General features: G+C 29.1%; 7 protein-coding genes across 13 annotated transcripts; 2 read left to right on the forward strand and 5 right to left on the reverse strand.

Moving 5' to 3' along the window:
* Positions 1 to 733: 733 nt before the first annotated feature.
* On the reverse strand, positions 734 to 13,553 carry LOC122519779 (N-acetylgalactosamine kinase). Of its 3 annotated transcripts, XM_043639465.1 has the most exons (11): positions 13,446 to 13,553; positions 13,105 to 13,363; positions 11,160 to 11,325; positions 10,776 to 10,943; positions 10,454 to 10,661; positions 5,448 to 5,556; positions 4,942 to 5,099; positions 4,048 to 4,188; positions 3,769 to 3,883; positions 2,196 to 2,400; positions 734 to 1,321 (listed from the first exon to the last, which is right to left on the reverse strand). In XM_043639465.1, the coding sequence occupies exons 3-11, from the start codon at positions 11,321 to 11,323 to the stop codon at positions 1,156 to 1,158; spliced, it is 1,434 nt and encodes a 477-aa protein (XP_043495400.1). In that variant the 5' UTR covers positions 11,324 to 11,325; positions 13,105 to 13,363; positions 13,446 to 13,553; the 3' UTR covers positions 734 to 1,155. The 3 variants fall into 3 exon arrangements, with proteins under 3 accessions (XP_043495400.1, XP_043495401.1, XP_043495403.1); XM_043639466.1 differs by lacking the exon at positions 13,105 to 13,363 and having other exon boundaries at positions 13,446 to 13,550; XM_043639468.1 differs by lacking the exons at positions 13,105 to 13,363; positions 13,446 to 13,553 and adding an exon at positions 11,966 to 12,065.
* Positions 13,554 to 15,240: 1,687 nt separating this feature from the next.
* LOC122519645 (estradiol 17-beta-dehydrogenase 11) lies at positions 15,241 to 17,528 on the forward strand. Its single transcript, XM_043639239.1, has 8 exons — positions 15,241 to 15,395; positions 15,792 to 16,030; positions 16,149 to 16,273; positions 16,450 to 16,560; positions 16,633 to 16,794; positions 16,892 to 16,974; positions 17,043 to 17,159; positions 17,284 to 17,528. Exons 2-8 carry the CDS (start codon positions 15,793 to 15,795, stop codon positions 17,432 to 17,434), a joined length of 987 nt encoding a protein of 328 aa, XP_043495174.1. The 5' UTR covers positions 15,241 to 15,395; position 15,792; the 3' UTR covers positions 17,435 to 17,528.
* A 125-nt stretch (positions 17,529 to 17,653) lies between these two features.
* On the reverse strand, positions 17,654 to 19,564 carry LOC122519644 (chitinase domain-containing protein 1). The gene is made up of 7 exons (XM_043639238.1): positions 19,406 to 19,564; positions 19,147 to 19,293; positions 18,901 to 19,081; positions 18,692 to 18,801; positions 18,318 to 18,472; positions 17,913 to 18,245; positions 17,654 to 17,826 (listed from the first exon to the last, which is right to left on the reverse strand). The coding sequence occupies exons 1-7, from the start codon at positions 19,529 to 19,531 to the stop codon at positions 17,685 to 17,687; spliced, it is 1,194 nt and encodes a 397-aa protein (XP_043495173.1). The 5' UTR covers positions 19,532 to 19,564; the 3' UTR covers positions 17,654 to 17,684.
* A 200-nt stretch (positions 19,565 to 19,764) lies between these two features.
* On the forward strand, positions 19,765 to 22,070 carry LOC122519643 (GDP-D-glucose phosphorylase 1). Of its 3 annotated transcripts, XM_043639235.1 has the most exons (7): positions 19,765 to 19,840; positions 20,295 to 20,393; positions 20,476 to 20,756; positions 20,834 to 20,936; positions 21,017 to 21,326; positions 21,411 to 21,543; positions 21,728 to 22,070. In XM_043639235.1, the coding sequence occupies exons 1-7, from the start codon at positions 19,832 to 19,834 to the stop codon at positions 22,014 to 22,016; spliced, it is 1,224 nt and encodes a 407-aa protein (XP_043495170.1). In that variant the 5' UTR covers positions 19,765 to 19,831; the 3' UTR covers positions 22,017 to 22,070. The 3 variants fall into 3 exon arrangements, with proteins under 3 accessions (XP_043495170.1, XP_043495169.1, XP_043495171.1); XM_043639234.1 differs by lacking the exon at positions 19,765 to 19,840 and having other exon boundaries at positions 19,871 to 20,393; XM_043639236.1 differs by lacking the exon at positions 19,765 to 19,840 and having other exon boundaries at positions 19,875 to 20,393; positions 21,411 to 21,854.
* A 2,323-nt stretch (positions 22,071 to 24,393) lies between these two features.
* Positions 24,394 to 26,803, reverse strand: LOC122519668 (leucine-rich repeat-containing protein 70). 2 transcript variants are annotated; one of them, XM_043639287.1, is made up of 3 exons: positions 26,585 to 26,803; positions 26,147 to 26,266; positions 24,394 to 25,561 (listed from the first exon to the last, which is right to left on the reverse strand). In XM_043639287.1, the coding sequence occupies exons 1-3, from the start codon at positions 26,600 to 26,602 to the stop codon at positions 24,482 to 24,484; spliced, it is 1,218 nt and encodes a 405-aa protein (XP_043495222.1). In that variant the 5' UTR covers positions 26,603 to 26,803; the 3' UTR covers positions 24,394 to 24,481. The 2 variants fall into 2 exon arrangements, with proteins under 2 accessions (XP_043495222.1, XP_043495224.1); XM_043639289.1 differs by lacking the exon at positions 26,585 to 26,803 and adding an exon at positions 26,376 to 26,449.
* Positions 26,804 to 34,754: 7,951 nt separating this feature from the next.
* LOC122519437 (zinc finger and BTB domain-containing protein 44-like) lies at positions 34,755 to 42,700 on the reverse strand. Its single transcript, XM_043638853.1, has 6 exons — positions 41,220 to 42,700; positions 38,914 to 39,005; positions 37,388 to 37,978; positions 36,930 to 37,010; positions 36,069 to 36,533; positions 34,755 to 35,659 (listed from the first exon to the last, which is right to left on the reverse strand). Exons 3-6 carry the CDS (start codon positions 37,926 to 37,928, stop codon positions 35,073 to 35,075), a joined length of 1,674 nt encoding a protein of 557 aa, XP_043494788.1. The 5' UTR covers positions 37,929 to 37,978; positions 38,914 to 39,005; positions 41,220 to 42,700; the 3' UTR covers positions 34,755 to 35,072.
* A 13,694-nt stretch (positions 42,701 to 56,394) lies between these two features.
* LOC122519640 (FGFR1 oncogene partner 2 homolog) lies at positions 56,395 to 58,839 on the reverse strand. 2 transcript variants are annotated; one of them, XR_006304339.1, is made up of 5 exons: positions 58,077 to 58,839; positions 57,570 to 57,704; positions 57,221 to 57,472; positions 56,749 to 57,116; positions 56,395 to 56,579 (listed from the first exon to the last, which is right to left on the reverse strand). XR_006304339.1 is itself a non-coding variant. In XM_043639232.1 (4 exons), exons 2-4 carry the CDS (start codon positions 57,702 to 57,704, stop codon positions 56,895 to 56,897), a joined length of 609 nt encoding a protein of 202 aa, XP_043495167.1. In that variant the 5' UTR covers positions 58,077 to 58,839; the 3' UTR covers positions 56,395 to 56,894. The 2 variants fall into 2 exon arrangements, 1 of the variants encoding a protein (XP_043495167.1); XM_043639232.1 differs by having other exon boundaries at positions 56,395 to 57,116.
* Between the last annotated feature and the right edge of the window lie 3,018 nt (positions 58,840 to 61,857).

Genomic DNA, 61,857 nt, shown 5'->3' on the forward strand with positions numbered 1-61,857 from the left:
GACTCTAATATTTAATCAGATTTTATTCAAATGTTATCATAGATATTCATCGAGTACATCCACTTCCCTTTTCTTTTCTTTTCTTTTCTTCTATTTTCTAAACGTCATTTTATACACCGTTATTCATAAATAAATAATATTAGTTTTGAATAATCATTATTGTATTGTGTTTTTTACCTCAAATGTAATTGACAAAGTTAATTGGAGTATTTGATTGGTCTTGATTACGTTTATCTGTTCTTCAACTTTTTCACTTTTTTGTTAGAGGGAACATTGCTCTCTCATCGAGTTTCGTTTAGTTCGACTAACTTTCCGTAGAATGGAAATTTCGATCACTCATACATACATTGTACTGTGTTAATTGTTTCCTGCAGGCCAATAACCATCGAACTGTACGTATATATGTGTCTATTAAAATCGTTACAAATAACCTTGCGGACAATTTTAATAGTCACGATGAATAACGAATTTTCATTGTAACTCGCGTGTAAGTTGCTTTTTGTTATTTATTTTAATCATTCGTTGATAGATTACACTGCTGAAAATGGGCAAATATTTTTATTAATGTTTATATTTACTCGATTCGAAAAGTAATTTCGTTTTACGTTCAATATATTTTTTTTATTTGTATTTACTGATAACGTCTTGGATTTTAAATATTAGAATATTGTTTTTTATTTATCGTTGAAAGAAAAAAAAACAAAATTACTTTACAAACGTATTCATTTGTATATTTAAAGAGAATTACGTTTAATATCGTATTTGCTTGATAACATTTTGATTCTAATTCGCATTAGTGTTCTCTACAGAGAGAGTGTAGTATTAATATTTAATTATTATATTATATAATGCACCATAGATAATTATTGCAATTAATATTATATGATATAATAATATTAAATAACTAAGTAAACATATGTTCACTATATAGTACTTAATATACGATAATATCTTAATCATCTTAAATGAATGAATTAATTATTCATAAATTTACGTATAAATTTATATATATATATATGTGTATATGTATTGATAATACATTATAATTGTACTAAAAGAAATCATAGGAAGAGTATCAATACGAGTATCTCGTTAATTACTTAAAATTATATAATAATACAACGTTGTGAGAAAAGTATCATACAAAATCAGGAACTAAAGGACATAAATGGCAGCACCTTGATTAGGTTCCGTGGGAAATACCAAATCCTCCAAATCAAGTCCGTTGGTTGTACAACTTTCCAAGAGATGTTTTCGAATTTTCTCAACGAATTGAGAAATGTTGTCCTTCAAAATGATGGCTACTATACATCCTCCCCATCTATTATAATATAAATGATATGCATTACGTAATAGAAATTTTCTATGCTATAGTATAACACGTATAGAAATGGTTAGACATTTTTATTTATTTTCAAATAAATGGTGACAGTAACATTTATTTAATTTTTAATAATAAAAATAAATATATATATATATATATATGTGTGTGTGTGAGTTTGTGTGTGTCGAGAAAAATGAAAAATGTATCCAAAAAGAAAAATAAAACGAATATCAAACGAATTTCCCTCACGTTCGAATAAAATTCATCTTTCATTTATCATGCTCGTCGTATTCTTCTATCTCGTTTTTTTCCTAACAATAATAAGATAAATCGAAAATAGGGAAAACAGTCGATCGTTTGTAAACTCATTCAGGAATAAGAGTTTTTCTATATACAAGTTCCGGGGTGTGACCCAGACTTGTCAATAGACATCTATTAGTGGTCTAATGGATGTTAGTATTGTTTGAAGTATCCGTAGGGGAGGATACTTAGGGTGGTTGCTCAGCTGAGGGAACTACACTTTTATTTCTTCTTTTTTATCTTTTCGTTTCTTTTCATAGTATCGTATACACACACAAACACACATACACATTTAGATAAAGATCTAAAGATGTATGATGATTAATAGATAATAGAGATACCAATATATATATATATTGTATTTTTATCTCATGCATGAATAATTTATTTGATTTCTAACAATAAGTAAAAAGACAAGCAAGATGATGATCGAGATAAAAGCTAAAGCTCGAGCTTTCTTAGAACGTATATTCTTGTCTTACGATAAAAGCTCTCTCACTTTACCTTTGAAAGCTTAACTTATGCATTTATATACATATATATATATATAGACAAGGAAGATTATACTTACCCAGCTCCCGTAAGTCTAGCACCGAGTGCTCCACAATTCATGGCCTTGTCGACGAGTGCATCGACACGTGGATGGCTACATTCGTAGAGCTTGCATAGACTAACATGACTTTTTGACATCAATTCGCCTAATAAACGAACTTTGACATCTTCCATTAACGTGTCATCATTGTTTATACGTTGAAATTCGGAAACTCTATGCGCCTCTGAAAAATATATTCGTACGATCAATGTCAATTGTGTTCATAATTATTAAAGTGGTCTAAGTGAAAATTAAATTTAAAAAAAATATAATAATATTAGTTATTTCACACACCATATTATTTTCAAATAAATTAATTTAACGTATAATTTTCACGATATTGTCAAAAATGAATCGTTAGATAGTGTTTTTTATTTGAATATTATATAAAATTCATTAAATGTTCAAATATAATCCTTTAAATATCACGAAACAAGAAATATAATCAAATAATAATTTTAAATACAGTTTGGATCAAAAGAACAAACAAAAGAAGAAAAAACAAGGGTGAAATAACGAACGCGTAGTTTCAGTGGTACAATAATCGTGCTGATTAACGGGGAATAAATAAAAATAGAAAACAAAATCGACGATTTTCTCAATGTTTTCTTCTCGATATCCTTGGTAAAGGTATAAAAGATATAAGGTAAAGAGAGTGGGAATCTTCTTTAGAGGTTTTCTTCTATCTTTTGCTTTTCGTTACGTCTCCAGGGCAATAAATTTCACGAAGGTGTGATGCTCTAAGGATGGCAAGGCCTGAAGTATGTATGCGTGTCAGACGCAATCGATACGTCGTCGTTCGTGAAAATTTATAGGATTCGTATGGGAATTGGGGATTGGGGAGGGGGGGAATGCATGTTGGTGTTTGATTGATAAGTAATACCTTTTTCTTCTTTGAACAATTTGGGTACTTTAGTTTTTTCTTTTTTTTTTTTGGAATAAATATTCTTATTTGATATTTGAAATAATTTGTCCTTGAAATAAATACGCGTAAAGCTAATTAATTTGAATATTTTTGGAAATATTAATCTTGTAAGTAATTGATACGAATCGTTGTTTATGAATATTAATTGGATATTGTATAAACAATACGCGTGTAGGATTATGTTTTTAATTTATAATTGATATCGTTTATTTGTATTTATATAATCGATATAAGATTTTATATTCTTTTTAATCTTCTTTTTTTTTAATTGAGACGTATAGAGTACGAATAATTTTCACTTTCGAATAATCTCACACAACTTGGAATGCATGGAAAGCTCGTTATCTAAGTTGGAATATCTGCGAAGTATTAATCCCGAAGCAATCGATATGTCGTTGTCACGAAAATTAATAGGATTTGTAAAGTAGTGCGTGCACGTGCTTGAATTTATTACAAATATACCCTTATGCTCGTTAAAAAATTTATTTTCTTTTTTTTCTAGTTAGACGTATGAAAATGTTGCCGCTACTTTTTAATTTTTTTCTCTTTTCTTTTTTTCTTTCTTTTTCTAATTTTCAGTGAAATGAAATATTAGAAATATTATAAATTCTGTGAATAATTTCTTACCTTGGAACACGTGTAATGCTCGTTGTTTAAGTTTGAACAACTGCGAAGTATTAAAGGGAGCAATTTGAGATGTTTCCTTTAATCGTTCGTAAGTCGTGGAAAGACACTCGCAAATCTGAACAAAAGAAAAGAAAATAAATAAGGAAAGGAAGGAAGGAAGAGAGAAAGAGACAATTAAAAAGAAAAAAATAGCCGTTGTTCGAAGTTAAGCTTTTAAACTTATTGCGAATCGATCAATCGTCGTCGAATGGGATTTGTCTTAAAAAACACGACATTTACCTCGTCGATGGTGTAAGCTTCTTCATGGAGATCCTCCATCACAACGGAGACCATTTCTTCCAAACTAAAACCTAAACGGTCTTGTACGTCGATTAATCTCTTCACGCTTTCCCAGTTTTGATTTCTTCTCTTGGCTATTATCTGCAATAAGATTCAAATAAATCATGAAAAATTTGTCAAGTTTAAAAAATCAAGCCTGTTTCCATTTGTTCCAAAATTATTAATCGTGTCTTATACAAAAAAAAAATATATCTGTTTGGATTGAGCTGGAAAAGTTTTGAGTTAAAAACTTAATAATAAAAATATGAATTTGATTGGACTACGAATTATTTCAACCTAAAACTGGCCTGTTATCCATTTGTCCACAAAATTATTAATCGTGTTTTATACAAAAAAAAAATATATCTGCTTGGATTGAAAAGTTTTGAGTTAAAAACTTAATAATCAAAATATGAATTTCATTGAACTACGAATTATTTCAACCTAAAACTGTTAGAATTAATTCAAAGAGTCACTATACATATATCGATTATATAAAACATAATAATAATAATTCCTGTGTTACGTATCAAAAAGCTCGCGAGATTGCGAACTGTTTAGTCTTATATAAGTGATTAAAATCGATGAAAATGATATTACTAATAAGTTAGATAAAACATAAAAGAGAATTGTTATAATAAAAATAGAGATGAAAAAGAGAAAAGCAAAAAAAAAAAAAGAGAGAGAGAAGAGAAGATTTGTTTCGTTGAATCGTGGAAAAATGAAGTTGGGTGAAAAAGAAATCAAGATAATAAGAAATAAATAAAAGATAGATAAAGAAGAGATATTCTAATATTTTTTATCGTTTTTATATTATATATATATATATATATATAAAGTTTTTTTTAACAATACCTGAGCAGCCAAGCGACATTCTGCTACTCTTAGATTAAAATCGACGGTCGATGCTTTGTTGTGGTAAGCTTGGCTATGCGCTATCACGAAAACAGCATTTTCAGGTAACGTAACAGCGGTTGCACGTAGAGGATTAAATTCTATCAACATGGCAGCACCTATGATAAATTATATATGCAATATATAAATATTATTATATTTATATAAATATAAATTTATATTATTATTATTATATTATTAAATAAATAATATAAATAATATATTTAATAAATAAATATATAAATTTATATTTTATATTATATATTTATTAAAAAATAATATAAATAAATAATATATTTAATAAATAATAATATAAATTTATATTATTATTATTATATTTATTATATATAAATATAATAATATTTATATATTATATAATTTATATAATATATATAAAAAATAAATAATATATTTATTATTATTTAATTATAATCCGATATTAATACTTTTAGAATTTAGAAGTTTACCTGTTTTTCCTAAAAATGCAATTGCTTGATCCATCCCACCACCTTGAGTTCCGATATATCTTTCAGCTCTTGCACTGATCGTTGCTAAATCTCGCCTTGACAATTGATACTGTGTAATATTTTTATTTTATTTTAGTTAACAAATATAATTCGTTTTTTTTTATTTTTTATTTTTATTTATTTTTTTCAGTACGTTCGTCAGAAAAGTTTTTATTCGAATCTATTGGAAACATGATTTCGTTACTAAAATAATCGGATTCTATTGAAAATAATTTTAATTTTTCTTCATTAGATTTAATATCAATGTGTTCAATATATTTTTTACTAATTTATTTTTGTAAAATAATTCTTATTAAAAAATGCAACGAAGATAGGATTAATTGTTACAAATGTTCAAATCATTCGGGAAATTTTTTTTCAATTTGATAACATTAATATAAAATCGAGAATAAATATATATATAATAATATGTATTTATTTTTTTTTAAATATATATTAATATTAATAAAAATAACAATATATTTTTATTTTTTTTGTTTTAATGTTAGATGTAATCAAGAATATTAAGGATTAAAAAATGTATTATATAAATCTTGATATCGCATTCGAAGAATGCAAGGAATTATAGTAGATTAAGGTATTCTTAAAAGCTTACGAGATACCAAAACAAATTCGGTATCTTTCTTTCCTCCTCTTTTTCTATCCTTTCTCTTTTAATTGTCTCTTTGTGTCTGCTATCATCTAAGGAAGTTCGTAGAATTTATTTGTTCAAAGCTTTTGCTCGATAAAATGGAAAGAAACGAACAAAAACAAACAAACAAACAAACGAACGAACGAACGAACAAACAAACAGAGAAAAGAAAAGCAATTAAAAAAAGAAATTATTATACTCGCGGAAACGGAATACTTTTTAAACGAATAATCGATAATAGAACTTTCAATTTGTCGACTAAACTTATTTCTATATATCTCGAAACTTTATTTATTTATTTATTTCTTTTATTTTTACTCTATTTCTTCTTATCTCGTTGTTCGATATAAAAGAATAAGAAAATCCTTTCGGAACAAAACCAGACACGTTTCACTTTTTTGTGATTTGTGCGATAAGATTTGTCGTTTAAATAATTTGAACGGAGAAAAATAAAAAATTGAAATGAAATTAAAAAATAAAAAAGAAAAAAAGAAAACAAATCCCGCGAAGGTTCGACGATGAAAGTTCTTGTTCGGTTCTTTTTTTTTTTTTTAACGATTAATGGAAAACGAAAAAAAAAAGAAGAAAAAAAACAGGAGCTGGAGTTAAATGGCAGTTGAAATTTTTTCCAACATCTGCGACGGATAAAACCATTTTCCCGGGTTACTTTTCTCCACGGTCGTACTTTTAAAAGAAGAAGAAAAAGAAAAAGAAGAAGAAGAAGAAAAAAAAGAAGAAGAAGAAGAAGAAAAAATAGTTTTTTATCTGTCGTTCAATTTTGATCGATAACGCGGAAGGAACGAGTTAGCGAACAAGTAGTTTATTCCTCGACATCGTATTTTTCGATCAACTCTGCTAGGAGATTTCACGTTAAAGTTGTTTAATCTCATTTTTTTTTTTAATTATTTATCATTTATTTTTTTTATTTTATTTTCATTCACCTTTCGTTACGAACGAAATTAGTTAAACTCGAAAAGTTTGAATGTGAAAGGCAAAATAAATAATATACAATATATATAAATAAAAAAAAAAAAAGAAAGACACGTGGGGGAAAAAAAGTTTGTTCTCAGTCGTTATTTAATAGGATCGATAGCACAGATAGTATATTTTTTATTTAAATCATTCGTAATTACGTAAATATATTTATATAATCCCTTTTATTTATTTTTGATATTTTTATGTTTTATATATTTTTTTCTATTTATTTATATATTTATTTGTATGTATTCTCTCTTCTTTTTTTATATTTTAATTAATTAATTTATTTATATCCATATTATTTTTTATTCTTTTATATTATATTCATATTGTCTTTATATTATCTTCATTCGTGTTGATTTCAAGATCGTAAAACAATGTTTCAGTTACTTACTTTTCTCTCGAACGCGTTAAAAGATCCTAAGAGAAAATTAAAAGAAGTTCATCCCGACGAAGATTGATTGTTAGAATCAAGATAGAAAAGAAAAAAATAGAGAGAAAGAGAAAGAGAAAATTGTATGCATGTGTTTTTCTTTTTTTTAGCAATTGCATTTCTCTTATTATTATTATTATTATTATTATTATTATTATCATCGTCTTAATTAAAGTTCCTCATTAGAATGAATTTCTACGTAATTTCATTAACACCGAAATATATTATTAGATTCGATGAAAAGACACAAAATAGAAAAGAAGAATATAAAAAAAGAAAAAATAAATAAACGAATAAAACATTCGATCATTTAAAAAATAGAAAAAAAAAATAAAACTTCGCGAAACGTATTCGTAATTCGATTTTGAATACCAAGTGCCCGAAGATTATATTTCTTTTTCTCTTTTTTTTTTTTCATTTCCTTTCTTATTTTTCATTCGCATACACACACACACACATACAGAAGAGAGAGAGAGGAGCGAGAGTACTGTGCAGAAGATATCAAGAAATTCCAATGGAATTCCGTTCGAGGACATCCAACGCATAATCACATAGACGTGAAACTGCACCTTTTTCGAGATAGAAAGGAAGACATTAGGCTTGAGAACATTTCTTATTGATCTCAAAATAGAAGATAAAGAAAGAATGAGAAAGATAATAAGAATATTGTATATTAGTTATGAAAGAAAACATAAATGTAATATAGAATGTTGAATAATTTATTTAGAATTCGTATTGAAAAGTAAAGTTAAAAGAAGAAGAAGAAGAAGAAGAAGAAGAAAAATATTCCTTTTTTTCTTTTTTTTAATCAAACAATTTCCATCGAACGTATAAATATTTTACGAGATATTTTCAATTTAAAAAATAGTTAGAAAATTAGGAATATGAACGAAAAGAAAATAATATAATTACGATAGATAACAAACGTAATATATAAGTAATATAATAAAATAAATAAATAAATAAATAAATAAATAATAAAATAAAATAAATAAATAATAAGTAATATAAACGAGACATATTTTGAATTTATTTTGAAACGTGATTGACAAAAATATAATATAAAGAAAAGTAAAATTAGCTATTAGTAATTTTGAATTAATTAATTTATTATTTAATTTTAATTTATTATTTATTAATTTTTAATTTAATTAATACTAGCAAAATTACTAGTGTTTTTTTTCTTCTTTTTTTTTGTACTCAACGTTATAAATTTTCGCGGAATATTGTTTCGATACGATTGTTTTAAATGAGAAGAGAAAGAAGATTTTTGTTTGTTAATCGTTTCGATGTTTCAGTTTCGTCTCGAGCAAGTTTCATAAATGTTATAAAGGGAGAATTTTACTGGTTGTAAGATAGCTTACATTAATGCCTGGTAGACGAACCATAATCTTACAGCTTGCTCGCAAACGACTTCTCGTTTCTTCGTGGAATAAAAATTCATTAATGAATTGAAAGAAAAAAGTTGCGGTAGTTTTCCCTCGAGAAGAAGATTAACGGATTAGATGGAGAAATATCTGATTGAAATTTCCATTCGATGATAGAAACATTTAATCATTATTCCTATTTAACCACCACTTCCTGATATTATTTTAGCGTAACACATTTTTTTGTAATGTTTGCAATACAATATCGCTATATACATTCATCAGTTTTCAATTGGATTTTCTCGAGTGTAGTAATCACGTTTCGACAATTTTAAATTAAATCGAATTATTATTCACAAGTTCTGAACGTGGAAGATAAAAAAAGTAAAACTACTGCTTCGAATGAAATCTCCAAGTTTTCATTTATACGAAAGAGAAATATTTCATTTTACGAAAATCGATGTATTTTTATGTAAAGAACCACATTTATTCAAAGAAAATATTTAATAATTAATTTTATAATTTTATATTATATATATTATATTATATAATATAAATATAATAAAATATTAAATTAATTATAATTATAATAATTTTTTTGAGGGAAAACAAAAATGTTAACGTAAAATTGGATTGGATGGATAAAATGACACGTGTTTCGAATAATATCATTCATTAAAAAAAAAAATTAAACAAAATTATTTATTAATAAAAACATAAGTTATTCTTCATTTAAACATTACGTATACACGAATGCAATAATAAAATACGAAGTAAGTCTTATTGAAAATAATCGATGATATTTCTCGTCAAAAGCGTATGGTAAATAACATTGTGTTGCAAAATATCTCGTCCAGAGTACGACATGAATTCTATTGAATCGAGAAATATCTCGTTTATATAGATGTGAAATGGATAATAACGTTTCGCGTTCATTTTAATTGAATTATAGTCACGCTAAAATATCATCATATAGAATTATAATTTAATCATAGTCTCGGTAATATAGATAGATTTATTTAATAATATATTTATATTGTCAAATGAAATATATGTTATTTTATGTTTAATATATTATTATGTATATAAAACTTTCAGTATCCAATGATTTAGTATTCGAACGTTTTATTATTCATATACCCTACTACCAAAATGTTCTATTATTCGAACCACTGTCTATACATTTTCCTGTTTGTGTCATTCCCTATGAAAACATCCTTGGAAAATATCATATCTTCCTTATTGTTCCAGTATAAAATTGATATCTAACGTATGTCACAATTCACATATAATCGAAACGTGTAATGTTAAAAATAAATGTTAAAATAATAAAAAAAAGGAAATACTCACGATAAATTAAAAATGATCAAAATGTATCAGAAATTGTGCTATGGAAAATTCTATAAGAAAATTTCTTCATCCTAACAATTAAATTTATCGATTAATTCAAATATTGGAGATTCTATTGTTCTTTTATTAAAACAATGTATTACCAAAAAGAGATTTGTTTAAAATAAATAAATAGAAGAATATTTACCTGACTAGCGTGAAACAATGAAAGAACAGATGCCGATACTAAGGCACTGGAGCTAGAAAGTCCAGCATTAGCTGGAACGTTACCCCATACGGCAGTTAAGATTCCCTTAGGAACTTTCTCCTTTGGGATAACATCGAGAGCACCCAGGATACCGCATAAAAAGTATTTGTACCAAATTGGTCCCGTTGTAGAATCATCGATTGAACCTCTAAACAAATACAAATAATAACGATTAAATAAATCCACACACACACACACACACACAAACATTCGATATTATTTATAATTTATTTTTATTTATGATTTATTTCAAATGAATTACCTCACGTTATCCAAATCGCATGAAAAATCTTTATAATCCGAATTAACATTGGTAACATTGATTCGATGATCATTTGATATCCCAACAGCTATGAGAACGTGTTGTTTGATCGCCATGGGACAAACTGCATATCCACAATAATCGACATGCTCGCCGATCAAATTAACTCTGAAATTTTATAAACTCTAGATAATAATAATAATAATAATAATAATAATTTATTATTCAATCCACAGAGGAGAGAATGAAATCATGTGGATCAAGATGTACGAACAAACGAACGGATGCATTAATTTTGATGAAACATTGTAAATAAATAATGAAATATGCAGTTGCAATTGCAAGTCTAATTGTTAAATTTCGAATTATTCATATTGAGCTCACCTTCCGGGAACTTTGACTACGAAGGAAGGTTCCCGATCGTACTTTTGGATAAAGTGTTCGGAGAGAATTTTTAATTTCAACGAGAACGCTTCATCTGCCTTTAAAACCGACACTCCATCTTTCGTTTCGGAAAATTCATTCTCACCGTTTGCGTTTCTCGACATTTCTATAAAATAATGAAAATTTAATAATATTTTGCTAGGATAATCGATAATATTATTTTTAGATAGTATGAATTTTTTAATAATAATAATAATAATAATAATAATAATAATAATAACAACTATGATGGTATATTTAATTAGACTTAAACTTATAAGAGCCTACGCACATAATAAATCTTTCATTTCTTATAATTACTTTCTGATTTAACTTATCTTACTCTTAATGTTTATATATATAAACTTATTAACTAGATTATATTATTTTTATTCCTACTAAAACTTATCTTAATTTTATTCTAATGAAATCGTAATCTTACTTTTAATAACTCGCTAATCTCACTCTTACTTTTACCGTACATTTTATACAAGCCTTTTATTATTCCTCCATTTGAATCTTCAACCTTTCTTACCCTTTTCTTTTATTTCAACTTCAACATTATTCGTTACCACTACTTTTCTCAATTATTTCTAAATAAATTCAAATTAAATCGCTTATTCATATTTTTACGTCAGTTGGGTTGTTCTTTCTTTTATAAAACAAATTCGATTTTTTACAATAGGAATAAAAAATCTCTTATCGAATTTTAAAGATATAATAATAATAATAATCGGAGGATCGTTACGATAATCGAATGCACTTACGATAAATATCGAATATAAAGTAAAGTTACTAAGTAAGTAATTTCCGGTGAAAAACATTACGAACAGTATTGCAAATTCTATTGGAAATTGTTAATGTCCGGAATGAAAATAGCAAACGAGGCCAACGCCATTAATGTAATTACGTTGTTGAACGTTATGGTGCGGTCGCAGTATCGCTCGATTTCCCCCAAACATGCCCGGAAACTTTCGTTTAAAACTCACGATAATCTCGACCAATGATAAGAAGAGTGGGATGCAATTTTCAGAGATGTCTAATAAAATAACTATAATTCGTTTTATCTATCATCGCGAACTACAGTGCACGTATGCTCTCGCCATTTTAACTATTAACTATTATATGTTTCGTTTGATTTATCGAAATGATTTTCCTTTTATTATTCGATTGAACACTTTGATAATATTGCTGTAATTTATTCTACAAGATTTTTTATTTACTTGAAAATATTATTTTCACCGACTGACCACAAGGAGAAGAAACTGTTCGACGAAATCCGATTGATTCGTAAAAGAACACAAATGGTATTTTGAAATTTAATTTTTATATATATATACGATATGCGGATATAAATTATCTATAAAAACAATTACATATGAGATATTGATAAGTGTAAACGATAAAATCTTATCCGTGTAACGTCTTAAGCGTATTTAATGGCGATATTTAATTGTGTGATAAGATCAAAGTAAACATTATATTCGCACATTTGCGATAATTGAGTGTTACGGTAGGATAAAAAATTTAAATTTCCCGCGTTACAAGTAACTATTCGTTATATATTAATATTTACTCATCATCATCAATTTATCACTAACTTATCTTCCACGTAATCATCATCAGATATGAAATCTAATATCGTTTCATTTACTTCTCTTACTCTCTATTTTATTCTAACAATCGAATTTCGAAGAAAATAAAATAATAATATTTACAAAATGCATTCTTATCGTCCGATAAAAAGATAAGAAACACTTGCTTCAACGTATTGTGATGTGTCATTTAACACAGCATTTGAAAGCTATTCTTTCGTGAGCATATAAGCAAATACAATTGTGATATTAATTTATTTTAAGAATATTAGTGTACATAGAAGTATATTTATATATAAAAAAAGGAATACCTATTAAATTGTTGTCTTAATAAAATGATCAAGTTCGTTCGAAATCGTTTCGTGCCTTTATTTTCGATGAAAATATTTAGAGCCAAATCCTCCCGCTCGAAGGAAACGCACGGATGCACTTACTAAATTAAACGTTACGTGGCGCCACTTGTCGATTACATTTGCTTACGTGCACCCTATATATATGCGCGTGTTTGTATGCGCAGAAGCATAACCGCGTGAACGCCGACACGCTTTGAGAAGTTGGTATCCTGTTGTACTTTATAAATTAATCACATTATTGTTTCATTTATAATAAGAAGGATTTAAAATATAAATATGAAGGATTACATTATACGTACCTTCCTTTGTTATTCACAATTTAGATATGTCAAACGAGATTATATATAACTAGCGTCATCGTCAATACACATGATACTTTTTTTACCTTACATCGTTCGATATACGCTTTAAAACTTTATCGATCTAGTCAATTTTGTTCCAACGAGTTCCCTCGGTGACCACTCGTGGCGCCACCGATCACTTAAAGCTTCTCCCCACCATTTTTTCACGCGTCCGTACAATTCGGCGCGGTAATTTTTGAATATTTATCTTCGGCTACCTTATACATGTATATACTGGGTGATCTAAAATTATTAATAATAAATTCAGAAGGAATAAATGTATATTTTACAATACGCGGTTATAATGATCAAATTTATATTAATATCAGTTTTTTAAGATATTCTTCAAAGTTTTTGATTGTGCTCGTACATTATTCTATTGTTATTTAATATTAAGCTTCATAAAAATTATTTCAAATTATAGTTATAAAATATTTTTCTTTATTTACCTCGACGAACGTATAAACGTTGGTTTTTATTTATGAGCCCATTCGTTATTTCTTTGTGCGATGACTACTCGTGAAATTTATGTATAATAATTTATTAAATGCGCATACAAATTATGAAATTTAACGAGTAAAAAATAGTTGATAAAAGAACCCACGGCTATGACGGTTATTAACAATTCTTATTCATATACAATTTATAAATGTACAAAACATTTAATTGATGTAAACCAAAAACAAGTATGTATACATTCGTTCGAAAAATTATGAAAATTTAAATTTTGTTAATTTTTATTTACAACAATATAATACATGCTTTTCCTTTAACTTCAATTTCTTTGATAAAAGTAGAGAGTCGGTCGACCTAGATTTTGAAGTGTATCCTTTCACCAAATAACATAGAATTTATGTAATTATTCATCTAATATTTACATTCACAGATACACATATTAGAATATGGAATAAATTCATTATGTCACATATAATGTAATTAATTTTATCAATCAAAGTTGACAAAAATGACTTGGAAACTTTGCATTCTTACGAATCTCAGATAAATTTTGTATAATTGTTATTGATCAATAAATATCTATAAATGCAATAATTTACAGATGATTTACGTACATCTTAATTATATTTTATCTATCATCTTAATTGCTCAAGGATTTACAAATTGGATTTCACTATTTTCCACTCGAAAGATTCGACACGTACTCATCTCTTTTTCCCGTATAATCTTACGATTGGCACATACACAGCAATTAAGGAAAATTAGAAATCAAGTTCCTTTTGTTTTTATTTTCTCTCTCGGTAAAGGTAAAAGCAATCTAGCTAGTAGATTAAAATTTTGTATTGTGTTTTTATTATTATTTTCTTGCTTTACCCTTTTTAGAAATAATACGTGAGGTATAATTACGAAGATCTTTATCGTTGAACGAATAAAAATGAACGAACAGATAACCGTAGCACGCGATAACAAAAAATGTCTTGTTCAAAATTAAACCTGTTTCTTTTATACACATAAATAATATTAATGACATTTATATGCAAATTACACGAAAAAAAATAAAACAAGTAGTATGCTGAAATAAAGTCAATAATATTTTTATTGCATTGGTAATAACTCTTTCAATGGGTAACTGTTCCTGTAGGTCATATTAAAGTCCACGCTTTAATAGTTAAGAGAAATAGTGAGAGTTTTAGTTATAGGATATATACAATCGAATGATGGGAGCCATTAGAAGAGTATAGAAAACATGTTGCATACTATTGTAAGTAACCTGCGGGATGCAACATACATAAGTACTTACACTATATGAGTTGGGGATAGTAAGTACCTTTCGCTTTATAATTTTCTTTGCAGTTGAGAATAGGCTGTGAAAGAACGCGCTACATCATTCACGGGAAATTTCAAAAGTACGGTCTAAAAACTGCGGGAATTTAAGAAACTTCGATTTAACAGGTATACCGTTAAACGTTTTTATTATTATTTTTATTATTAATAAGTACGATATTAATAACGGCCACGGTGAGATTAAAGTGAAATTACAAAGTATCATGTTATTTTTAAACGAGTTGTTTTTTTTTCTATTTTTCTAATGTACAAATATAGTGTCAAGAGGTCTTCAAGTAAACAAAAAAAAAAATTGCAACTTTCATCTTGTCAGGAAAACTTTCTCTCCATATTAGCAAACTTTGATTTGAACGTTTGAATTGTATAGAAAATACGCGAATATTCGAAAATTTTGCATTATTAGGCAATAAACACACATACAATTTTTATGAAAAATAAAATATAAATATTTATGTGAGATTGATTAAAAAAAAAATATAATTTTATTTTATTCCGATATATTAGGATGGAGTTCAAAGAAACGTTAACCCTTATTTACGATGTCCTACTATTTGTGATTATGTCAATATTTTATATATCCGAGACAATAATATTAACATTCATCCCTAAACGTTATCGCGAAAAATCTATCAAAGGAAAAATAGCATTGGTTACCGGAGGTGCCGGAGGAATTGGAAAATTAATCGCCCAGAAATTATCTCATTTGGGTGCTCACGTTATTATATTGGATATTAATAAATCAGGTATATTGATTAATTATTATTTTTTTTTATAACTGATTATTAAAAAGAAAAATATAATAGTTCAATGACCTATCAAAGTGATATATTTATTATATAATGTAATATATTATATCTTTAGCACTCGAAGATACGGTTAATGAAATAAGAAACCAAGGTGGAAAATGTTGGGGATATTATTGCGATATTTCTGATCGAGGGGAGATATATAGAATTGCGAAATCAATTAAAATTGAGATTGGTAATGTAAGTGTAAAAATGATTTATAATAAAATTTCATTGTATACATAAAATATAATATAAACATAATTTTAATTAATATAATTTATTAGAAATAATTTTATTTTCTTCATTTTATTTTAAATTATATATAATTTTATATAATATTATTTGAATTAATTTTATACATTATATTTAAATAGGTATTTTTATTGATAAATAACGCTGGTTATGTATACGGCAAAACACTTTTGGATATACCAGACGAAGAAATCGAGCGTACATTCAAAATAAACATATTAGCGCATTATTGGGTACGTTTTAACGCATTTTGATAAATTTTAATGACGAAAATAATATTGAAATTATCTTTCTCCTTGAGTTAGACGATTAAAATGTTTTTAAAAGACATGATGAAAGAAAATTATGGACACATTGTAACTATAGCGAGTGCTGCTGGTCTATTAGGAACTTACAATTGCACCGATTATTCAGCAACTAAATTTGCTGCCATTGGATTCCACGAAAGTCTTTTTTCGGAACTTAGGGTAAAGACAAATTTTTTCTTCTATTTTATATCTAAATGATATTATTATTATAATTATTATTATTATTATTGGATATAAAAATTGATATATATTTAAGGCTCATGGATACGAAGGAATTCATTTGACACTAGTTTGTCCTTATTTGATTAACACAAAAATGTTTGACGGAGTTAAACCAAGGTAATTAGAATATTTGTGAACATGTAAAAATTTATGTATAATAATTGATTAAATTTAAAAAATCGTAGACTGATGGAAATGCTCGAACCAGAGTATGTCGCGGAAGAAGTTATAACAGGAATATTATTGAATAAAGTAAATGTTACGTTACCTAATAGTGTCAGACTTCTTTTGCCACTTAAATGGTAAGTTGTTACGTTAATAGTATTTCTTTAAAATTGACATTATTATTATTATTATTATTATTATTATTATTATTATTATTAATATTATTATTATTAAGAAATTAATTTTTCTATTTTCACGCAGTTTATTACCTGCAAAAATGTGCTGGGATTTAATGTATCGTATAATACATGGACCACAAACGATGATGATGCTTAAGGGACGAGAAAATATGGAGATGCTTCAAGATAATAATAATATTACTGAAAAGACTGAAAAAATACACCTACAGTAATTATATCCAAAAATATACTGCATAATTCTTCTTAGATAAATTGACAATGTCTTTCACGATCGAAATAAAATCTTGATCAGTTTTAAGACCATTATATCGTATGCATTTTAATATATTATAAAATTAATAGTATTTTTATAGATGATATTTGTTATAATATTGTTATCGATTATTAATTAGACAATTAGATACGTATATTAACTGATGGAATAATCCAACTGGCAGAATATGATGTTTCATTCAAAAGTTTTTATAATAAGTCATAAAAATAATTCAACCCTTGACCGAGTTCCCAAATAGCAATACCTGTACCTAATTCTGCCGCAAGATCGAATCGAAATATCATAGAATATAAAGTAGGATAAAAAACATACCCGCTACCCAAGGAAGATCTGAAACATAAAATATGAAATTCGTTAATGGGTAAAATAAAGAAAAATCTTATAAACAGATGAAGTAAATCGAATTAAAATCTTACTTTGCTTCGAAGAAATGTTCTTTACTTCTATCATCCCATTGAATCTTACTTTTGAAAGTTTCAAGACTTTTTAGATATTGCGAACCTAAAATAGGCCCACCACCTTCCGGAGTATAATTGTATCCATAAAAATTGATCCCTAGTAAGATTTGATTTCGTTTAGGATCATTTTGATCTGGAACTAAAAATTCTACGCATTGTCTTGCCCAAGAAAGTGGGCTATTAGGACCAGGACGTTGAACACTTGAGTAATCATATGTCATTAATGAGAAAGCTCTAATGTAGGGTGCTAATTCGTTGAAATGATCTCTTGAAAATAGTTGTGCCTTTGAACTGGAAAATCAAAATAAAATCTAATCATATAAAAGATTATCACAAAAATAATGTAAATAATATAAGACTTACCCTCTAGATGGTGGAACTGCTAATATTACATCAAGATTTTCGTTTTTTAATTTTTTAGAAATAGCTTTAACTACAGACAATACAATCTGTACATTGATACCCGTATATATAAACTGATCCCATATTTCTAATACATAACCATCCAAACGGAATGTCTGTAATTCAATATTTTAAATCATAGAAATATATATAATTTATATCATATATTATAATTTTATCTTACCCCTTGTACTATGTTTTAATGCGAGAAACTTCATGCCATATTCAATGCTTTTAATTTTTGGCCGATATGTTTCTTATATTTAAACTATAAAGTGTATCATTAATTTTGTATGCTGTTACAGTACAAAGGGTTATAAGAATAAAATCTTTACCTTCGCTGTATCGGTTAATGTTGTAATAAGTTGTTGTTGTTTTAATGTATTACTTTCTAACTCGACAATCTGACTTGTCGACCAATGCTTAAACAATAACCTTGGTAAAACTGAAATAGATTCAAACTGAAGTAAAAAATATTTTAATGATTTTTATACAATCATTAAGCGGTATATAATAATCATTATTATTTACAGATTAAACATACTTTTTACATTATGACTTTCGCTGTTCATCAATTTCATATCTTTTAACCATTTTTTTTGAACATCGTGTGTTGGTAATGGAAATGTTGAAGTATTGCTTGGTAATATGGAAAACCAAACTGGTGATACCATTGTGAATTTTCCATGAAAAGTTTTTGATATCTCGTATCCATTACTATTCCACTAAAACGACATCATTCGTTGTAAATTATTTTTAGTAAGGATTTAATATTAATTACTATACTTACAGGAGTAATATATCCTAAAACTTCACCAGAAAATCTTCTACGTTTAGTGTCTGAATAATATGTTCCAGACTCTCTAATAATATCGATTGCCTTGGGATCTTTAATTACTAAATGCCTTTGAAAAACGTCTTTGTTGACAGGACCTTTCTAATATTGTCATTAAATAAACATTAATAATTTATTATAATAAAAATAATCAATTAATACGTTTATTATTTAATTTTATTTAAAGATATAATCTTTTTATTATTTTGTATACCTGAGTATCTATCTTCCCCTTATCCTTTTTATCCTTTTTATTCCCGGTATTTGTAGGCGGTGACAATGTGGCTTCAGATAATTGAATTACAATTAATAATTTTAGAATTAATATCAGGACGTTCATAATATTTACAATACTTATTTAATTAACACTCTATTAATATTATAAATAATTGATTATTTATAAAAAATACTTTATATTGAATTATATTTAAATGTTTTTATGTGGAAACGAATTTGTTATGTCAAAATGACAAGTTGGGTTAGGTCTCAACTAATTTCAGATAGCGCTGTTGTCGCTACTAGTGCATAACCTGGTGGCTGTATTTCGAACTTGCAACGTATAAGGTTATTGACATTACACTGGTCATGTGCTAAGACTAAACAATCAAAGTTTGCATTTAACAAAGTTTTACTTTATTAAATGTGGACGGTGAATTATTTTCATTTCATAATAATTAAAACATCTTGATAATTTCTCGATTAACAATAATAATTAATAATTATTTCTAGCAACTTGTAAGATTGACGATGTAGTTTCAATGTTTTATAATATGTTACAATAAGTAACAATAGGTTGTGATTTTTTAAAAATTGATAATGAAATCATCAATTTTTATTTTTTCGTAAATTTAGATAAAAAAAAGTTGACTTTTGTCGTTTTATTAATATTTTGCGATAACTAATATTTTTTTTTTGCGAAAATTATATGTAATGTTTCATGAGGAAATAATATGAGACTACTGTAAAATACTTAGGATTGTTATAAATTATTAAATATGTTTAGTATAGACGAAGATATTCCGAATTATAGTTATAATAGTAATAATTTTCATTTATTAATCGGTGAAAATGAAAATGAATCAGAATTTGATATAAAATTAAAGCGAGCATGGGAAAAGGCTGAAAAAGATGGAGTGTTTAGATACAAATTAAATATTAACAATTGGAGGATAATCGAAGGCCCTTATAAATTTTTAGCTCAGGTAGATAAATTCTTATTTAGAAAATCATAATTTTGGATATTTTTTTTATAACAGATGATAGAATATATTAAATTTGTTTTAGTTTAATCCTGATAGAGGATGTAAAAGACGAAAACCTGAACATATTACAACAATGTTAATGCCATTTGATTCAACAAAATTTAACTTCACTAAATTACAGAGAAATGAAATAATGTTTAAGATAAAGGAACAAGAGGACAGTGATATTATAGCAGTTAACGTTAGTCCTATCCAATGGTGTCATTCTTTATTAATTGTTAAATATTTGCAATGTTTACCACAGAGAATTACCCAGTATAGTCTTCAAAAAGCATTCGAATTATTGCTGTTAAGCAGCTCACCGTAAATATTTCATCATCCTTTATAAGATAGACACAAACATAAAAATGAATCTACTTTTTTTTTTTCTTATATTTTAGGTACCTCAGAATCGCATTTAATAGTTTGTGTGCTTTTGCTTCTGTCAATCATTTACACTGGCATTTATATTACCTCAAGCACAAAATGCTTCTTGAATATATTGTAAGTAATTAATACGTACAATGAATTTTTGTTAAAAGAAAGATCAGTTATGATAGTTTCACAAACGTTGCTTGTTTAAGGATGTACAACCACACGAAGGTTCTTTATTTCTTTTAGAAAACTTTCCTAGCAAAGGATTTTGTTTTAAATTATCCTCATCAAAGAATCTAGAAACTTTAGTATCTTCAATATTTTTATTTGTAAATTACCTTCTAAAACATCAAATTGCACATAATCTATATATTACAAGAGCAAAAACTACACATTTGAAAAAAGAATACGATGATGTACGTGCATATGTTTGGGCAAGAAAGACACAAGCCGATGTAAAAAATACAACTTTGATGAATCCTGCTACATGCGAACTCTTTGGACACATAATTATTTCTAGTAGTTATTAGATCAAATTTATTATTACTTATTACAGTATATCGTTAATATTGTATAATATTCTTGATATTATTATTTTTATAGATGAAAAAGAATATCAAAATTTGACGGAAGAGACGATAGCACAAATATTAAATTATGCAACTAGAGAGCCGTATTTTTTAATTAAAAAGGATTTACACAAAATAATGGAAAATGAAATAACAAAGAACGAAAGGTAATATTTATAGTTATCTGTAAAAAGATGTACAGAAAAAAGAATAAATTATAATAATAATATATATAAAAAAAGAAACAGAATGTCTAATTTTATTAGACGTTAAGAAAGTTGTTACTGTTTTATATATTAATTTTAAAGTAGTTATTTAAAATATGGATAAATTCATATTTCTTTATCACAGATTAAGTGTGACTATAGTGTCCACTATACGGCACTGCGACTGCTGTATCCGGTATTCGCTGGATTTGCACGAATTCGTGTTAATTATATTTCGGTCAAATATTAAAATATCATTTTTTTTTTATTTAGATTTGGTTATTTTATTCTTGTATAGTTTAATCGGTTATTTTTTCTTTTTTATCATTCAAGTTTTCAGGAATTTACGTGTGGCGGTAAAGGAGGTACAGTTAATCAAAAAGAAGTTTGTCGATATATTATTTTCACGATCTCTCGAGTATAAAGATTTATAAACTAGGAATACGAATTCAAACATTTTGCTGATAATAAATCATAAAGAAAGTTTATTTGAAAACAATTCTTTCTTATATACATGAATATAATTTTATCATGTATTCAATCTTTGCGACCCTTGAGTTTTAGTTATGCAATCTCAATGGAATGGTAAATCATCTTCAGAGAACTTTCCTTGCAGAGCTGCCCAAAGTAATGTTGGCAGCTGTTTTAACACTGCGACCAAGTCATTTCTTCTAAAAAGCTAACAGAAAATTAAGAGGTGGACGCTGCTTGCTAATAAATTATTGCGAAAAAGAAAGACGGGTAATTATTCGTTTATTTTGTTCATTTTTTTTTTGGTAGAAAAATTGTCATTATTAAATATAAGAACGCGAAATGATCACCGATAGCAGCACTGCTCGCAGTACTGAAAAATGTATTTCTTTTATTTTTTATTTATTAATAATTATAAGACTCGAGAACAGATAGTTTATATTCTCTTTGGAAGAGTGGAGGGGGGAGGGTTCATTGAATTCACAACGATTTTGTTAGATATTTTACGAAAAAAAATTTATAAAACCTAGGTAGGACAAATAAAACTATTTTTATATGTTCTATATTGTATTAATTTGTTCACATCATTGTGGTAACGATGATAATATTGAAATATTATCGCTAATATCGGATTAGTTGAGATAAATAATTAAAAATATGTCTAATTTAAAATATATATATATATGTATGTGTATATATATTTTGGGTACGGAGTTTTTCGAAAGTGGATCATACTATGATAGATCGTATCTAATTCTTACAGATGCTAAAATAGATCATGTGACATTGTTTCGTCGTTTTCTCAGAACGGTCACGCGAAGAAGTGAAGGAAAATAGAATGAAAATCACGTTTCTCGCTTTAATATACTTATTTTTAGTAGATCGAATGATGAAACCTCCTACTTTTCTCTTATCAACATTTTCTTTATTTACTATTTTTCTTTATGCGAGAATAATGTGAGAAATTTCGTCAACCGTCCCTCTCGTAATCCGTTAATGACGAAAAATGCGCAGGAAGCAGCGTACGATCAAGCGTAGTACCCTTTCTCGGCTTTGTTAAAAAGTATAAATTAAATGGTTAACGAATTTTAAGAAAATATTAATCCATCTACGTATTATTCTCACGAATAGTTTACTCGTTATTATGATTTTTTAATCATCATATGTGTGATATGTATAATAGATTTTAGGCAGTTATGAAACGACTAACGTAAGCCGAATTTAAGATTAAGTTTTTCGTTAATTAGAAACGTTTAACAAGTATTAAGATAACAAACGTAGTTGTATAATACAAATTGACAATAGATATAATGATGATGAAATTGTTAATTAACATTTAACATTAATTAGAATAAATCTATATCGTACTTTCTTTATTTCCTTCGGTACGTAAAATATATCGTAGAATGATATTTTTTCTTTTTTTTTCTTCTTCTTTTCATTTCTTTCTTTTTCTTTTAAACGGTTACGCGAAAACTGGTCAACAAATATTTTAAATAAATTTGTAAAACAATGTCCAACATTTGGACGCAATTATATATAAGCATCTCTATTAAATTCTAAATAAATATTTTCTTTCTTTCTTTTTCTTTCTTTCATTCTTTCTTTTTTTTCTCTTTCTTCGATTGATATGTTCCTATCGATATTTATTCTTTATATTATTTCTTTTCTTTTCAACAAAGATATTCGTATCTCATTATCTTTCGTTTTTTTTTTCCTCTTTGTTTAAGCGTTGAATAGAATAATTAGAATCATCGAAATAGTGTTGTTCCGTCTTGCTGTGCAATTAGGCGGTTTTATGATATTTAGAAAGTACTAGCAGTATAAAAGTATTAAGCTAACTAGGATCGATCGTGCGTTTAGCTTTACGCGAACGAAATCGATTCGATGCCACCCGTCATATTTTCTTCAATTGTTTTTCATTTTTGAATGTTAAACAATTTGAAAAAATAACGATCCAGTGTTCCGAGTTAAATTACAGTTTTTACGGTATTTTCGAATCACTAGAAAGTTCATCATCATCATCATCATCATCATCATCATCATTATTATTATCGTAATATTTCGTCATAATTTAAAATCCGACACTAAATGAAAATTAAATAAGAATTATCTTTTATTTGAATTCGATTCATTTCAATTGGATTAATAAAATGATTTTAATGAATCTAAGAATAGAAGCACGATTTTTCTATTATATTAAATTATCTAGTTATTCTTCTTGAAGTAATCGTTAGGAATTGTTCGTAATATTGTAAGATAAATCGTGTCCCGTAATCTTATTGAAATAATCAAAGGCCTATTGTTTAATTGAAATCTATGATTTTCTTCTTCTCTTTCTAGGATGATCGAAATTTCTCGAACGATAGGATAATATTCTTACTGGTATTGAAATTATTTTGGAGGAAGTTTTGAAGGAATCCGCGATTCAAGGTAGAAGGAAACTTTTGAAAATGAGAATAACTATGAACAACGCGATAGGCAGCGAGGAGGAGGAGGACATTGCGATGACAACGCCGGAACCAAGATTGTCCTGTACGACGTTGTCGTAACAATTGGCTATAAGTTCGAAATCAACTTGGTTCATCGGTTTGTTGTTGTATTCTATAGGCGATATACAATAATTATTACGTTGAAATTCAGCAACGCTGCAGTTAACGAAGTCGCTCTCGAGAATATTGTGAGCTTGGCAGTCGCACGGGAAATGATTTCCGATAGCACTGATCGAATTAACTTCTAAAACGATGTCCTTGGCATGACGAGGCGCTTCGAGAACGTGATTACCGTGAAACCTGAGGATGTTAACGGCGTTTTCCTCCCTCAAATGAAATCTTTCTATGAGGTCTATCTTGTTGTTGAGAATATTAAGATGATCAACGTAAGTCAAGCCGGCAAATGCGTCTTTTTGAATGACACCCAGGTCGCATTCTTGAATGTTTAAAGAATTAACGTGACTTAGGCCACGAAACGTGTAGGATTTTAAGCTGGGCAAGTCCATGAAGGTGAGCTTCAATAAGCCAACCGTGTGTAATCCATCGAAAGCATCGGGTTCGATGTTACGAATGCCGGATGGTAAAATAAGTCTCACGACATTGGTCAAACCTCGAAAAGCGTGACTGTGCAAGCTCAATAATGGATTGTTGCTCAAAAGTATAGCACGAATATTTGAGGTACCGGCGAAGGAATAACCCTCGATGTAACGAATCTTATTACTCGCCAATAATAGAACCGAAACGTTCTGAAGCGCGGCGAAAGAAAATTTTTCTATGTAGGACAACGGTGTGTCCTGAATCGACAATTCTCGTAATTTGTTCAATCCACGAAACGCGAACGGTCTTATCGATGAGATATTGTTACCGTCTAATGAGAGTTTTTTCAGCACGCGTAACCCAGCAAATGCGTCGGTCTTGATTATAGGAAAATTATTTTTCGTTAGAGACAATTCCTCTACTCCTTCTGGTAAATGTTGGGTCGGTATATCTTCGAGGCCTCCCGTATTGCAAATCACCTGTAACAATTCATTACGATACTTCTTTTTATTATAGCTATGGTTCGGTAATTACGACACGGATTAACTAAACGAACGAAAGAAAAACGGGACAAAATGTATAATGCAAATTTTTAATCAATTTTTCGATTATGTCACATTGTCATAATTATAGATCACGTTTTATGTAGACATTTACAAAAATGTAAACCACAGATGTACAATTTTGGAAACGATATTTCTTTTCAAATCAAAAATACACATTCCGTTTAATGCGAATAAGAACAAATCTATCGGATTGAAATTCTTTTCAAATGGCTTAACTTTTTCGATCGTTCAGTAAGAGAAATATATTACATTTTTCATCAAGTTCCCATTCATTCGCTTCTTCCTTTTATTACATCTTTTAACGTTGATTGTGATCATTGAAAAACGCAAGAGAGAAAAAAGAAAGAAAGAAAGAAAGAAAGACAAAAAGAAAGAGAAATTTTTATACGATGAACTCGAGTAAAGGAAAACCCATCCCTATCTATAATCGTTTTTCAAATAGGAATTGCAATGTGCGAGTGACAGCTCTAACGGTTCGGTAATTACCTATGTAATTACCTTCTGGGATAGACAGATGCATTCTGGAGGGCACTTTGCGTTTTCTGCCGTATTTTTTTCTTGATTCGTGGAAATAGCGAGGCTTACCGTCGCTGTACACAGTACGAAGTAAATCGAGATCTAAATGTTAGAGAAAAATATAATATTATTATTTTAACACATTTTTAAACAATCGTAATAATAATAATAATAATAATGAACGGGAAGAATTATTATATAGATTTCATACGACATGCATGTAAATATACACATGTGCATTTATGATGCATAAATATGACGATGAGGTGTTGGTCTACAGGTATTTACGACCATAAGTGTATTTATTTTGTATGTGCTTGTATATACAAGGTATATATATACTATGTATTATTTAAAGAAACGGTAAACTTGTTATGTTATATAAGAATACTATGCAAATATGCGTCTTTTGGTTAATACCTGCGCCCTGTGATACATCAATCCCAGAATTGTTTACGGCGCATGCCTCGTCATATCCAGAAAAGTCAGCAACGACGTGGTACGTGGGTTCTTGTATTTCTATCAAAGACAATCGTACAAACTCCAGCCAAAGTGGTCCACGATGAAAGAGAGAGAGAGAGAGAGAGAACAAGGGAAGAGGAAGAGGAAGAGAACAATTCGAATAATAAAATATATACGAAATAATACGTGGAAGAAGACCGATAGAAAATGAATTCTTCTTCTCGATGCACACACCACACACAGACACACACGATGTCGTCTATTGTACACGAATCACGGTGACTTTTTGTCGCTTCGTTAACTGTGACACTTTGTTTTTAACAAGATGATTGAACTCGTCTGATTACGAGATAATCTCGTCTGATCGTGAAGTAATATCAAAAGGAACGGGGTTGGGAAAGAGAGAACGTGGGAAGAGGGGGCAAAATGATGGGGTAATGTCGAACGATACGTTGAGAAATGGAAGGAATTGGAGGATTCTTATGTGTTTTCAACTTGAAGATTCGTTGAGGAAGAAATTTTGTAGCGAAAGGTAGATTAATTTTTACGTATACGTGTGTAATTTGTATTTTTTTGTGTTGGTGGAGAGGTTTTAGGGAGGGAAAACTTAAAGTTCACAAAACCTGATGATTATATATATATATATATATATATGTATATGTATATGTATATGTGTATATATATATATCAAACACCTTTTTAATGCAAGAGAAATTTCACGAATTTCAATGCAACATCCCCACGGTTACATTCACCGCGGACGACGTAGCTCCTCGCTGCGCTTTATTTCTCCTTAGCCACCCTTCCCTATATCCCTGCCCCTCGCGCATCCCCTTTGCCGGCCACTCACCTTTCCCTCTCCTTCACAAATATTTTCTGCGCAGGCTCGTAATTATTGTCTCTCTCTCATTTTCTCCCTCTCTCTGGTCTGTCTTTGTCTGTCCCCGTTGTAGGTACATCAAACTACGGATCCTCATTAGCAAATCAAATCTTCGAAATTATGGTATTTTATATATATATATATATACAATAATAATTATAATAATAATAATAATTATTATTATTATTATAATAATCGTATGATTTTCTTAACAAATTTTAATCGAAATTGTGTTTTTAACAAATTATAATAGCATTTACCGTGTACTCGTCAAATTCATCTAGGAACGGAATTATTACGTTTACGTGTTGTTATTATTATTTTTTTATATATATATATTATAATTGATTATTATTAAATAATTATTTTTTGTAAATTGAATTTTTTTCTCGTTCTTTTATTTTAATTTTGAAAATCGGAACGAAAGTGAACTAATTTATGATTAGATCACCCTATATGAAAGCGATTAGATCTCTGTATATTACTAGAAAAAAGTGAAGCTTAGAAAAATACTTTTGTAAATCATGTTGGTTAAAATTTCTTGACTTACCTTTGGATCACTTAAATTTTTACGCATTTCTTCAAAAACATTAAAAAATCAAATATTTGAACGTTTTAGAGGCACTTGGAACGAGACACTCCGTCCTTGAAAGTGTTACACTTTCACGACTTGGACCATTTCGATTCTCAATCCTCATATATTTTTTATTTTTTTATTATTTGATATAAAGATGGAGAAATGGGTTTAGGTTTAATGAGATACGATATTATTCGAGTATATAAAAATTTTTATCGATACTAACAATTTTAAGAATGAAATACAAGTCGTACAAGATAATAGTTAACGTACTTAACAATTCGTACTTTAACAATATGCCTTTGTAAAAATTCATTTATACCCAGTTATTTCATAAAAACACTTAGTTAAAAATGTATAATAAAGATTTTCTGCGTGTATTACCCTCTAACGCATAATTATTTTATCTAATACCTAGTTATTTCATTAATGAATATCATACAATGAATGTCACTTTAACGGTAAAATAAAATGTATTTCTTTTTGTTATATCACTGTTAAGTTCAATTATTAACCTTTTAACTTGTAGTGGATGATTTAATATTTCGAAAACAAACGTGACTAAATTAAAAATTAATTTGTTATTAAATAAAATATCAATTTTTATGTATTTTATTAAATCATGTTCTCCAGTTAAAAGGTTAAAAAAAAGTGTATGAATTAACTGACTATATAAAATGTATGAATTACTAATCTTTTTCACCGATCTTTTCTCTTATAAACTAATATATCTATTGGCGATATAAAATAACTTAAATATCATGCACACTTTTCATTAGAAAAAAGGTAAATAGTATAGAAAAAAAGAGGTAGAATCAGTCAAAGTTGCTTTGGTTTGTACTTATTAACGGAATATTGAGTTAACTCGGAATACGAGTTTGAGATTTACGTGTTTGAGTTTCGTTAAAACAAGTAATACGCTTGTTTATCTATGTAAATATGTGTATATAAATATATATATATATAGGCTTTTTATCTCTTGTATATATATGTACAAAGATTTATATAAAAAATATTGCATTGCGAGAAATAAATGAGTATTTTGTACTATTCGACATAATATGAAAAATATTCTATATGGGATCTGCGCAGTCTCTACGAGCATTGCCGTAAAATCAATTATCAGGATGAAACGGAAGTATCGGAGTAAATTGTACCTATAAATATCAAAAATACAATAGACAATTCATTAGGAGTATTTCATCGAATTGTTTAGTATTTATGTGTATCGAAAATCAAAAGCTTTCCGAGTTCGGTATCATCCTATTTAGGAACGAAAGCTCACAATTTCTCAGCAAATTTTATCTCTTTAATATTTCAAACGGTAACTGGGAATAAATCCCGTTTAGCCAGTCTCTGTGTCCTCTTTTTGACTATGTCTCGTATAAAACGAATCCTAATTATTCTAATATTATTACGTAGTTTATCAATTAATTATCGTTTAAAAATATATATATATATATCTATTTTATATAGTAAAATATCTCAGTCTATATATTTCCATTATTTTCAAAGGTTTTCGTGAAATATTTATCTTGTTTTTGTTCTCTCTTTCTCTCTCTCTCTCTTTCTTATTATAATTTTGTACACTGCCTTTTTTATAGATTCGAGTCAACAACGTGATGCTTTTTGTTTTTTCGTTTTTCCAACTGGGTTATCCATCCATTATTTTATTAATGGTGCCCACGTTGTTTGACTTTTATTGTTCTAATCGTAATTAAAGTAAATTCAACGTGACTAGGTCTGTTGACAGAAAACTTTACATTGATCAAGACCCTGAAGGGAATCGAACCCTCGATCTCCTGTTTACCGAACAGGCGCTTTATCCGACTAAGGCACGGCGCAGATCTTTTTTTTTTTCGACAGGAAGAAAACTCTTCCAAAGATACCAAAATTTTGAATGCGAATCAAACATATTCCGATATCGTCGTATTCAAATTTGTCAATGTCAATTGTGGATGAATTATTGATCGTATTGTAATACAATCTTTTCGATCATGTTCGATCAAATGAGTACGATTATCGCGCATTACATTTTTTTACCTGTCTTTAATAATAACATAAGAAAAATTTACAAAACAATTTTTCATGATAACAGTAATTACGATTAATTATGATTTACGATGTGGAAGTTATTTATCACTATAAAACTTACATATTACCTATCATTCACGTATTATTAATATTAAAAATTATTTTTAAATATTATTTTTTAATAATAAAAATTTGCATATGTATGATCGAACTCTGACCATCTGATCAGTAAGTGGAATACTATTTAAGTCGTTGAGCTAATTGATAAGTAACTGAATTTACCAAAATATTAAGCTCTGAAAGATTTTTTCTCGGAATTGTCTGGCAATTACGTATTTTTATATTAACGAATGAATATCCTTATAATTTTAATGATTAACTCTATATTGATTCGATTAGAATTAATATTTTTTCTAAATATAACTACAGGTCACTGATTTCTTATATTATTTTTTAATTTTCTTTATTTTTGTAATTTTTTTTTAAGTTTTTTTTTTACTCTTGATGCATTTATATATATAAATATATATATACAGTAGGACCTTGATTAAACCGGTTCGCATTTTTATCCGGTGTCTTAATTAATTTTAATTAAAGTCCTAGTTACCAATGATCTCATATTATTCGTTTTCTTATATTTGAAATAAGTATACGAATCGAATCGAGATGTACAATGGTGTCAGCAGGTCTTTAATTTTTCCATATCCTTTGTTCTCTCAGATCACACTAAATAATCAAGGTCCTATTTTATAGAGATAGATAGATAGATATTTATTATAATTTATAACCTTTTGACCTTGTAAATGGGCTTGGTCTACCGTAATTGTCACTTTGATTCGTGTATAACTACTTTTTAAGATTTTGTCCTATTCTTTTTTTTCTCTACTAGTACTCCCATCAAACTGTTTCCCCCTTATTCCCATTTTTTTAGATACTTGTGATATTACTTTTTCGTAAAACCACCCCCTCAGGTCCCATATCCGGAAATAATGTCGGATTCGCTCATTTTCGTTACCGCCATTTTTGTTTGAACTTTTCGTATTTCTTTGTCGCATTCAACTTTTTCTTCTTCCTCTCTACTATCTTTCTTTCTTCCTCTTTAATTCATTTTTTTTAATTCATTTTTGCCAATACTTATAGCCGTTACCTCCTTATTCTAACTTTCTCCTCAAATTTGGTCGTTTGTGTCTCACATTTTGACTTTAGATTCTTCAATCTGTTCATTTCTTCGCGTATGATTTAATCATACGTACCCGTATTTAATCTTAATATCTATTTTATATTATATATAAATATATATATATATATATATATCATTTTGAGATCTTTTCTATCTCTGGATTTTTAAACTATACCTACAATTCTACATTATGTAATATTATTACTACTTATAATTAATTATATTTATCATATAAAAGACTCTTCATTCACATTTGTATACTCAAATTTTTTATGCATATCTTATTTTCTTAGTACCCTCACGTTTCTCTCTCTCTCTCTCACACACACATTATGTGGTCTCATTTTTTAAAATCCTATTTGTTATTATATGTAATAATATATTATATTATTACATATTTGTGTATTAATATAGCCACCTACACTTTTACGAATATTAAAGTCATCGTTGTAATTATTCGTTACATCAATTATTATTCGATGTTATTCGATGAAGCAGATAGTTCGCTTCATATTATAGCGTTGTTATATTATTGAATATTATTGCATTTGCATCCCAGGGCCATTATTAATAACACTAACAAATATACTTATATCTCATTTGATACTCTCAAGTTTCTTGTCTTCTTCAAATCTCATCAAATAAGAAGTAAAAAAAAGAAAATAAAATGTTAATGGGTGCGGTCATTCAAGGTGTCATCTTTTCATATTCGTTTTCTTACATACATTAAAACTATTGTAAAAAAAATCAGTCTGTTGTAATATTATCTTATAATCTACTTATCTAATAAAGTTTCGTATAAGAACCAATTAAGTAATGCTTATATTATGTAATATACTATATATTGAGTGAACCATATAAATGAGAACATTTAAAAGCCTCCTTTGTTTAAAATTCTATTAAAAACAGTCTTTTGAATTTTTTAATACGATTGTAAATAAAGGAGATTATTAAGTTTCTCAATTTATACGATCCATCTTGTATGTATAATTACAGAAGAATATACTTATATATGATATATTATAATAATGAATATATATGTATATAACTTAATAATAATACGTTTATATATAGAAATTTGAGAAAATATATATGTATTCAGATTTTATTGAGGAGTGTATAATGTCGCCATAGTATAAATATAAAAAAAAAAATAAAATATATTCTCTAAAAGATACAATAAAAATATGTATAGATATTCTATCGTTTTGTTTCTATTTACATAAGTCATTATTATTATTATTATTATTATATATATAAGTTATATTCATTATTATAATATTATTATTTAATATTTGCAGAGAGTAAAAATTATAAGAGAAAAAACATCTCTGTCCTTCTCTCTATCTTTTGTTTTCTTTTATTTGCATTGTATTCACTCACATTCTGTAGTAAAAATTTAATAACAACTATAAAAATATAAAAGAACAAAATAACTATTTTTAACATAAAAAATATAGTTATATTGCGTGTTCTTTTTTTTTGTTTTTTGGAAGATTCTTTCCCTCACAGAAATACTTCATTCGCTAAAGTATTTCGGTAGAACACATTTGAAGTTTTTTTTTTTTTATTTTTTTTTGTTTTTTATTATTTTTTTTATTTTGTTTTTTTTTTTAATATTAAAAATTAATATGTTTTCTAAGTTGCAGTTCTAGGAGTAAAAATACGATAACAAAAAAGAAAACAAGAAAAACCGCATGTATTTTCTGGTCCATTAAAAACTAAATCTTTATGAAAAAAGGAATAAAATAAAATATAAAAAATATATAAACAATAAGAGACTTATAAGCGCGATCTATTTTAATCCCCTTTAAAGGGTTTTGATTCGTGCGAGAGGTAGAGAGTTGCGATTAAAATCTTCTTCTATCCTTTTTATTTTTTTTCTTTCTTTTATTTTTGGTTCTTTTTTTTTCTTTTATTTTTGGTTCTTTTTTATTTTTTCTTTTATTTTTGGTTCTTTTTTCTTTTTTCTTTTATTTTTGGTTCTTTTTTTCTTTCTCTATTTCTTCAAATATTGAGGTGTCCTTTTTCGTACAGGATGAAAGAAGTAACTTATCTAAAATTATATTAAAAATTGTCTAAAGTAACTTATACAGTGACCTAATGAAACTAAAGAGAATATTTCTCATTGTATAAGTCTTTAGGATGTTCCTATTTTTTTGTTTGAACACATTTTAATTCGTTCAGTCTTGTAAATCTGTGACGTTCATTCAGTCTTTTTGAGTTTAATCATTAATCATGATTAATCTTGAGTTTTAAATATAAAGTTTGATATTCGACGAATTCTAATACAGTGGAACTTTGATTATTTGAATGCTCCGTTATTCGAAAATTTGTACACAAATAAATAATATTATCTATCAGGCAAATGATAGATATATACAAATAACATGATTCATTACACAAATCAATAACGAACAATCTATTGCATTGTAAAAATATATCATTTATATATATATATATATATATTATATATATATATATATTATATATTATTATATATATATATAAATGATTTTAAAGGTATAGTAAAACTGTAATTGCATCGTTAGAAAAATATTATCTTGGCAAATTCACTCATTATTACTTATTTCAAATATGTACACCATGTTATTGCGAGAACGAATTTGCAAAGGAGTTTCTTCGAAACGGAAAATGCTAAAAAGCTCAGGTACACTGATTCGGTGGTTTATAGAATTCATCTATTTGTTAAATTGAATATTGACATGAAAATAAATATTTCAATTGAAATCTCCACGTTTCAAGTAAAAATAATCTAAAATGATTAAATATTCATTTTCAAAGCGCGTCATGGTATAAGAAAATAAAATATTAGGGTTTACTAATGTTCGTTAAATGTTTTTTAAAGAACAACATACATTAAAAAAAATTTTCGTATCATTCTATTAATAATGGATAATTATTCCTTCCTCCAAAAGTAATATGAATAATCTAAATTCCACTGTTAATGTTAAAACATTATAGAAATCATTTAATTTCATCGCGTCAAATAGATTGCATAACAAATAAATATAAATTTAATAAAACTATATTAAAGTTGCACGAGTAATTGTCAGAGAAAGAAATAAAAAAAAAAAGAAAAAAAACTTAAGATAATTATTTACACCTAAGAAATTAATGAGATAATTGATATGTTACAATAATATCATGTTCCTTTCGTTTCTACCACTTATACTATATTATTTCGTTTTTTTAGCACTTTCTCGGAGACCTTATTTATGAAATAATAAACATATCATATCGACATTATCTCGGAATTTTAACGAGGTAAATATTTAAATAGCTTTCGTCTCGGAATTTACTATAAATATCTAACTTCTAATAAGAATCCAACTTCTAATAAGAAGATGGATTATATCCTTAATTCAGGATATATCTAATAGTTTCTTTTTAATTAAGGCACTATATATATTTTTTCTCTCTCTTTTTCTCTCTCTTTTACTTCGTATTATTAATATAGATATACAATATGTTAATCTCCGCGTCAGTTTGAATTTCTAACACGTTAGGCGCGACGTCAGTCCATAATAGTGAATTTTCCTCGTTTAGGCTGTCATAGGTTTTATTTTTGTGATCTTCTTTTGCATCATTCCTCTTGCTGATTATCTATTATTTGTACTTTAATAGTTTTGTCTATAATTTAGAATCGAACATCTCGTCGAATGATCGTCCCATCGCTATGTTTGTTCACAGACTCGAACAACAAAGGATAGACAAATCTGTTCCTCGTTTAACACGTTTAAATGATTAATTATTAGCTGTGATTCAAATTATCCGAATCTTTCTCATCTATATTAGTCGTTGTTATAGTTTTGTTATTTTTGGAATGCATCGAAAGATCTTGAATTTCGTCTTCGTAATTTGAATATTGTTGTTCATCTTCTTCTTCTTTGATAATAAGAGTTTCATTTAGATTAGTTTGTTGATCGGCGTCCATTTGTAATTTGATCAATTCATCTTTAATTTTAATATCCGGGGCAAAACTTGCTTCAGGTTGTATTCCCGAAATATTCTCGTGTTGGTTGTTACTGTTGCTGATATCATCATCACATTCCGGAACAAAGCCACTACTATTGCCATAATTGTTTAAACTATCACCGAAATTACCAGATAAACTTGCCCCATCAGATCTGCTTGTGCTACGTCTCGAAGGTCGGTTATTCGTGATCCCTAATTTTTTTACCTTATCGTAAAGTGTACGCGATGGGACACCGTACTTCCGTGCTGCTTGCAATGCACTCGCTCCCTTTCTCACTGCCTCGATTGCGCAATTGATGTTCTCCCGCGTATATTGTTTGTAACGTTTCCATTCAGGCTTCTGGTGGTGGTGGTGGTGGTGACCTGTATAAAACAAACGATCAAAATTAAACGTTTATAAATTAATAAATAATTAGATAATGTAATTATATCGATAGATCATCAATTTCACATGAACGTTTGAAAACAATTTCTCTAAATACTTCTCGATATGAGAAATTTGTTTTGTTAACGTGTGATTTATTGTGTCCATTCGTAACGAGTTGTAACGGGGAAAATGAGTTAAGTGTTGTTAAAAGTATATATCATATAAATATAGTTTTTTTTATAAACAATAAGATACTTTTGTAAGGTTTACGATGGCCTTAGCTACTTAGAGATAAATTACAATTATCTTATGACAAATTAACTGGACAATGCGCGTGTGTATGTGATGTGTTAACATGACAATGTATACTTGATCAGGATTAATAAATCTTTATAATTGACTTACCTGTTGTATTCATATCGCTTGAAGTTGGAGGATGTGATTGTTTGTTTTCATCGTCCATCATTTCGGCATAAGAATTAGATTCATAATTTGCGACAGCAACGGTTTCTCGTACAGGTCTTTCGTTTGACGCAATCAAATCACTTCTTGCTTCGTTGTTATCCGATGACATAGGCGGTGAGACTTGTTGTTGTGAACCATCGATAAGTCTTTGGTTCAAAACTGTTCGTAATATCGGTGTGTCCTGAATCATCGGATATTTCGGCAATATGCGTTTCCTCCGTTTATAATTCGACTCTTCGTATCCTATCTCCTCAGGAGCATTCATAGTGATACCTTGCGTAGAGGAGTGTCCTGAATTTGGATTAATAGCTTGAAGAATAGAAGGCGGCGATGACAAGGTCAACAGTGGTAAGTGGTAGTGGTAGTAAAAATTTTTGTCTTCATCCGGAGGTAGCGGCCTAGGTCCTAAAAAGAAAAAAAAAAAAAAAACAAGAATATTATTTAAATGTCATCATTTTTAACGACTTATATGAAAATAAATTATTATCGAATCGTTCGCCAAGCAAGTTTCTCAAAGGATTTGTTTTTTCCCCGCATAGGTCATGATTTTAAGGATTGGATATAAAATTTGTTTAGTGACATGCCGGCTACGGGTAATCAAGTTAAATGGTCGAAGTGTTAATAAATTTAATTTATTAAGAGTGTGTATTATTTAGAAACAGGTGTCTACTTCGTTAGTATACATCGAGCAGAAACAATTTTTAATGAATTTCCTTTAGCGTTAATGAAAACAAAAGAGAGAGAGAGAGAGAGAGAGAGAGAGAGAAAGGGTTAATTCCAAATAAATAAGGAAAATCTTACCAAAGTGTTTTAGAAACTTTGAGATTCTTGCTTCGAATGCCTGTCCAGAGTCTACCGAACGATCCAATTTTTTCGTAAGTCCTACAAACATTGAGGATTTGCTCTGATCGAAGCGTTGTTGCGAACTTATTTCATTTCAATAAGTCGATTTCATTTTCGAAGCCGGTAAAAAAGCGGTGAGGGGTGGGTGGGAGGTGCTAGGAAAATTTCCATAACGTTCGGTATTCTCTCAATTGTTTCTAATTTTATTGTTATTATGAATTGGTTAATTGCGGAAATAAGCACCTGTATTCTAATCAAATAGGCATGCATAAAGATTCCTCCTTCGTTAAACTTTATTTTACTCGAAATTAGTACGCAGAATAATTTCATTTCGAAATCTTTTCGGATCGATAAATTAGTGACATTTTTAATGATTAATTTTTTCCCGTTAATAATAAAAAATAATAATATCTTACCGGGTGAAATGCCATCAAATTCAGTTGAATGAGGCGGTGATGTTCTATTGTTATGGGAGATACTGCTCGTTATGTTGGACATTGCTTGCGAGGATGGCGAACAACATGGCGGTGTCACCGTAGTAGCCGTCGCGTTGCTGTAATCTTTTTCTTCTAAAGGCAAATTGGTGGTTTCATTTATGTCGAGTAGACCCTTGATTTTAAATGATTTCGCAAGTTTCAGTAGACTTTCAAGTTGGTCATGGGCCACATGTACCACACCACGATACATGTATTCCAATATAATCTTAATTTCACAATAATCCACATCTTTGAGTGCTACTACTATATGTTTCTGGGGTTGTTTGTAAAAAATATCTTGAAAGTAAGTAGAGCAGGCTGCAAGGACCACTTTGTGGCACTTGAGGGATCGACCATCATCCAAACATAAGGTAACGTCAGCGAATGCTTCATTTATTAAAAGTTCGTCGAATACTGATAATAAATTAGAGTGGTAGTTGTTCCAACGAATGCTATATTGCTGCGTCGGTGTGCTCGCCATTTCAATTGCACGGTCTAGCACCAATAGATATTAGTTCAAATATGATGATTCTAGAATCAACAAAAAAATTGAAAAATATTATTAGATACATATATGATATTTTTTAATGTCGATTTTAGGGGGGATGGATAGGATGAAATAATAATCGTAAACTATATCCATTCAGGACCCGTCGGTCAACAACTTTCTCACGAATACCTAATTTTATTCGATATGGAGACACTCGATCCCACACTTGGTCATTCTGCAACAACATTCGAACCCCGAATGATCTTCTCTTGATATTTGAAAGGTGCTAAGGCCCAGTTACTCTTCTCTTAGCCACCTTTTATGTCGTTACGGTCATCTTCCCTTGCAATTTCGAAGATACTGCATCCAGTTATCTTCCTAGCCAATATTCGTGTCGTTACGTACATCTTCTCTTAAAATTTCGAAGGTACTGGGGGTGGGTCCAGTTACCTTCCTAGTCACAATTCGTGTCGTTACAGTTGTCTTCTCTTGATAATTTCTAAGATTCATGTAGCATTTCTTCAAACACCATTTGGGTCGTATTAATTCATTGTCCTATAACAATGAGTGAGACTCGTGATAAGAAATTTCGGCCAAAAACAACGAGCACGAGCCTGACTCGTGATACTTCGTTAGGACCAAACGTAAACAATGCAAATCAGACTCGTGGCTCAGTTGTTTTTGATATTTTTTATTTTTTTTTTTTTACTTTAGTTACGCGTAATTATTATTATTATTATTATTGCCTGAGTAATCAGGAGTTAGCGAATAGGCCAAAGGGTTAATTTTGTTTTCTCGCGTTGTTGCACAATTTCCAAGTGTTTAACGAAGCAATTCTCCAAATTCCAATTCCACTCATTTCTAGGATTCGTAAAGAAAATCGAGCCGTTATCGGGACTCGAAATTCAGGATGATATCGGTCAATCATTTCTGACGTATAAATATTTTTGTATGTTAATATCATGAATTGACTTACTTGTTTTTTGGAACACTTAAAATGTTGACCACTGCGTGATATATGGTTGGGTGATTCTGCAGAAGCCACACCACTCACATTAGTTGGATATACTGTAAAAAAAAAAAAAAACATAGTAATTATAATTTGTTTATTATAATATAAAAAAAAAAAATTTATTTAAAAATTTTATTTAAAAATTTCAATTTTTGTCTCGGAAAGTGTGCCCCGCGGGCCAATCGCTTGCTTTTACCCTCGCACCTGCTTATCTTTAGATATATTCATTGCATTTGAATTTGAGGAAAACATCCGATTTACACGCGACGGTCAACAACATGTTAAACATTGTGTTCAGTTTAAAGAGAACGAACGTGATGAGTCATTCACGTGGCATTCGATTTCCCTATTTTCACATTTCCGATTCATTTTCTATTTGCAGAGCAAAGTGCATTATATATGACTTTTAGAAGATAATACGAAACGGAATTTTTTACAATGTTTGTTAAATGATCCGACGAAGACGGGAAATTTTCGAGACAGTTCACGGACTTTGGAAGAAAACAATTTTAAATATGTGTACGAAAATGGAAGGGGTAAAGTGCATGTCAATAATGATTTTTATATGTATTTGAAATTACGGTCAATATACAGAATCGAAAACATTGTACACAGTTGAATGTGTTTAGAGTATAATGGAGGAAAGGTAAATGTTAAAAAAAGAAAGGTTCAAACTTTTGTAAGTGAAATCAAATCACAAAAGGCTTATATTGTTCGTAACACAATCGACTGAAATATGTATTTTACATTGACCGAAACCCTTCGGAATTCTAAAGATTTCTCAAGGATTCTAAGGATTTCTCGAGAAATCTATACAATGTCTGGATTCTTAACATTAGCTGTAACACATATACATATATATATATATATAAAATTATTTAACTATACAAAAATAAAAATGTTCAACTGTAATTCAAGTATCATATGAATTAATTAGATATACAGCATATCTTTGGTAATATTGAAATAATAATAAGAGTTATATTAATTCCAATAAAATTATTTGAAAAAAAAAAAACAAAATAGAAAATAGCAAGATCGAACCGTTTCAACACCACCACCCGGTTAGTAAGCAGAGTATGTTTCTGATTAAGCAATTGAGTTACTTTGTAAGTAACTGAATTTATAAGAATATAAACAGACTAAAAACTATTCAAACTTTTTTTCTCGAAATTGATTGGCTAGTATGCTTTCTTATTATATTATATTAATGTATAAACGTCTCTAAAGGTATATCACGAATTTTTGATTTGCATTCTTCCCCTTGTAAGATTTTGTTTTTACTTAATATAGTATGATTCTATTGAATTATTTTTTTATATGTATATATTAATTAATGAGATAAAAATTATAAAGTAGGGTGGAAGAAAAATTTACTGTCTAAGATTGTATTGCACAAATTAAACGGAAAAAAAACATTAAAAATAGAAAATATAAATAAAACGTAGTAGAGTTTTATCGATCGTATTCTTTTATCGACAATTCTTACGAAAATACGATGATAATATGACAAATAATTGCGTCATTAGCGAAGACGTTTTTGGTAGGGCCACACACACACGCGCATACGAACACGCACACACACACGCGAATACAGACACACATACGCACACACATATAATGAATAAGCGATAACTTACTATTAGTTCGCATTTCGTTTGCACAACGTGTGACTAATAAATGATATTAGAAATTTTTCCTTAATAGCAAGCGACGCTATAGCAAATAAATACAACGTTCGAGAAAATTGTTTCTATCAATAAACGAAAACAAAAATCGTCCACCCCTTGAAGAAAAAGCAATTTGGATAAACCACGTTTCTAATCACGTGTACGTAGTAATAATTCACGCGCAATAAAATATTTCCGTTAGTAGACAGGGCTATTGTTATTAACAAAATGACGATTGATTTTATTTAATAATAAAAATTAATGATAAATATATAACACCATGAATAATGATAAAAACAATTAGAAAAAAGTAAAATTACTTCTATCGTGTTATTTATATATATACAATAATAAAATATATTTATATTTTTTGTATGTGTGTATATCTATATAATTTGTAAATAAAAGCACGTAGTTTGATAAACTTTTCTTAATTTTGTTATTTTTCTTCTAATCTGATTGAATTATTAAATAAATAATAATCTATTATATTTCTCTATCTAAAACATTTTTCAAAAAAAAAAAAAATAAAATTTGTATGGTAGGTTATATCTCTCTCTATCTCTATCTTTATCACTATCTTTATCTTTATCTTCTTACCCTTATGCTTCTTCCTCTCTTATTAGTATGTTGTTTCTTCCAAAGTAGCGTGTTTTCTAAATGTTGCTCCTCCGAAATTTCACTGAACAAATTTCGCGAATTCGCCAATTTCGTAAATTGCCAATATTATAAATTGCCAATAATAATAATAATAATAAAATCGGTCTAATAACACGCGGGGAACATAGCACATAATTAATTTCGTTAACTTTACCGTTGTATCAGTTTATAACGTGCCTGCTTAATCTGGTTGCCATAAGAAGCTCCAAAACAAGACACTTCGACGAAGGTACACTCCATACTTTTGGACTGCACTGCGGTGAGATCGAAAACTTAGTAGAAAGAGAAGATGGGCAGGGCCTCACTCCCTTCTTATACTTCTAATAGACGTCACTGAATCCCCACTCCGCAATTCGTCTACCAATCCATAGAAATGCGCATATTGCGATGCGCACACTACACTATACTAGTGACGTCTAGTCTAGCATCTAGCCACTTCTACTATTGCTGTTTATTAATTACACGAATGCGACTCTAGCAAAACTCCTATATATATATATACACACAGAAATCCACAAACACGTGTACAACGACCTCTGTTCGTTATCATCGTCGTGTCGTTTATAATCTATTTCATAATCGTAATACGATGACTGTTGGTAACACTGTCTTCTTTCTCGTCCCTTTATATTACCTTTATGTAGTAGTAAAGAGTCGAATCTACGATGAAATGCATTTTTATTCACTAACGCGTTCCCTTTTCACTAGCTTGATCCACCCCTACTTACTACACACCCCCACTTTCCACTTCCACTATAGTACTTTCCACTTCCCTATATTTCTTCCTACGAAGTTTTCCCTCATTGGTTCTTTTAATTTTCCCTTCTTCCCTGGTATAACTGCAACCTTTTTTTTGATATTAACGTAGAACATATGCAATGCGAGTCACCCTCTAATGTTTCACTGCCACCCCCTAACAACACGACTTATGAACGTAGATAGAAATAGAGATAGATAGATAGATGGATAGAGTAGATATAGGGTGCTGGTACCTAGGCGAATCTATTTTTAGAAATAGTCAAAAGAAGGGAGGATTATACTTTGTTGCTGTAGAAAATTTTACTGAATCCTTCGAGTTTTGCGATATATTATTTTATCGATACGAAAATTTCGGCCTTTTTCTTTCTTTCTTTCTTTTTCAGCTGTTGCACGCCGCCATTTTTTATGACCACTTGTTTGTCGTGGAAAATTTTTCGTAATTGTTATCGTAAATGTACATAAATCCACAAACGAGTTTATACTTTGGACTTTTTCTATTCTCGTGAACAAATTTTCAATAAGAAGCTAAGTTTTTTGTCGAGCGCCAAAATGACTTCAATTCTTAATCTAATCGAATATTGTTTATTTATTTCGTACGTTTTAAAACTCTATCTAATAAACGCTATTTAATCTCTCAATTGATAATATTTAAGAAATGTCTTTTCGCTGTTAAGTATTGTTATTCGAATAGAAAATGAATGTGGAAAGAAAACGATGCGATTAAAAGGTAATTAATTTGAATAATTATATTTTCCGATATTTTGCATTTCGACTGTTCTTGAAAAATGTAATAACAAATAATATAATAAAATGTAATAGTTTTCTCTCTCTCCTATATTCTTATGTTCAATTTTATAATTAATCTCAACTTTTACGAGGAAATAATTGATTGGATGCAGCTTTGCATATTAAAAAGAAACATATTATAAAAATATATTATAAAAATACGTATATACATAATGTAGGATGAAAAAATTCTTCTACGATTAGAGAATTGGTGATGATACTTTGATTGAATAAAATAAAACTTTAAATCGAAGTAAAAATTTAGTATGAATCGAATAATATAAGAATGAAAAAAAATGAAGGGACAAAAGATGCACATTGTGCTATTTTTATGATTAATAAGGAATGAACGATCATAAGTCGAATGACCTCTATTGGTTCACTCGATGGTAAAATAGTATAGATGGTGGATGGCTAGATGTTAAATGGTAAAATTCTTTTTCAACACGCCCCTTATGCTCCTGGTCCTCCAATCCTATTGCTTTACGCTTCCTTTCAGATTCTAGTTTGTTCTCCTCCCCCAATTCCATCCTCTACCTCACAACCTTCTCCTTTTTTTTTGCATCAGGTCATTGCTTTTTTCACCTAGTTGTCTCTCTTTTCTTCTTTCTAATTCTATCTTCGTCGTATTTTTCCTCTCACCATGTATCGTTTTCTACTTTTTTCCTTTTCGTTGCCGTAGGGTTGTGCAGTGACCATTTTATTTTTGATTATATTCAGAATTGAATAAAATATATGAATAGTAAATAAATAATATATTTTATTTAACATTATGCGCGTAATTATATCGAAAAGAAAATATTTTATTTATTGTTATTATTGAGTTTAACCCTTTGCGGGACACTGCCGAAGCTGTGAGAACGTGGTATGAGCGGTAGTGGGGGTACAGCCAATCAAATTGAAGTTTGTCGTTGATTAGTGTATAGTATAGTTTAGTTCGTCTCTCTTTCTCTATCACTTGTTTCAGAAACCAGTGCTGTACGACAATAAACCCAATCTTACGCGCGAGATTTTAATGTATTATTATTTATGATTATAAACGGTAACGAATAAAAAGGTAAACTGTGAATTAACTTGAAAAAGATAGAAAGAAAATAAAACAAAAGAAAAACATCGGATTTACTTTTCTCTTGATTTTGTAATTTTTCATACGCTCATGTCCCGCTACGCGTTGGAACGCCCACATTTGCTTGTGAGCGAAGTGGGAAACTTCTTTGATACTCATAATCAGAGGGTTAAACAGATTCCGCTTCATTGATCCTGGGTCACTGGAATTAGGATACTCACGAAACGAAAACCGATATCGCAAATCGTATTCATTGTAAATAACACAAATGCAATAACAAAATTCAATTGTAACAAATGTAAAAAAAAACCTGATTGTTGAGGTTAGCACGAACGAAGGGTATTAATCAACAACAACAAAATTAATGTAAATATTATTTCAAATAATATTTTATTCGAAACATATACCAAAATAAGTTATATCGAAACGCTTGAAAATGTGCGGGAACGCCGGATGCGCGTCGGCTACGCGCAAAGTCGCACGCAATCACCAGTCTCCAAAATCAAATATTTATTTAATGCATCAACTTTATAGACATCATCAAAATAAACTATTACCAATGTTTCGTATTATTAAAAAAACGAAATATATTTATTTAACGAATCCAACACAGTCTTGAATCAACAAAATCAAATATATCATTTACCGAAATGTTATTTCTTATTCGTAATACTTTATCTTAGTAATGACAAATCTATAATTCGAAATAATATTAAAAATCATCAAAATAAACTATTACCAATGTTTCGTATTATTAAAAAAACGAAATATATTTATTTAACGAATCCAGCACAGTCTTGAATCAACAAAATCAAATGTATCATTTACCGAAATGTTATTTCGTAATACTTTACGTTTTTTTAATACGTTATTCGTAATACTTTATCTTAGTAATGAAAAATCTATATAATTTGAAATAATATTAAAAATAGAAATGATGAAAATATTACCCAGCAATTATTTGACAATTTCTTCTGGGTCCCCGTTTGATGTAAGGAACGAACGTATGCGGAAAAAGAAGTTGAGTACCTCTGGAATAGATAGAAGGAGAAGCTTGGCACGACACTACGTAGTAAAGTACCTACACACTATCCTACTACAACTATCCACACTATGCTACCCACAGTTTCTACAATCAGCCAATCCTGCGAGTCTAAAAGCATATTATATAGCTAGGGGTATGGCTAAGGGGTATGGCAACGTGCGTGTTCATCCGTTTTAGGCCGAACGTATACGCAATCATCGTTCTTCGCGTATATACATACTCACACATATGTCGAATCATCCATGAATGTAGTGGAGAGAGAGACGGATGGCAAACGTATTGTAGACTTACACCTACGGCATTTTTCTATGCACGGTGCGTATACTAGTCAGGATGGTATAACATGTGGGAATACCACGGTGTGTTATGGCTGAAAAAGGAAGAGAGTACGAACTTAAAAAAACACGCATCGGAAGAAAAAAAAACCTAGCCAATATATACATTCCACGTTATTCATCTCCTCTACTTTTTATCTTCAATTATTTATACATATTTATATATCTTTAAATATAACATTTCGAATTATACAGAAGTGGTGAGAAAACATTCAATAAAATATCGCATGATGATTTGTTTTTAATAATCGTTCGAACAGATTCTTGTTTTTTCACGTTTTATTCACGAATGATGACTAATGTTTAAGTGTGTTGGTTAAATACTTTGAACTTATTCAAGTTCATGAGATGTGTCTCTTTTGTTTTATTTTTTTCTGTCCTCTTACAAGTTACATCAAGCAGTCGTTGCAGTACTCTTTGATGAATCATGCGTCTCTTCAAAGATTTTCAGTCTAACCTGACTCAGATTTTTTGCTTTGGAAAAACGAAAAATTTCTGCTTATATACCTTTGATGTCCTTTGATATTCTTCGAAGTCCATTGTTATTCCTTTTTTCGTCCCTTTTTTCCTTGACCTTGTCCCTCGAGTATTGTGAGAAAGTTGTGGTTCCGGGGAATACAATTCGCTAACTGCAGGTAGAATATTTATTTCTTTCGAATCAGCTGTTATAGAAGAAATACAAAAAAGAGAAAGACATATAATAGATATAAAATAATTTATATATATATATATATATATATATATATATTTTATTTATATTTATTTATTTATTATAAATTTTGTAGTTTTTTTTATAGTTTTTGTAGTTTATAAATTTAGTATTTTTATTCTTATTTTTTCGTCTAAATCGATTGGAAAAATTTTCCTATATGCATCTATGTGCACATCTTATAAACAAAACAATTCGTTTTCTTTTTTTTTTTTTTTTTATCTATTTGTCCTATATTTTAAATTGAAAATTTTTCAAATTCTATTTCTCCGTATTATTTGGAAAATGATAAAAGAAATACGTTTAGATTTGATTAGTTTCGCATTGAAAAGTTTCCCAAGATTTAATATGTCATTTTTATCTACGCATGTCTATATTTTTCTTTGGAAATCGTTAAAGAAAAAGATGATAAAGTAATATAAATATCGGTTATATATGGAAATTACTTGGTTCGTTTCTGCCGTTTCTTCTTCTTCTTCTTCTTGTTCTTCATCATCTTCTTCTTGTTCTTGTTCTTCTGCGTTCATTGTCAAATAATTTTCTGTTTTCTTTAAAGTTAAATATTTTGAGCAAATAAAGAATACATCTCAGTTATCTTACGTTACATACATTATATCTCACGATAATAATACTTGGATCTTTATTTATTATGATTATTTCTTGAAGAATTTCAGAAAAATACCAAAAATAGTGTATTTACAATGTCGAAAAACGTTGAGAACCGTAACACGATAAGAAGCCAACGAATATAATTCTAACGTTCGCTATCTATCGCAAGCAAGTAACGACAGAAATTGGGGGATATTGAATGTTTGTTTAAAGGGGCCATCGATAACTTTTTTTTCACGATCGCGTATATCTTTTCACGGTGTAAGAAAATCTTGCCAACTCTAACTATTCTATTAATATATATATATACATATTTTTTCGTCAATTTAATTTCGAATTCCCATAAAAACTACGATTATTTTCAAATAATTATCATCTCGAACACGGGGTAATTAATTTGTTAAATCTTCAAATCATTTACGAAAATTCCCATAGAAATTACAATTATTTTCAAATAATTATCATCTTGAGCTGAGTAATTTGAATTTGTCAAAACCTTCGAATCACTTTATCCAATTTTTTTGTCTTTATTTTCAACAACGACCCGAATTTTGTTTTACTCGATCAACGAGCAATTTTATGACAATTTTTGTTCAATTCGAAATAAGAAAAAAATAATTTAGTATAATAAATAGGATAGAACGGATATATAAAACATTAGTGGATATTTGAAAGATAAAAGCTTCATTATGCCACGATCGTTATCGTTATTTACAACATATATAAATCGACAATAGATTTTTACTATTGATTTAATGAGTAATTTTAATCCCTAATCGTCTTGCGATTTTCAGATAATGGTAGCGATCATTAAACAAGGCAACGGTTAATCGTTGTTATTAGCTCGTAACTTTATCTATACTTAATCGAACTTTAGAACACATTAGAGAAAGAAAACTTGCCTACCGTTTGATAAAAATATTCATAAAAACGATTAATAAATCGATAAAATGATCGTCTACGAATTGTAAATGAGAAGATTTTTTCCTTTTTTTTCTTCTTTTTCTTAAAGATTTCAAATAAGTAGCAATCGTTGATACGACCTTTCAAATGTTTACGTTGCCGAACTTCGATTTCAAAGGAAAGAGAAAATTTCTTATTATTTATCAACGATATATTATCAAAATGACGAATAAATTCACGGAAATGTAAATTCAAATATCGGATAGATTTTTAAAAAAATGTGGATACTTTTGGCTCGATCTTCGGACAAACACATTGTGCCGACACATTGCCAAATGTCAATTTATTAATGGAAATTTAATGTTTGCTATTTGTACACATTGATAAATAATTTTGATTGGAACTTTGATCGAGATGCCTGCGTTGCCAAACTTGTTTCCCATCGTTTGGAAAAAGAAAATGCTTCTTTGAATTTATTTCTAATATTTTTAACTAAAGATTAACAAATTGTTTTTTATTATTTCAATTAATATAATACTAAATTAAGATTTATCATTTGATCTGGGGAATCAATTAATAAAGCGAAAAAATCGGGAAATAAATGGAAAAAATATGTAAATCGATAGAATCGTATAAATTTTCGAATTTTCTTTGGGAAAGAAAAGAGAAAAAGAAAAAGAAAAAGAAAAAGAGATATATACACATATAAATATGTTAAAAATATTAAGCGGCACTTTTTTTCTTACAAAGAGAAGAAAGACAAAAGAAGAGGCTTTCCAAAAAACCTTTTTTCTGACTTGTCCAGGTATCTTTTTTCCAGTAGAGAATTATAAGATCAAATGTTTTTGCTGTGTTGGGTCTCTTTCGTTGGAAAAGAAAACAAATGTGCTGAAAAAAAGTGTCGATGTGTGCTCGATGTGGGAGTGGCTTATTGGTTGGTATGTGTAACCTCAGGCTTTATCTCGAAAGATGCATTTCTTAGGATGTGCATGCTTATTTGGAATTTTCCTAAAGATTAGGATCAAACTTAGCTTATCTATTATCAAATAGATGAAAAATGTTTCTATAGAAATCGAAAATGCATTATTTAAAAGATACGAGCAATTATAAAAAATTTGTGTTATAATAATGTGTTGCACATAATCGTTTACGCGTATTATAATTCTCCTTTAATTTAAACACGCTTCTGGCTCACGTAAATGAGCACTTTTATAATAAAAAATACGATAGAGAAATATAAAAGATGATAACTTTGAAACGTATGATAATATTATTTCCAATACAATTGAAATATTTGAAAGAGTTCGGCAATCGACGAACAATGGAAACACAATCTGCATTCTTAACAGTGGCAAGAATTTTCGAACATATTTCATAACTGCTACACGATAAATCATAAATATCTTAAAAAAGTACAAATATCTCGATCTCGTGGATACGAGTTTATATGAATTTATGTCATTCACCTGAACCCTCCCTCCACTCATCTCCACCCCCCGTCAACAATACGTAGTATAAGACGAGTCCCAAGTTTTAGGGGCAACCTGCATATTTAGCAGGTACGTGTGCTATGACGCATAGATGGGAAGGATGCATCTTCTGATTTTGGGAGGACATTGACTGACCCTCGATCAATGGGTCTGTTCACCTGCTGGCGTATTGTGGTTTTAACAATGGAAGAAGCATTTGTACTACCTTTCTAGATTAAGGGTAGTTTCTCCCCTTTGGGGTAACTCTATTGCGTGAAATATAATTATCTCGAAAAAGAACAAAATTCTCCTTGAACCTATTGGACCGGTTTACGTAAAAGAAATTTCGACAACGAAGGGTTAAAATCTAGTAGGTTCAGTGTAAACATTTCTTCTTTTACTATTTCCTCCGATCCTACGATCTCTCTCTCTCTCTCTCTTTCTCTCTCTCTCTCTCTTTTATATGAGAATATTTTTCTACCTGTCTTTCGCAGTGTTGTGTTTACCAATAGGTTTCAATGATTTATAACGTTTCTTATTCGTACCTTTAACAGATGTTCGCGCGCGCGCGTGTGTGTGTGTGTGTGTAATGTTTGTATATGTAAAAGGTAACTCACATAGATATATATATCTGCACACGTGAGCCACGCACACAGATATATCTGCACACCTGTTTCTCGTTGCGCAATGGAACCGATGGGAGTAATTTGTTTTATTATTGGGTATTTCAAATTGATAGCTTGATTATGCTTAATGAAAAAAAATATGTATATATATATGTTATTAAAATCATCTAATTAACATTTTTCTATGAAGATCTGTTTTCGGGAAGACGTTTGGAAAGATTTTTGTAATTATCTCTCGGCTATGATTTTTTGTTTGTTTCCTGAAGTACTACAACGACGATGACGATGACGACGAAGACGAAGAAGAAGAAGAAGACGAAAAAGACGACGATGAAGGGTCGTGGCCATCTCTTTCGACTAGAGAGGGGAAAAAAAACTGCCTCCTAAGTCGCAATAAAAAATAAGCGATGCGTAGCCTACTTATAAGGCATTGGTTTATCTGCATTAGATGACTGTTAGTGGGTCGGCAACCCGCAAGCAAACCGGTTGATCATGTGGTGGAATGCTATGCTATGCGATGTTGCCACATCACGCGTATGCATGATTTTCTAAAACTGCATCACACGAGGAAAACCTTCGTCGTCCCCGCTTGGGGGCTTTTTATCACGCGCGTATATAAACGCCGCGCATGCGATTACGCGTTAGGAAGCGTCACTTTATTTTCCATCGACGCCATCTTTTTCTTCAAACTAATATTATATATATATATATATATATATGTATATATTTGCTCTTTTTCTAAACAATTTTCTAATGATTATAAAAATAAAAATGATAATTTTGTAATCGAGTCATTTTAATTTTGATATCAAATATAATAAATAATCTATTTTAATTATATCCAATCATATCAAAAGTACTCGTATATCGAATAAAAAATAGACAAAAAAAACTAATTTATAATTATTTATAATAAATAATAATAATAATAATAATAATATATAAATAAATAAAAAATAATCGTATGAAATTGCGTTTGTGATTATATTATGACGCGATTAAAAAATGTATGATAAAAAGATGAAAATATTGTATCACAGATATTTTTGTTTCTATGATATACATATAGAAGATTTCGTAGACTCCTTATCGCTTCCGTAGGAACACGCATGGTATAAAAATATGGAAGTTACTTTTCACTTCGCAGACCCGCGCGCCCTTCCACCACTCTGGTGGTCGATGCACCGGGCCTGAGTGTTCTCGTTCAACGACTTTTTCGGCCAACGAACCCACTCCCCCGCACCCTTCATCTCTCCGATCCACTCCCCCTGTCTTATTCAGCCCTTCTAACCCATCCAATTAGAATTCTCCCGTTATTCGATAACCGCGATATGTTCGCCGAAGCTTATGGCTTATCCTAAACGATAAATTCTTCTTTTTTCCTCTTATTTCAATTTATTTCGATTAGAAACAAAAAAAAAGTGCATATTCGAAGATTTGTTTGTCACCGAAAAAAACCTTTATTGCATTTTCGTAAGGTTCCTTTTGTGTTAGGCTAGATCACGTTAGATATTGTTCGGCTTAATCGAATTTAGTTGACTCGAGTTGGAGTCTTCCTAAAGAGGAAATGACGTCATCTTTTTCACGAAACTCATTTTCATTTTCAAAACGAATTTATAGAAAATCAAGGGTTACAAGGGCTCTCCTTGTACACGAAATATTTCGTGTTAAATCATTGAAAAACAAACTATAAATCTTTTTCACGAATTACGTGACGGGTATTATCTATTGTATGCGAATTTAGGTAGAAAAGAGGAAAAAAAAGATGAAAAGTTAGATCATTAGGGACGTATATCTTAGCCTTGAATTTTCCTGGCTCACATTGGGAAAAATACAAATAATTTTGATGTTTGCTGATGTAAGTCAAATACATCGACACTATTACGGTTAACTGATAAGAAAAAGTAACACGTAGAATTATATTATTAACATGTTTAACTAAATACTTTCAATGAAATGATTCCTTTTCGAATTGCATTCAATGCAGACAAATCTTCGGATTTAAATGAAATAAACTATTGATAACAAAGATCAAGTAAGAATAACAGGTGCTATGCAGCGAACGCTAAAAGGCATTATCAATTCCAAGGACGTACTATTATAAAAAAAACCCCTTCCCCTTGATTGGTTGGGAACATAAGAACAGGGCTGGAAAAAAAGGGAAAAGCGACCTTGAATTTAGGGCTGTACAATTTAGCCAGAGCTGAATAAAATGTTAGTTTGAATCGTCATTAATAAATAAAATATTTATTCTATGTTTTACCTTCAAATCACCAAAATCAAATATATATATATATATGTTCTTTAACGTTTTATCATTATCAAAATCAAATATTTAATTTACTGACGTTCCATTTATAAATATCACTTTATATTACGTAATTCACTTTATTTCAAATAATGATTTTATTTCTATTGTCAAATAGAGTTTGTTATTTGAAATATTATTTAAAATATAGGAATTATTCAAAATACTACTAGGCACGGAATTTTTGGGGAAGAGAAGCAAACTAACGAACAGACACACGAACAGAAGCACACGAGGGTTATAGACGTGCCCATAGCTAAATTTTGTGCGTCGCTGAAAGTTTTGGGCTTTGAGTGTGTGTAAAACTTCTTCGGGGTCTCTGTCTTTCTCTCCTTCACTCCCTCTCTCTCTCCCTCTCTATTTCCCTCCATCCTCCGCTTTCTCTCCCTCCCTGTCCCTTTTTTTTCTTTTCCAAACGTGTACCGTCAGATTCAAAAATTGGCACGAAAATCTTGGCATAAGTTTTTCCGAGTTAGAAAAAGTTAGAAAAAGATATAAAGCTAGAAGATATTCAGTAAATTTAGTTAATTAAGTAAACTGATAAATAAGAAAACACGAATCGGCAACACTATTGAGAGTCATTCGCACCCACACACCCACGCACCCACGCACGCACGTACGCACGCACGCACGCACGTACGCACGTGGATACGCGCTTTAAAAAATTTGCTGATCGAAAGCTCGATATGGGAAAGCTAATTGTAAATCTAAAATATATATATTAATAAAAAATGATTTGTACAAAATTAATTCGACTTCTATGTTTTATACAATTTCGTTCGGCGAGGGAATATTTGGGCATATATAAAAAAATAAAAAAGAAAAAGAAAGAAATCTATGTACAGTAACTTTAAAAATAATATTCGGTTTTTAATGTGACTAACTTTACGGTTTAAGATTTGTTTTGATTAAATAACAGGTTATCTATTAATCTTGAGAAATATTTATATAATTCACGTATATTCAATAATAAAAATTTGTAAACGTAATGACTAACATATTTTTGACTCGAGGCTTAATTGTTCATTTAATGTAATTTTATATTTTTCATAGAGATACGGAGTAATTATTTTGTTTTAAAACGCGTGTCCTAATTTGTTTGATATATTATTGATATTTAAATACAGAAAATATATTCAGCTTGGAGATTTAGAATTTTTCTATCCAATTAGACTGAAAAATCGTTGATAAAAATTTGTCCAAAATAAATGACTCGCCATTGATTCGTCGTCATGGTTAAACTTCTATTATTAATTTTCTTATTATGGTTGGATTTCGAAGTAAATTTTGGTCTGGTAAAAGTTTGACCATGACTTGGAATGTTCATGGTCAAGAAAGCTTTTGTATTTGGTTTATTATTCTATTCCTAAATTGTTCTTTGTAAATAACATCTTCAAAATTCATCGAGAGTTTTCTCTTCGACGATTTCTACGTTTTCCATGGTATTTTTAGCGCACAATAAATTTTCTCTTTTATGCGCATGTCGTTCTATAGAAATTTTTTCTTTGCCAAAAGTATTTCTTTTCAATCTTTGATCAGAACGATAGATGACTGACTGTCAAGCTATTCTTTTGTTGCAATTTAAATGTCAGAACACGTTAAGATTCTAAAAAAAATTTCACACAAAATTTTCTGTCTCGGTCTATACCTAAGGTCAGATTCTTCTGCAACCCTTTCGAATTGAAGGATCCGTTACTCATTTTTCTAATACCATTCTATACATAAAATATAAAATATTACAAATTTCAATTGACCAAAAAATACCTTCGCTTAGAATTTAATTACAAGTAAAAATATATAATAATAATAATAATAATAATAATAATAATAATAATAATAATAATAATAATAATAATAATAATAATAATAATGGCTGCAATTATATCTGAATTCTCATTTTATATGCCAGGGTTGATTGAAAAAGACGAAATCTAGCATAGAAATAAACTCGATTAGCAACAAGATTTTATGGTTATATTTATTTTTATTTTTAAATACATTGTAAGAAATTCTTGGTAAGATTAGGCTGGCTTTAAATCTTTCAGCTGACCCATTGTATTGAGCAGTCTAGAAAATTCTTTATTCCCTGACGCACAAGATATTTCTGTTAAAGTCAACAGGGAATTTCCTTTTGTGAAATAATTTAATACAACTATTAGATATTATTCGGAAGATTAATGTCGATTTAGAAATTTATACTTCAAAATATAAACCGTATGTCTCTTGTCTTTACATTTTCGTATTTTCTTTTGAAATAATTTAAACTACAATCGTATGTCTCTTCTTCGGAGATAAATTAACAATTCCTTCGGTTATTTTTAATAATAAAATCGGCAGGAATTTTCAGCACAATTCTACTTATATATATAATTTAGCCTAATACTTTTACCTGCTATATTTGCAGGTATAAAATTTAAGGTTCTACTCAAAGCTAAAAATTCCTCGTTAGAAAGCCCTAAGGGTCGTCAGCCCGAATCTACCGAAATTCACCTCGAAAATTCTCATAGTTAGGATCGTCTAATATTTCTGAAGTATTTTTTCAATCTGTTGTATTATTTACCATGTTTTTTTTTTTAGTAATTTTAAAGAATACTCACTTTTCGACGGGTTTATTTTTTCCACAAGCTTTGGAATATTTTAATCTTCTTTTTTCTTGCTTTTCATCGATAATTATTGATCGATAATTAATAACGTTTAGTGATAAAGAATCGTTGTACAAGATATTTTCTTATTACCTATCTTTTTTTTTTATTTTTTAATTATTAATTTAATTATTTGTCCATTTCCTTATATATGGTACTAATGGATAATAATTAGGTATAGAAATTAATTCAGTGCCCTTTTTTTAAAACGATCATTTACTTTTTTACGAATTCTAATTTCTTATCGACCTTGATGCCATTTAAAAGAATATTCTTTCGATTATGAAAAGTACTATTTAATGTTCCGTACGAATTATTAGTCATTCAAAACAATCTAAAACGTTATGACGCGTATCACTCGCATCACTAAATACTTTTCGTATTTCAAATGGAAAAATTGGCTATTGAAATTATTGAAATAATTTGTACGATATTAGAAAGGTATGTTTTAATATATTCATTTAATGATTATTGAAACAAGGCAAGTTATTTTGCAACGTGACAATGATTTGCTCTGTGTTTCTTTAGGCGCATAGGCCATTTATTCCTTGAAAGGCAGGTCCTTCCTTTCGCGGCTTATTTTTTGAAGCCTAGTTCCGTCGGACTTTTGTTGTTAAGATTTTACAATACGATTTTTTAAGAATATGTTGAATCGCTTAAAGAAGTCTAAAAATGCATAGAAAATTTCAATAGCTTCGACGCCACTGCCATTTTTTTGTTGTGGCATTTATAACTTACCCGGTAGGTGGTAAAATATTCCGAAAAAAAAAATACTGAATATTTCTAAATATAATACTGTATCTTAGTATTTCTAATAAAATTTCCAAGTTAATAAGAAAAAAAAAGAATTATCGAATGAATTCCTACGTTCTAACCGTTCTTAAGAAAAATGGAAAATTGTTTTTTTAACGACTTTGCATTGAAACCTAAGGGCACCGCCGTTTCTAAGGCTTTTGTCGATTACTTATGAAACATAACAGATGTTTTTAGAATGCAGCAAAATGGACATTTTCAAACGGATTTGTCAAATAATATTCCTTTAAGTAACGTTTCAGTTTGCGTTAGAGAACACGCAGGGCGTGGCACGTTGCAGATTAATCCTAGTTTAAGGTTTAAGGTTTTTTTCAATAACGTGATAAAACAATATGACAATTAGAGAGAAAAGAATGTTTATACAATTTTTACATCACTAGTATACACGACAACGTAAACACAATTCTTTTTCATTTTTTTTCTGCTTTCTTTTATCGCGTATTTTAAATAATAATTCGAGTTTTTTGTTTTCTTACAGAATATTTTTACTACACACGTGCTATGATATATGTATAAATACAGTTGATTTTTTTTTTTCTTAACTTCCTTTTTTTTTCAAATTGATTTATACATCGTTCCACCAATGCATATTGAAGATAAAACAATTAATGCAGGAATATTGAAAAGAAATATGTTGGTACCTTTTTTTTTTAAATTATAAATCGTTTATATTTCTTGCAGCAACGATGCGATTTATGGTGGTTTTATAATTGAGTAACTATTAAATATTTCGAATTTTATTCATTTATATTAACCAGTTAAATGTGATTGACGAGTATACTCGTCACACGAAAAAAAAACAGTTACTATTTGCTATTTATATAAATTGTATAATTTTAGTAAAAATTATAATATATTCGTAAACTTTAAGATATCGAAAAAATATTTGGGTAATAATAAAATAAAACGGAACAAAAAGAAAATAATATAAATAATTATTATGAAAATACGCGTGGTATATAGTGTGAACAAAGTGATTCTTTTTTTTCCTTTCTAAATTTTTCCTTTTTTTGTTTAATAATCAATTTTATAATAAAATAAGACAGTCATTTGATTACAATTTAATTCAATATTATAACAGCTACACATATTCTATGTTTGACGAGTATACTAGTCGTCCCTTCTTCTGTTTTGGCGACGCAATTTAGGTACACACCCTTTTCAAAATGTCGGCACAGCTAACTGGTTAAATGCTTCCTTCGTATTTCCGTTTGTTTTTTAAACTCGCTACTGCATCATAAGGAAAATTGTTATACTTATACCGAAAAATATGTTATTATCATTATTAACAAATCTTATATATTATTATTATTATTATTATTATTATTATTATTATTATGTAATTTCTTTTTGTTCTGTATATAACAAAGAAGATATAGAAACTAATTTTTGTACATACGGTTTCCTATTGCTCTTTTGCCACCTGAATTATATATATATTTATATTTATATATATATTTACTGTATTTATGCTATATGGTTGTAATTTGTAGTATAAAATGAATACTGTGCAATCTGTATACAAAAGGGTCTAGAAATTCAAAGTTATAACGGATCAGTTTGTACTGTCTTATTTTCAACCGAAATGTTTTTGTTCAGCGAACCAAATTTGTTAGCGATATTAAGAACCTCTCGTAAACCATCATTTTCTTTCTTCAAGCAATGAAACGCTTCCATTTCTTTGCATTCTTTCTCTTCATCTAATGATGCAGCTGTTTTCATTACAGCTGCCATTTCATTTATTTTTTCCGCTTGCCTTGTAATTATCTGAATTGAAAAAATTTATATATATATATATGTATATACATATTTTGTTTTCTACAAAACAAATATGAAAGACAAGAACGACAAGAACATATGCTTTCACTTACGTTGGCATATTTGGTATTATGCAAAGATGAGTAATCTGTTTTACTGAGACGCATCAACGAAGCTATTTGTTGCCTATACTTGGACATTATTAATTCAAGCGCGTTTTGATGATCTTCCAAAGCGTTTCTTAATTCTTTATTTTCGGCATGAATTTCAAGCAAATGCCTATTCTCACGTTGAATACCGGCAATAAGTTGTACATGAGGTGTTCGTTTAGCTTCCGTATTTAATATATCGACTTCTTCTTGATACTGCAAGAATACGATCAAAAAGTCAAAATATCTCATCGTAATGTTTTGAATTAATATTAATTACAACAAGAAGGATAATTACTGAAATAGTAATTACCTGTTTCATATTATCAATCTGACTATGGACAGATTCCATATCGCTAATTAAATTATCAGCAGTATTTTCATGATCTGATATTCTTATAACTAATTTTTTAGCATCCAATATAATTTGTTGAACCGTTAACGACATCTGAAAGAAACAACGTTTCACTTAGGTCGCACTTAAAATTGAAGTTTGAAAAATAAATCTTTTAGATAGATCAGACAAAGGCTTAAACAAAGAATAGTTTATAAAGATTCTATCAAATATATTGAATATTAATAAACGATATATATTTTTATGATGTACATTGTCTAAGCTAACCGTACCACAAGAAATGATATTCAATTGTACATTAGAATCAACTACGATATAAATTGTACTAAATTGTACTATAATGAATAGGTGTTTAATTAGATGACAAATTACAACCAATTGATGTTCATAAAGAACTAATATGTTTACATTTAAGATAATTATTAATACAATATATCACTTTGTTTTTGTTCTTTCAATACTTACAGTCGTTCGAAGATACAATTTTAAGATGGACGAAGACGAGAGATGTAGAAAATTAATCCAACAATTAGTATTATATTTTAAAGATTCAATATGTTTTGATATATAACTTCCGCATTAAATATTAAACCTATTCAAACGTATGTTTCTAACACTTGCTTTAGGTCATGCGCGACACGAATCCCTCTCTTGCGTATCTACTCAAGTAAATTTAACATTGAATTTCACTTGCCCTCAGGTGGTATCCACGTTGGTGTTATAAATAAAAATATCCAAACAAAAGCTGGACCTCGATGTTCGTTGTTTACGATATTATTTATTAATTAACACTATGAAGACCACACGTATAACCAAATTTTTTCGTTCAACACTGGTCTTTGTTCGAAAACTTTGAACGCGTAATTAACGTAACACATTCACCGGCATTTCTTCAATAGACTATTTACAAAGTATTAACGTAATATCACTGGTATAATACAAAATCCATAATTTTTATGAATAAATAATAAATAAATTTCAAATACTATGTGGCGTGCACTGATCACGTTTTAAAACAAATATACATATACGGTTGTTTTTTCACTTTCCTGATTTATGAGACCGGTCACTTCCTACGAACACCTTCTCACGTTTATCCAATACTAACAAAGAACTGTATCACTTCCCCACTTTTCTAATATCACAACACACGGTTCTGTTTATTCCGAACGGGTCATTTATCTATTTTATTAATCTTGTCTCCACATTACTTGATTTTAATTATTTCACGGAAACTAGTAATCCAACGTGGCTAGACCGTTGAGAAATATATATACATATGTATGGTTTTCTATCAAAAACCTATTAAAATGTAATTGACAGTATTATCACTTTTGTCCACTTTGGATTTCCTTTGTTCCGTCAGAACAGGTTTCTACATTATCGACAATCAGTAAAGTATATAAAACCTTACACGGTAAGTTTGTTTTCTTCAATACCTACTATCGGTAATATCACTCTCCTACAAAATTTATTTTCATTTAACATTTATTTGATTATTTTAATAATTTCCTATATATATAGAGAGAGAAAAAGTGATTAGGTTTGGAAACATATTTATAGTTCATCAATTAGTTTAATATCAATCTGTGTATTTAATTGATAATTAATTTATATCATTTATGACCCTTTGAGCATCAAAGTTTTTAAAAATCTACGCTTGAGCAGTATGGAGAGAATACAGCCAATCAAATTAAAGTTCATCGTTGATTGGTGTTAGTTAGTTCGTGTGTCTTCCTATCTATCACTTGTTTTAGAATATGTCGTATGTCAATAAAATCGACAATGTGAAAATTGATTAGAAAATAGCAAACGTTCAGAAATAAAGTGATATCAATTTTGAGTTAATGAATAAATTGTCATCGTATTTCTCTAATTAATATAATGTAACGACAATAAATTTAAATGTTATTAGTTTAAGTTATAAATAGTAATAGGGTTAAAAAGATGATAGTATAATATTATAAATGAAAATAAATTGAATATTATATTTTTGTAGGTTAAGAAATAGATAAAAAAGAAAAAATAGATTAGATTACATTTAATTACGGTACGTGTCTATTTTTCGTACGCTTTCATCTCCGTAATAAAGCGTTGAAACGTTTATATCTGGTTATGAAAGAAATAGGAACATTTTTGAAGGGATAAAATGAAAATGTTCAGTAAAAGAGGGTACTTGGCCAGGTACTTTAATTTTATAAATATTATCAATCACGCTTGATCCTTTTTTCTGTTTCATATGGAATGTAAATGTTCAATTCGGATGTTAAAAAAGTATTCACCATTTTCACGGTAAAAGGAGGAAAGAAAAAGAAAGAAAGAAAGAAAGAAAGGGGGGGATGAAAGCTTTTGAAGCTTTTTCGAAAGCGAGCTACTCGTTAGAAACATGAGCAACCAAATGTGGTCGGAGTGTCGTCGTAAAGAAGGATTTGCAATTAAGGTGCCGTACAGGTTTTCAAGCTACTCGAGTTTCCCTTTTTTATTCGTTTTTTCTTTCCCTCTCTCTCTTTCCTCTTTTTCTCCATTTATTTCTCTCTTTCTTCTTGCTACCGGTTGGTGGACTTCAGTGGTTTCGCGCTACAACATGATAACGAAAGAAGAAGAGATTTCTAAAAAGCTTTAGAGTTTAGCAGGGGCAAACCTTGTGTAGATTAGCGGTGACAAATTCCAATCATACGCGGCTTGTTTTCGCGGAAGCTTCTTAGAGTTAACGTTAGATCACGTAGTAATAACCCTTTTATAGGGATTCTACTAATTTTCTCTACGGGATTATGGCTGTGTAATATTTAAAACCATCACTACGCGTGTGAATTACTTCGTTCCGACTAATCTTCCATAATTCAAAGATCAAATATTAATAACAAAATTAACTATATTATTAATTACCTCTAACGCTAGGTTTACGAAGATTTTTGTACACCTATTTTTACAGACACACACACACGCGTCGAATTGATGGATAAAAGGAAAATACGTATTTTGTGGTATACAACAAAGTTTTGCAAAAAAAAAATATGTTACCATACTTTGATCGTTTATAAAGTGTATATTAAATATCCTATAACTTGCTTCCCCATGTTTCAAAGTATTTTCAAGTTTTTCAAATTTTCAAAGCGTGGTAAAAAAACATGTTTTCACGATTACCTGTACGTTATACAAAATTTGAAAATTATATACAATATTCGAAAATGGTTATAAAAATCATCTCGAATTGATGGAAAACGATGACAATGATTTATTATCATTGAATATACCACAAACCTATGTGTTAACTAAACCAATATTTTGATATATAAAAAATAACAACAATTCTAACAATATTATGATTACAACTTTTAATTTTTATTTCTTCCAGGTTCCAATGACAATGATTTATTATCATTGAGCAAACGAATTTAGAATATACCACAAACCTATGTGTTAACTAAAGTAATATTTTGATATATAAAAAATAACAAAAATTCTAACAATATTACGATTACAACTTTTAATTTCTATTTCTTCCAGGTACCAATGATAAAATCGTTTAAAGTCAAAACTATCCAATCTGAGAAGTCGTAAAAAGCAGTTGTCGTTAATTAAAGGAGGATAGAACGAGGAAGTTAAGGGAATAAAACGAGACAACGCGTAGCAGTTAGGCTAGTTATTCGCGATGTTAAACCACCACTTGATCCTAGACATTGAACGTTTCTAGCTTTAGTAAGGCCGAACAGGTCGTAGCTTTGTCGAGGACAAGGTACTCTTGCCGAAGCAATTAATTTACCATTTCGGATGGAATTTCGTATGTAAAGTGGTGGGGTGGGGTGGAGTGGGGTGGGGTTGTTTCGCGAGTTCCTTCGGAGTCCTTGATAATAATTATGTTCCATTCGTACATTGTTATATATGCATGCATGTTCCATTCCAATGTATATACATTTATATAAAGGAGGGGGGAGGGGGGAGGATGTATTAAAGAGAGAGAGAGAGAGAGAGGATGGCGTATCGCCAAAAAAAGAAACACACACACAAACATATATATAAAAAGCGCGTAGAAAAATTTGCAACAATGCGAGAAGCCAAGTTGGATTCGGTAAGAGGAAATGAAACTGTAGCGACGGATGAAAATAAATGGCAGACTGGAGTCTCTCTTCGAGTTACTTATTTGTTTTTTTTTTCTTTTTTTTCTTTTTCTTTTTTAATTCTTGTTCTTCTCCAAGCGAAAAGAACAAATGTATAAATTATTAGAGATCGTTAACGCTCTCTCTCT

The sequence above is a fragment of the Polistes fuscatus genome, unplaced genomic scaffold (assembly GCF_010416935.1).
Source record: "Polistes fuscatus isolate 324 unplaced genomic scaffold, CU_Pfus_HIC Scaffold3, whole genome shotgun sequence".
Taxonomy (NCBI): Eukaryota; Metazoa; Arthropoda; class Insecta; order Hymenoptera; family Vespidae; genus Polistes; species Polistes fuscatus.

Coding starts and splice junctions, on each gene's coding strand:
- LOC122519644 (XM_043639238.1), bottom strand. CDS start 19,531: ATGAACGTCCTGATATTAATTCTAAAATTATTAATTGTAATTCAATTA. Junction 19,082..19,146: donor TTTTAGGATATATTACTCCT/GTAAGTATAGTA, acceptor ATGTCGTTTTAG/TGGAATAGTAATGGATACGA. Junction 18,246..18,317: donor GCAGTTCCACCATCTAGAGG/GTAAGTCTTATA, acceptor TTGATTTTCCAG/TTCAAAGGCACAACTATTTT.
- LOC122519640 (XM_043639232.1), bottom strand. CDS start 57,704: ATGTCGTTAACGGTTCAACAAATTATATTGGATGCTAAAAAATTAGTT. Junction 57,473..57,569: donor AGATTGATAATATGAAACAG/GTAATTACTATT, acceptor GTATTCTTGCAG/TATCAAGAAGAAGTCGATAT. Junction 57,117..57,220: donor ATAATACCAAATATGCCAAC/GTAAGTGAAAGC, acceptor TTTTCAATTCAG/ATAATTACAAGGCAAGCGGA.
- LOC122519779 (XM_043639465.1), bottom strand. CDS start 11,323: ATGTCGAGAAACGCAAACGGTGAGAATGAATTTTCCGAAACGAAAGAT. Junction 10,944..11,159: donor GTAGTCAAAGTTCCCGGAAG/GTGAGCTCAATA, acceptor ATAAAATTTCAG/AGTTAATTTGATCGGCGAGC. Junction 2,401..3,768: donor AGCATTACACGTGTTCCAAG/GTAAGAAATTAT, acceptor TATATTTTTCAG/AGGCGCATAGAGTTTCCGAA.
- LOC122519437 (XM_043638853.1), bottom strand. CDS start 37,928: ATGGCGAGCACACCGACGCAGCAATATAGCATTCGTTGGAACAACTAC. Junction 36,534..36,929: donor AAAGTTTCTAAAACACTTTG/GTAAGATTTTCC, acceptor TTTTCTTTTTAG/GACCTAGGCCGCTACCTCCG. Junction 35,660..36,068: donor AAGCGATATGAATACAACAG/GTAAGTCAATTA, acceptor TGTTTTATACAG/GTCACCACCACCACCACCAC.
- LOC122519643 (XM_043639234.1), top strand. CDS start 20,187: ATGTTTAGTATAGACGAAGATATTCCGAATTATAGTTATAATAGTAAT. Junction 21,327..21,410: donor TGGACACATAATTATTTCTA/GTAGTTATTAGA, acceptor TTATTTTTATAG/ATGAAAAAGAATATCAAAAT. Junction 21,544..21,727: donor GAAATAACAAAGAACGAAAG/GTAATATTTATA, acceptor TCTTTATCACAG/ATTAAGTGTGACTATAGTGT.
- LOC122519645 (XM_043639239.1), top strand. CDS start 15,793: ATGGAGTTCAAAGAAACGTTAACCCTTATTTACGATGTCCTACTATTT. Junction 16,031..16,148: donor ATTGGATATTAATAAATCAG/GTATATTGATTA, acceptor TTATATCTTTAG/CACTCGAAGATACGGTTAAT. Junction 16,561..16,632: donor ACATATTAGCGCATTATTGG/GTACGTTTTAAC, acceptor TCCTTGAGTTAG/ACGATTAAAATGTTTTTAAA.
- LOC122519668 (XM_043639287.1), bottom strand. Junction 25,562..26,146: donor GCATCTGTCTATCCCAGAAG/GTAATTACATAG, acceptor GAATTGTTACAG/GTGATTTGCAATACGGGAGG.